At 38.9% G+C, this 72,089-nt stretch overlaps 1 protein-coding gene and 1 long non-coding RNA gene across 2 annotated transcripts; both read right to left on the bottom strand.

The window, feature by feature from the left end:
• Positions 1 to 15,886: 15,886 nt before the first annotated feature.
• LOC124271928 (cubilin-like) lies at positions 15,887 to 31,250 on the bottom strand. The gene is made up of 13 exons (XM_046707106.1): positions 31,154 to 31,250; positions 30,415 to 30,555; positions 26,777 to 26,867; positions 26,188 to 26,309; positions 25,392 to 25,547; positions 24,680 to 24,761; positions 23,023 to 23,159; positions 20,997 to 21,170; positions 19,539 to 19,629; positions 18,601 to 18,740; positions 17,692 to 17,835; positions 16,480 to 16,561; positions 15,887 to 15,920 (listed from the first exon to the last, which is right to left on the bottom strand). The coding sequence occupies exons 1-13, from the start codon at positions 31,248 to 31,250 to the stop codon at positions 15,887 to 15,889; spliced, it is 1,491 nt and encodes a 496-aa protein (XP_046563062.1).
• An 11,148-nt stretch (positions 31,251 to 42,398) lies between these two features.
• Positions 42,399 to 50,145, bottom strand: LOC124271934. Its single transcript, XR_006897182.1, has 3 exons — positions 50,060 to 50,145; positions 43,824 to 43,948; positions 42,399 to 42,459 (listed from the first exon to the last, which is right to left on the bottom strand). It is a non-coding gene; the product is annotated as an uncharacterized LOC124271934 (long non-coding RNA).
• Between the last annotated feature and the right edge of the window lie 21,944 nt (positions 50,146 to 72,089).

Raw genomic sequence — 72,089 nt, 5'->3', positions numbered from 1 at the left:
TCTTCCCTCTTGTACATTGTGCAGAAAAATAACAACAGCTATTTTGGCATGAGGAAACACCGACGCGCAAACTACGCCCACCAGGTAGACAGGGGAGCTTGCTGAGGATGTTTGGGAATCTGGTAATCAGAGATAGGCGTTATTGGACAATGTCATGAATATTCAGATACATGGCGGTATCTCTAAATAATCGACTATGGACCAGACAATCCAGTGACTGAATCATCAGCATCGATCTCCACAACTGGGATAGGATGACATGTGTCCAACCAATTAAATTGATTATGATCATCAGTCTCCTGTTTGTTGTATCTAGCGACAAGCATGGAGTTCAGCTTAGATTAATTCTAACAAGACTCACGGGTCAATTGGGTGTGTTCGCATACTGTTTGGAAGTGCGGGACTGGCCCAGTAACACCTTTGAGAAAAATGTATCTCATTTGTGCTTTTCTTGCCACCATGCGAATTTCCCTAATGATTTTAATAAAAGTGTGCGATTGGCGATTTGGTGCCTCATATTAACGCTAAGTCGAGGCTGGTACCGTACGCAGGTTCGACACAGCGCTGGCTATAGTTTTATCTCGAATTCAAACTAACGCGCCTTGAACTCGCTGGGACTACGGGTTTTGTTGGTTATGGCAAGATTCATTATATACATTTCGATAGAAATATACAGTGAGCAACCGGGAGGAAACATGGGAATGCGTCAGTTTATTTTAAGGGTATTGATGCGTTATGAACGTAGATTACTGTATGACCATTGTGTGAGGCAGTCAAAAGGGAATGAGAATGGGTTCGAAATAAACATTAAAATACAAACTAGATTCGTGATTACGAGGGCTCGTCTCCACATATTCAAGTTACCAATGATTATTCGCAGAGGCGTAGTTACCCAATAAAGAGCCGTGTCTTCCTGCTCGCCACATAGATCACCTTGAGGAACTCCTGGTTAGGAGCGAAGATGTTCCAGAAGTGTATTCGGGTAGGTTCCTGCCCTGAGCTGACCACAGTGACAATGACCACCATCTACCCGGCAATCGTATAGAAGTGACGAGGAGAACCTTTGAAACACAAAATAAACCGTTTGATAACTAACCTTACGACTATCTGGACAGTACACACTTATTGATCCAGTTTACTTATACCATGGTTAACATTAGCAATGATTCACATGAACCAGTGAGGTTTTATTCTGTTTGAAAACAATGAGTAATATCTGTGTGGAGCATGAAGGTCTTCTTATTTGATGAATAATATACAGATATATGACATGAGTCGTGTCTGACATTTTGCGTTAGGAAAATAATTCTCTTGAAGGCGACTAAAATACCCACCAACACCTCTGGTTTCAGACTATATAAGGGCCCAAAGAAGATAATGGCACATGCCACTGTTACAATATTCCAGCTAAATGTCCCTGTGTGCTGTATGTTTCCACGTAGAGCAAAATGCTTTTACAACTTACCTGAACTTCACCATCAAATGCTGAAGATAGCGATCCTTGCACGGATACGGTCCATATCATCGTGTTCAGACACGATGTTAACTACCTTATAATCAGAATCGTTCAATGCTTGGGTCGTGAGGCGCCAAGCATTGGATGTTTCTACAAATAATCATAACATCCGAAGTCAACGTACGCTTTTATACAATGTGGCGTGTATGTTGATATGATTAACTTCTGAAGTCTTTTGATATTACCATAGCTAATGCATGCGGTTTACATATCGACAGATTACATTAGTTTATTAACGCAACGACTAAAGATACTCTTCTCCTTTCATAGCCATCTGGAATATATACAATAGATAAATATTATTTAGTAGTTTTGATTATCAACTTGGATTGTTCAGGACTGTATCCTCTCAAAGGGGTTTAAAGTTCTGTAAAATTATTGACTCCTGGTACGTAAGTCCAAACGTTCAAAGAAATAGAATTTATACTTACGTTTTTTAACAGTATAGATTATCAAACTTTAGCTTACATTTGAAGGGATGGAAGAAACCCAGTTAGACTTCATGCAGAAAGCAAATGTACTGTAAGTCCAGTAGTCCCTAAGGTATGGTGGTCTACCTTCAGTGGTTGGCAATATACTGTTTTTATATTGTATTGTCTTCTGTAATTAAGCTTTAATGATTAGAGTTACGTACTGTCTGTGATATTCTAGTTAGTTTTACTGTCCTTCGCTGACAATTTTTAAAAACAAATTACCTCATTTAAGTCACGGTATGGCTGAAACTATTGCCGGTGTGACTTTTAAATCTTAACTCCTCCTCACTCTGAATGTACATGCACAATCAATCAGTGGGTCAATACGTACAGTTGCCAGTGGGACAAGGGAAGGGACTTGCCCTGTTCTGTGACAACGATAGGTTGGGGGCAGGGGCTACACGTCCGCATCTCACTGAAACCACAATACACTTTAATATTGGACCATTGTAGAGAATATTTAGGATTGTATGATGATGCAGCTGTGAAAGGCGCTAGTATATATTGCTGTTGTTTGTATTTGTTCTCTCTAGTATTTTCAACTATATGACGGTAGTTGTAAGCATCCGGAGCTAGACGGACAATCAAGTGATTGATACTACGGACAACGATCCATGCCGTCGTAATAAGATGACAGCTGTCAGTAAGCTACCTGGTCACTACTTTGTATGTTTGCTGGGTATTATTACAGTCTTTCCACGCTTTTAGCTCGTGCGCCCACGATTTCGTGACCAACTCGTGTTATTCAGGACAAACCAAATAACGGTTACGGAAGGGGCGAGTGGTGACGAATGGGTACTATTGTCGGCTTGTCCCGGAATAACACGAGTTGGTCACAGATGGAATTCCCATTGCATAAGGCGACGACAACATCCGGGTCGTTTTCCTACTTTTGACGGAAGAGTTCAGAGTGCCGCTTGTACATATCGCAAACAAGAACACATTGAGCATACTCAAGCCAGAACGTGTTGTACTCAGATGAGTACGGACTCAAGAAAACGTTTTATAATGAAAACCTCTGCTTGGTACAAAACTCCAGCTGAGCATGAAGGCATGAATTTGAACCTGAAATTGGTTGAGCACGAAATGTTTTATAACCTCGGGGCCAGGGAATCCAAACTGGGCATTGGTGCATATATCTGGCCAAGTCGACGTCAACAATGTACATCAGTTTTAACGTAAAACGGCTTGAACAAATAAACCGAAAATTGCACTTAAACAAATTGGCATTAACATCCATAAAGATCATTCAGCGGTTTATGCCTAATGCTAAATGAATTAAACAAGGTCATTAATGTTAGATGTATTGCATAACACTTATTATTGCTTTCCAACATATTTATTGGCCATGATTCCGGGGTTTCTTTTAAAACTGGACGGTCTGGAAGCTTTACAAGTTTGAACTTACCTTTGTTAGAAGGGGGTTGGCGCAACCGTTTGCATGGGAGGTGGAACGATCGCCGGTGGAAGTCTCCATGCATTTTGGCGAACACGGGATGTCGGCAATGGGGATCGCATCTTTCCTGTGCTGTGAGGTATTTGCTTGTAGCGGACAGAAAAACCATAATCATTGCTGACAATAACGAGGAGTTGAACTTAATGGTGAGCCAGGCCGGACGAACGGAACGTCGGTGTCTGCTGGCCGCACCAGGATCGAGAAGGTTTCTCCACAAGAGTGCCTTAATGAAACTTTTTTGTAAAATAATGTTGTTACATGTGATATAATATTATATCTTTAGAATATTATTTATATTATACTGAAATCGTGTTAGAATATAGTTTCTGTTGCTCAAATTATGTTTTTAAACAGAAAGGAGAATTATGATGATACAGAATTAAGTAGTGAATACAGTTTTGTTGTAGTGATGGCGTGAGTTTACGCTACTCAGCAATATTCCAGCTTTATGGCGGCGGTCTGTAATGTCGAGTCTGAACCAGACAATCCAGTGATCAACATCATGAGCATCGTTCTACGCAACTGGGATACGATGGCGTAATAGTCAGCAGGCAGCCACCCGATCCCGTTAGTCGACATGGGTTTTGAGATCACTTCTCACCCGGATCTTCAAGGGTGTTTTGTTATAACAGCATTAATTGACTAGGTTAGACAACTTGTTTGGCTTTTAACTTGGCATTATTAGCGTCTTCATATAAACCACAGGTGATGCATGTTCGACTTTGATAACACAAACAAGATGGGCTCTGCTGACAAACATGAACATCATGAAAAAGTCTGCGCTTCCAAGCCACAATTGCCTGTTTCGGACACACCAGAAAACATTTGCGGACAACGGTGCAACCCTGTTCAGCGGGAATGCTACTGAGGTCAGCGTTAAAACACAAACCAGTGGAACCTTAGTTGTACGATCACTCTCCGGTAAATGCGTACCCTCAGTTTACGCTTATGTTATTGAACAACATCGCATCGTGGAGGAAGGGATGACTCCACTACTTCCATCAACTGTTGTATCCAGACCTGGCATATCTTTACTCGCAAACGCCACTGTTGGCTTACAATACTAGCACACATTGTGTTTTGTAAGCATCATTAATGTTCGAAATACCAATTAAAAATATCGTCATCAATTCCGAACTACGTGGCCAGAACCGTTACTCTGAGGCAGTTTATCCAGGAAGGAGATACTACTTACCACCATGGTGACAATTTCCAGCCATCTTGTATTAGCAATTTTATGGGTCAGACGACCCGTGGTTAATAGCATGGTACCGGTCTGCACTGTGAGTTACGCGCTTGTACGCTGTAACTTCCGGTTCTTAGTAATCGTGTGTTACGACAACCACTCAATATAACAGACTCTCTTCCCCAAGAGGTTTTTCTGGCGCCGCAAACCTCCGCACTCTACGCATAAAATATGTTTGTTGTATATATTTACTCATTTCAAATATTTATGTTCTAAAACTTATTCACCAGTACACATCGTACCCACAAAGGAAACAGCGAGGCGGACTTGTAAGAACAGCATGAGTATAAAATGTGAATGGGTAAAAACAGCACCACGTTCTTCCGTGCACAAGGTGTTCGGAAATCAGCTGTGAAATATACTTCCTCATTTCTTTATAAGAACAAAATACGTATTGTCATCAACACAATTAAAACATGATGTCATTTAAAAATGCGTAATGAGGTTTCTGAAAAAAAGTTACCTGTGCTTATGTAGAGACTCAATAGAAAAGCAAGGCAAACCGTCGTCAGTGGCATCATGAATAACACCTCCATAACCCGACGACCACGTCGACTAACTGATTATCCGTCGTCGATGTGACTCTGTAAGTGTCTGTGTCTATTATGATGAAGGTTTTATGATCAATGTTTTCCGTTGTGTTTTCACTGCTTAACAACCAAAGATCCGAATGACGTATGTTTTCATGGAGTAGGGTAAATATGCCTGTGGCTGTAAGAACCTGTTCTTTCTTTATCATATATATAAGACAGTATTAAAGTAATGTACAGGTTCAATATCCATGTGGGTACTTTGTAACACATACAGATATTTACAAATGTATTAATGGCACGGAATAATGAATTGTTTACAAATGTCTTTTGTGCTTAAAATAAACCATTTCAAATATTTTATTTAGTATTCATAGGAATTCTCGTGTTAATAACGTACAAAGAGCAGCATTGTTTATCAAAACGCGTCATTATACACGACTATCACGTGATTGCTCTGAACGTTGATCATTCTTTAATGTCAACCTTTGGGGAAATTATCATCTGTCATAGGGAAAAAAATATATATATTCCATGTATATATAATCTGTCTCCTTTGTGATGAATGTCAAAATAATTAATAGGGAAACTTTAGGTGTTTTCGATGAGCTTTCAAAGCGTTGTTGCCACTTGGTATTAAAGCCTGTCTTTGTGTCATCTATCTTCAAGAGAAGTTAGTTTGGCACGACTTTAAACCCACAAAAAATATTTCCTTAATCATAAATCCCTAGTATAAGCCCATGGTACGATTCCGACTAATTGTGTGTTTGTGTATCTACATGTACATGAAATGTCTGTCACTCGGAAAGTGACGATTTTAGCAATATTCCAGCACAATGATGGCGGGGGACACCAGAAATGGGCTTCACACATTGTACCCATGTTGGGATTCGAACCCGTGCCTTCGGCGTGACAAGCAAACGCCTTAACCACGAGGCTACGCCACCATCCCGTTCTCGAAAGGATGAGCGCATTTTGCTCCACCGGTGTCACCAGTCACAAACACATGCAAAGTCAGGCGAATTGTTCACCTGAAAAAGGTCAACACAGGACACTGCATTGGACATCTTTTTTTTGTCATTGATGCAACACAAGTATTGGACAAAAGTTGCAGGACTCGGGAAAGCAACACATCTTTGCATTACATTTTCACGGCTGTGGAGTTCCTGTATATAGAACATCTCCATTTCATAAAAATATAAATAAAGATATGCACATACATGTACAATGTACATACACTAGCGCAAGTTGAAAGATTTGCTTCGAGTGACTACGCGGTGACGGTATGCTGTTGTTGGAATGACACGTCTTTATGAATGATCAACTCTTTATTGTACAATAGCAACATTTCGGTATAGATACTTATACCGTCAAGCGTGTCATGGTTTCAGTTCATGCTTGTAAACGATGTAAGTATATATACCGAAACGTCGCTATTGCACAATAAAGAAGTTGATCATCCTTAAAGACTTGTCATTCCTATTACTTACACCTACTAGAATGCCTCTCAAACAGTTTATGCCGTTGTTGTTTTTCTTCCCTGTAGGGGCGGTGGGGTAGTCCAGTGGTTAATGTGTTCGCTCGTCACGCCGAAGACCCGGGTTCGATTCCCCACATGGGTACAATGTGTGAAGCCCATTTCTGGTGTTCCCCCGCCGTGATATTGAAGGAATATTGCTAAAAGTGGCGTAAAACTAAACTCATTCACTTTCTTCCCTGTACAAGCAGCTCAAGCTGAATCGGGTAATGGTAAATTGTACAGCTTGTATTATGGTGAGCTGTGGTTTCCTCGAGTCAGTACGACTTACCAGTCGATTTATAATCAATACATTCAATGATTGCAGTTCCCTGCAAATGAATATTTTCTTTGAACATCACACTTTCGTTTGACTCAAACAACATCTATGAATCACCGGCCCATTCGTTTAATGCCTTGAGGGCATCATGAATGATGACTAATTCAAACATGCAAAACATTATTGACATAAACGTTTTTCATGCCCGACAGCTGCTACAACAGGCGACTGTACGACAGTATGGGCTGCAGCGTCTAAACTCAACGTCAATCGCAAAACAAGAGATAGGTTGCATGATAATATATATATTTAATAAATATGATTCAGAAAATACAATTGGCTATTGATACAAGTCCATCTAACGGATGTAACAGCACCTTGCATTGGTTGAATTAGATATATCACCTTTGACGTATATGAAAAGTGGTATGCATATATACATCATGATTAATTGACGTCTCAGATCTCGTATATAGATAATATAAACATACAACAACAAAACATGTTTGCTCTTGAGACTAAAGGTATTTAGACAAACACATCACGAAACAATGACATCTAATGTAAAGAGATACATGTAAATGTGAGGTTTACTAGCTCAGTCTGCAATACAGATTCATCTACACAAGGGTACAGTCATACTATTACATGAGCATTTACTGTGAATGCCTCCGTGATTGTCAAACTGTTTACACAACAAACATACAAGGACCAGACAAGCATTACACTGTCACCGTTTTTCAAAGCTATCCCTGAGAGGAACAACATCTTATTGGTGTTGGTTAAGGTGGCTCCCTTCCACCAGTAGTGAGGGCAACAGGCTAAGGTCTTAGACACTCCCGAGGTCATTCTTGTGGTATCTCTGTATAAGGCGCATGTGGCATTGAATGTCCATGTTAATCTAAACAACCGTAATATTTGGTATTTGCAAGTGGACAGATACTCTTGACAAGTATAACACCAGGTGTTAAGTCTCTCCACACACCTGTAGCATCTGATGTTCACGTCATTCGAGTCAAGTACAACACCGGGCGTTCGGCCTCTTCAGGCGCCTGTATAATCTGGTGTTCATATCCTCTAGGTAAGTACAACACCAGGTGTTCACTTCTCTTCTGACAAGTGTTTCAGGTGTAGTACTAGATGACTCTGCCTTTGAGACGTTGGGAACGTCTGGGTAATTTGCTTACTACGTACATGTAGGAGCACACAGATCAGTTCCATTCCTCAAACATTTACCATTAATCGTTTTGAATCCTTCCGATATAATCTCTAATAGAGTTGTCTCATCCCCCCACCGTACTCATACTAATAGTCTACGACTTCATCTGCAATGGAATAATCCACCAGTCTAGTATACCGTAAGTCTGTGCTTACTGCAATGGTTCAGGGGATTTGCACCGCTTAATGTATAGATAGTCTACTAGATGTACAAGCATATACACTCAATACGGTTTAGTCAACATTCTACTGGATGTACACGAACATTTTCTTTACGTGTTAAGATCTTTTCGATATTTTACTAGATGCCCACATACATTTCATTTGCACATTAAGATATGTTCAGTTTTCTATAAGAAGTGCAGGTATATAAACAAGGGGAAGCAACTCTGCACAATGAAATTGAACTAGATGTCCACTTGCACGTTCCTTGCGCGTTGAGATATTTAATATCCTACAAGATCTACACGTGCAGATTTTGGCGCATTTAGATTTATTCAATATTCTACCACATGTCTAGCTGTACACCTATATATACTAGCTAACACATTTCAACGAAATTCTACCAGATCTGCACCTGCAATTACTTTGCGAAATTAGATATATGAAATTTCAATATTCTATAAGATGTACACATATATAACATTAACACTTGTATTATCTAATTGTCGTGCAATGTATCGTTCAGTGTCTGATGACATACTTTGCCTGTACACTCTGGTTGGGATATCGAGACTGACACGGTCTTTTAACACCGATGAAAACAGCTGCTGCAATGACAAAAATCACCCCTACACCGCCTACTACACCTCCAATCATGTAGCCGGTAATTAACTCTGAAACATACAAATGAAAAACAAGTAGTACTCATAGCTTTAGGATAACAACCTCTATTATTGTTTTGCATTGCACTGCAATGCTATACCTTCATTTCGGAAGTGAAATCACGAACTAGCTTTAGTATAAAATCTCTCATGCTACCATTAATACATACACTCTCCTGTGAATGTGCTTTAAAAAAAAGAACTCATAACAAAAGTTCTATATGTTATTAATTATAATTGGAAAAAGCGAATCTTCGATATGACAATTCGAATCTGGAGACAGACATGGGTCCACTATATTTGTCATAATATTAAGTAATTGTAATACCTGGGTAATAGGAATCTCTGTACTTCCCTGCATTCCTTTAATAACCATAATTTGGTATTTGAGCAAAGAATGCTTCCACGATACGCTCTTCTTGTTAAACCAATTTCGTGTTTCTTTATCACGTGAATCGGAACATCTGACTTAAAATGAAAACGGTAATCTAAAAAGGCCTACATTCTGGATTCTTCCTCAAAGTACAGGTGCTTCCTTTGAATGCCAGCTTGGCTATTACAGGCCAAGCTTTAATGTTGCATGAAATGTTTGATGGCTTCGCAAATTACCATATAATATCGACAGAATTTCAGTTGTATATTTCATCCCACATATCACAGTGACCATGTTCCAGTTATATAACGACTGTTTATTTGTAAAACATCGGAACTGCAGCCGCTAATAAGTGGTTGATATTAAGAACACCGCCGCCAACTGTCATATTTATTCTACCGACGAGTATACATGTAGGTGCTTTACATCAGGGACCTGATCAAACAGAATCCTTTTAGGAACAAAATAACTGGGGTTTTGGGGTTGTTGTTTTTTACCTTTTGAATAGTACTTGATTTGAAACCCTTTGCCGGTGATGTCGTTGTCGTCGCTGATTAAGACAATGGCCAGACCGTCTCCAGAACTTTCGTACGACGGCGTCTCTGTTCCACAAAATTTTCCAAGAAGTTTGGCTTTCTTTGATTCACCTGAAACAAGCATACTGCTCCTGTATATGTGTGAGTGAGTCAATGTTTTTACGTCGCGGAATATATACATTCTGGACATAATACAGTCACTTAGTTAACTGGATAAAAAAGACATCGGTGATCATAGGTCACATCTTACTGCCACGAACTTCATTTGGTTACTCTGACAAGCATGGGTCACTGATGACCCGTGAAGATCCGGGTTAGAATTGGTCTTCAGTAACCCATGCTTGTCGTAAGTCACGCTCGCTGATTTGGTTGGAAAATGTCATCGTATCTCACTTGCGTAGATCGATGATCATGATGCTGATCACTGGCTTGTCCGGTCCAGATTTGATTATTTACATACGGTCGCCATATAGCTGCTATATTGCTGAGTGCGGCGTTAAACAACAAACAAACAAGTTCAGCTTTGGAATCCCTAAATGTGTACACGTGATATAGAAACAGACCTGATAGAGAGAATCAGTCAGGACCTCTTCAACCCGGAACCTCCAAATTCGGTAGCTACAAACGTACATGCACAAAGTAGTCCGTTTCATTCAGTGTATGCTTGTTTCTTTTACGTTCAAACTTGTTCTCACGTGTTTTTTCCGCATAATTCACTGATGTTGCTCCCTATAATGTATAAGGGCGGTGGGGTAGCTCAGTGGTTAAAACGTTCGCTCGTCACGCCGAAGACCCGGGTTCGATTCCCCATATGGCTACAACGTATGAAGCTCATTTCTGGTGTCCCCGCTGTGATATTTCAGGAATATTGCTAAAAGCGGCGTAAACCCAACTCACTTACTCACTATCTATGATGCATTTATACTGCTGGTGGGAAAACCATACGGGTTTTCACAGAAGAGATGTCTTGTAATGAGTGATTGTTGTCTCTTTTCCTTCAGTGCCTGAATGCTTATGACATAATACCTACCGTCGTATACTTCAACTCTGTCGTTGACGCAGCCTTCAGACATTTCTATTTGTGACGACATCACTTCCACGACAACTGTCTCAGCGAAAGCTTTAATTGTCCACATAATTTCAGCATCCCTGCAAAACAAACAAACAATTCCTTTTCATGCACGTTTCTCTCAGTAGCTGGTACTACCAGTACATTATTACATCTCCTTATGTCACTGAAATTCAGTGATCCATTCATATTATGTCTACCTCATTGACTAATGGTCAAGACTGGGTATTCTCTGGTGTTCATGGGAGCGGTGGGGCAGACTAATGGTTAAAGCGTCCCCTCGTCACGCTGAAGACCTTGGTTTGATTCCCCACATGGGTACAATGTGTTATGCCCATTTCTGGTGTCCCCCGCCGTGATATTGCTGGAATATTGCTAAAAGCGGCGAAAAACATACTCACCTACTCACTCTGGCGTTGATGCATTTGACATAAAAAACAAACATTTTCAGCATATTTTCAAAGCCGCACAAAGCAATATATAATTATTAAGCTGGCGCAATGCACATTGGGTCAAACAATGCAGTGAGCCATGAACATATCAAAAGATGAACTTGAGACCTTTCACACATCTTTCAAGAGAAGTTGAATGGGCACTGAACAGAGTTCACATGTACTTACCTTGGGTAGTTGAGAGGATAATTAACAGAGGTTATGATACCGTTCTCGTTGGAAAAAATGTACCTCGTTTGTGTTGCCAAAATGTTTGAAACTGAAAAATAATTTAATTCCGTTATTCGTATAGGCTACATGTATTCATACAAGTCGGAGTGAGTTGGGTGTTTTTACCGTGACGATATCACGGCGTGGCACATTCATGTTGGAGGTAAGCCTGCAGTGATGTTGGTGGAGACACAGGCCCTAGTGTCTTTGCGAGGATTAAAGGTTTTAAAAAATATATAGAAATTTGAGATGACCCCCGACTCGAAATGCTCGAATCTTTAATCCTCGCAAAGACACGAGGGCCTGTGGCTGGAGAACACTTCGGCTCTTAACAACTAATTTCAGAAGGTGGGCCAACACCTATCTGAACAAGGGCCAGAGTTGTTCAATGATTTCAAGACGTTTATGACGTCATGATTTGAGCACGCCAGGAAAAGGCAGTCACGTGATCAGGGCAACGCACCAATGCCAAGAAAGCAATCGGAACGTTTGACTCTGACCATAGAAACCTCGGGATATTACGATGATAAGCGCAGATTATTCCAAAAAAAATTCTTCAAAGTACAGTCACAGAATATGATTGACATGGTAATTACTAAAGTGGTGTTCATATTGTTATTTATGTTTATCTATATCTCACACAAGGGAAAAAACCCCGCTCCAACTCAACTTTATTTGAGTGAAATATGGCTCACTGACATTTCAGTTTGCGGAAGCAATTACACAGCTGCGAATACCCCGCGATCCCGCGACCTTGATGGATCAATGAGTGAGCGAATTTGGGTTTTACGCCACATTTAGCAATATTCCAGCTATATCACGGCGAGGGGCCCCAATGAGTTGGGATATTCAGGAACCTGGGGAAATCTAGACTTGCTTCATCTAGGGCTTTAGCATTGCAGGGAGGGCTGGGCATTAGGGAAAATAATGTGGTTCAGGGACTTAAGACAGACTAATGGCGTCTCAAAGAATAGTTCTATATGTTATTTCAAACATAACTGTTTAAAATGTTCGCAAGTACTGAAGTATATCTTTGACATCTTGAAAACAAATTATATTTTCAAACATAGTAGGGACTATGTGGATGTACATTTATTTCCTTTCCCAGTGTTCACTGAACGAAATATGTTAGACCAAAATACAAATTACTTTTCGAAGGTTATACAGTTTTTTTCAGTTTTTCAAATTCATAATTATGTAACTCGGTCAACTTTCTTTTGTCCCTCAGTATATCACATCGCCTATCACATGGCACAAATAATAAGTGTCGTCGCAAAAGAAGCATAATTTTATCAACAAACCTGATGAGTAACTGATTTCAAAAGACCGTTTCCCTGTCAGTGACGCATTGATTAAGATGTATTGTCCGTATACAAGAAGCACTGATGCATCCTCACCACAAAAGAGCCCAATTAAAGGGCTCGCTGACCACTGACCTGAAAACAAAAAAGAACACTGTCAAAAACAAATTTAAATATGTGATGGGTGAGTGAGAATGGTTTTACGCCGCTTTTAGCACTATTCTAATCTGTAAGTTATTGAGTCTTGACTAGACAATCCAAGAATTATACAGTGAGTTTACATTGACGGTGCTTTTAGCAATATTCCAGCACTATCCCGAAGGTAGATAACAGAAATGGACTTCACACATTGTACCCATGTCGAGATTCGAACCTGGGGTTTCGGCATGACGAGCGAACACTTTAACCACTAGGCTACCCCGCCGCCTCGGAATACGTAAGACCCCGAGCATTCGTAACATATAGCTGGCGTTTCTGCATTGGCCTATCACTGCGTCTGTGTCGCTTTTTTCAAAGTCGACGACCTCTGTGTCCACAGATCGACCATTTACCTAAAACCTATTGTATCAATCCAAGTAAAGACAAATTCAAACTCCTCATGTCACCATCAGATTGTAAACTTATAAATAACTTAGCTAGCTTTATCTATCATTCAATGTATCTAAGATGTTAAAATTATCAATTTATACTGTACACACCATGTTTCGCCATGTACAATGCAACCTATGTAGTTATGGGCCGATGGCCTACACTTCTGTAATAAAAGAATTGAAAAAACGTGAGATATGCTGTCGAGGGTAAGAAGATATCACTACGATGATGATGATGATGATGATGATGATGATGATGATGATGATGACGACGATGATGGTTTGGTCATTGTAAACCGACGGCTAGGATAGTTGCTCTCGCATTATCGATCACAGGATTGTCTGATCCTCGAATGGACTGGACTCGATCAAGGTCTTACAACAGATACTACTACTACTACTACTACTACTACGAGTATTACTAATGCTGTTGCTGCTGACGTTCCCAGTAACCAATGCGCCTCGCATTCAGATTTCATTCTCACCTTCTCAGTTCGATATTCATTACTGGACTCCTTTCTGACAATGTTATTCATTGTTTATGTTCAATATATGATACTGTGTACCTGTTAACATTCAGACTCGTGTCATATTTAGACACAATTCTAGACATATTCTGACCTCAGAATATTATAGAGAGATCTAGAATGTCCTCTATGTACAAGGTGCTGATTCCGGACTGTTTTGCCTCGGTGACTATTGTTTCAGTTTCTTTTGTATACAATCGGAACTAGTTGTAATATCTCCTCTCACATTACATCTGAAGCCACAAGAGTGAGTGAGTTTAGTTTTAAGCCGCTTTTAGCAATATTCCATCAATATCAAGGCGGGGAACACCAGAAATGGGCTTCACACATTGAACCCATGTGGGCAATCGAACCCGGGTCTTCGGCGTGACGAGCTAACGCTTTAAGCACGAGGCTACTCCATCGCCCCTCAAGCCACAATTCAAGCATTGCTCGTGATGATCTTTATGCCCTGGATACTGGAATGTTCCAAGTTAAATTACTGTTGCTCAGAGGTGAATATTACCATCACTGTCTTCATAACTATAATCACTACTCTTGTATTATTACCTTCACATGTTTACTGCCACTCTATCTCGTACTGCCATAGTGATACCTTTTCAGAAATACACTTGTTTGATTACAGCACAATTCTGCATATTCTGAATGATTCCCGGTATTTCTTTTAGTTCCAACTTGGAAATTAACACGGTACAACATCACGACATGTTGGGTTTTTTAACATAGGATTGTAGAAAAACGTACCATCATGTACCCTTATGTAATCCTCCGTGCAATTAGGACTTTTAATTAACGCAGTCGAGTTGAACGTCAGTTTCATGTGCCTGCCTTTCTCCATTGGTGTTCTCCGTACCAACCATGAGCAGGTACCGCCTCTGGAAAGTTATTGAAAATGAAAGAAACACTGTATTGCATAATTCCTGTAAAACGAATATTTTCCCCGAAACAGACTATACATACATATGCTTCCAATACCTGCCATACACTATAAAAACCATCTGGATAAAACATATTTGCTACTACATTTATCAACTTGCACCAACTACGTTCTGCAGCTCACCATGTCCATGCATGGTTGGTACCTCCACCACCTTGGTCTTACATTTAACTCTCTCATGTATATATTTCCTCGTAGAGTTTACCCCCATTAAAGGAGTGAGTTTTACACTGCATTCAGCAATAAAACAGCTATATGGCAGCAGTCTGTAAATAATCGAGTCTGGACCAGACAATCCAGTGATCAACAGCATGAGCTTCGATCTACGCAATTGGGATACGATGACACGTGTCAACCAAGTCAGCGAGTCTGACCACCCGATCCCGTTAGTCGCCTTTTACGACAAGCATGGGTTACTGAAGATCAATCTTACCCGGATCTTCACGGGTCTATTACAGAAGGAAGATCCTGCTCTAACACATCTCATTATGTAGCAAGATAGTTTCATCACTGTTTGGCCTTTTACGTCCCACGGACTTTGCTTCAGCAGGTACCGGAGACTGATTATTCTCTGGCGAAGACGTTATATGTTGTAATTCAGACTTTTCATAATCATGATATATTTACCATTTTATGCCCTACGGAATCGGGTTTGGCAGTTCGGAGGGAGTCAAGTGTTGGCGTTTTGTGTTAGGGACCGTTCGTAATTTATGGCTGGGTGTGTGTGTGTGTGTGTGTGTGTGTGTGTGTGTGTGTGTGTGTGTGTGTGTGTGTGTGTGTGTGTGTGTGTGTGTGTGTGTGTGTGTGTGATAGATGATGATTTTAAGGGCGGTCACCAATTTTGTTCTGGGGAACTAGGAGGGGGTCTGCAATTTTGTACATAAAAATACGTCCATATGTTTAATATTATGCATAGAAACTATGGGAAAGGGAGGGGGGTCATTGATTTTGTACATGACATGCAGGGCGGTCACTTATTTTGTATATAAATTTTAGGGGGGGTCATTCACATTGTACATGCTTCTCCATAAAAATCATCATCACAACAACACACACACCCACCACAAGCCAAAAATTATGAATGGTCCCTTAGCTTAATTCTAAAAAAGCAACAATTGTCGAACATTCAGAGAGTGTACTGATAATTTTGGACTGAATTTGTAGTATATCAAGGATTGAGGAAACAACGGTAATAGTTCTTGAGGATACAGTAGTCAGGTATTTCCCTCAACTTGCATGGTGATTACCCCTTAGGCTACTGTGGTGAAAACATTCTCGGTTGTTGCAGCCTTTCGTGCGAAAGATTCAAGTAATCAGATTGCAGGAATTACAATGATGAAGTAATTATTTGATAGTTGTTTCAAGTTGAGTTATGTCTATCCACATAGTACCAGATTTGATTATGTTTTTCGATAATCTACTTACCTCACTGAACCTTGTACGTTTCCAGGAAGGTTTAGCGTACCGTACTTGCCGATATCTTTTACACAATCACACGGCACCATTTCTGAAAAAATATATGTATCGTTAGTATTGATTGTCCTTGCTATAAAATATTAACTCATATATGCTCTTTAAAATAACTTCAGGTTTAATAATATGTACTCTGTAAAACAAGAAATCCAAAAGCGGTTTTCAGATGTATACTTCATGTATTATACAACTAATCAGGTTTCTCAATATATACTCTGTAAAACAGAAAATGCATCAGCAGATCACAGTAAATTGTTCAAACGTCACACGTTTGGTACACGTCATTGTCATTGACCGAGGTTCATCGGGGCACACATGAAGCAATTGAATGCCAAGGTGTAGATCATCTCCCGCAATATCTTATATGCCCCCCATGAGAATCTAGAACTGCCTGCGATCGTTCCCCAATGGAACCAATCAGATTATGAATTGTGGCCTGGGGTATGCTCGACCACTCTTCCCGCAGTACCTGAACCTAATGTTAGAAGTTCTGTAGCTGTTGCTCAAGAGCACCCCATGGGGGTTCAGATATAAAGACCTTGAGGGTCAAGGCAGTAATTGGATGTTGCGGGTCCTCAAGAAGACCGTTGTCAGACAGGTTGGGATTTGTCGTATTGAAAAATGAGTTTTGCTTCTTGCATAATGAGAAGGACGTGTGACCGAGGGATGTCGTGTGTGTAACGCTGTGCCGCTAAATTGTCCTGGACGTGTACCAAGTCTGTCCTACCGGTATGTGAGATGGCAGCCCACATCAATACCCCTACGACGCAAAAGTTGTCTACTTCATGCATGCAGTTTCGAGCATGTAAACACGACGTAAACAACGTCACTAAATCAAACACGTCTCGCTGTTGTGGTCATACATTGAAGTCGCAGCCGACGGTGCTGATCAGTCAAACTGACGTCTCAAACAGGTCGTATGGGGTGAATACGAGTTCCTTAATGTCTGGGCTGAAATCCTACGCAATCGGAGCTGATGAGCCTATCGCGTAGGTGTCGAAACTTTATGAACCTGTCTTGCGCTGCAGCTGTGGCACATGCTGCCCCTGCGTCTGGTAACAGTTCCATCGTATTGCACGACCAGTATGTGCCACAGGTACACGTTAATTCAAACATAGAATGATTATCTTTAATATATATTCAATATCTAATTTACACAGTTACCTGCTGTTTGAATGTACTGAAGATTGAAGGCTCCGGAAAAACCATATGTTTGAAATGCCACTGCCATTATGTTTTGACTGCTCTGACGCTGCATTAGAGCCTGGTTGTTACATTCATAGGCGTAGTCAGTGCTGTTGACGTTACCTGAAACAGCGACTATACTATCAGCACATGTGGATAAAAACACTAAAATAGGTAATAGCATCCAGTGTGCGAAAAAGTTTCCAAATTTTGCTATGCCTGTAAGTTACTAGCCCACAAAATAATTCACTGGCAGGAAATTAACCAAAAGATTACAAAAAGATAAAATGCCATAAAAATAAATGGCCCCGTGAAAATTCCCTATCCAGCCGGGCCAGTGGCTGTGGAGATTTACTGGCCCGATTGGAGTTTTACTAACCACGGGCTAGCGGGCCAGTGGCTATTTCGCACACTGCAAGCGTCTGGTGTTCTGGGGCTGGCATGGGGTGTTTGTAAGCAATGGTGTAGCGATCAACAGCATGAACATCCGTCTGAGCAACTCGGAAACAATGACGTGTAAACCAAGCCGAGCCTGACCACCCGATCCCACCAGTCACCTCTTACGACAAGCAGGGGCTGATGAAGACCAATCCTAACCCCTATCTTCAAGTGTTTAAAAGTTTCCCCCCACCATGATATAGCTTGAATGTTGAAGTTCTTGAGAGGCATATAGAAGTTGGTATTCAAGTAAGGATCATTGTGAATCATTTACCTAACGAAGGGGCAAGGAAAAGCCCTGAAACGGTGTGCATACAATAAAAAAGAGGCTGACATCCATCATATTTTGTCTTATACCTTGAATGTTGTTTTTCAAAGCAGCGTAATGCACGACTCACTCGCCCGGTGTGTCGTGCTAGTATTTATCCATTATCCCGTCATTAGTCTTACCGTCGTATATCTTCAACCAAGTAATATAGGAGTCACAGTCATAAGGATATGGCCTCCTAAGCAGTTGGAAGTTTCTTGAGGTTAGCCGTACCATCTTGGTGCTATCCGCTGATGTAATGGTCCACGTACAGTTTAAGAACCTAAAGAGAAAGATTGTTCGAGATTAGTTAGCAAGCGTTATAATGAGTAGCATGCGGTAACAACATGATAAGTGCGCTAGCGCACAGTGCGTGTTGCTCATCGGTGGCGGAAGACTACTTTTTCATAAAACTTACGTCACTTCGCTATATGATAATTTATTATGACAACTGCCCTTCTTTCAAGGAGGCCCTCAACTCATCAATACAACATGTGATGGGTACACAGCATCTTATCAGTCATGTTGAGCATGGTAAGGGGCCATTCATAATTTATGGCTCTCTATCTGTGTGTGTGTGTGTGTGTGTGTGTGTGTGTGTGTGAGAGTGTGTGTGTGTGTGTGTGTGTGAGAGTGTGTGATGATTTTAAGGGGGGGCACCATTTTGTTCTGGGGAGGCAGGGGGTCATCAAGTTTGTGCTCATGTACTAGGGGGGTCAGCAGTTTTGTTCATGAAATTATTTTAAAATTATGCTTAAACATTATGGGAAGGGGGGGGGTTGCATTGATTTTGCACATGACATGCAGGGGGGTTACTTATTTGTACATGCTTCTCCATAAAAATTCATCATCACCACACACACACACACACACAAACACACACCGCCCCCAACCCAGCCATAACGGTCCCAAATTGACGATTACAATGCAATTAAAAAAAACAGTACACGTGGCAAGATTTAAAGCAAATGAGTTATCTCCCCTAGACTTGTGACTACAGTTATTCAAGTTTCCTTCAGAAATATTAAATGAATTCACGTATGCACGCTCTTATATAATATACAACAAGAAAGAATCTCACCCTGTATAATTGCCAGGATAATTCGGTGATGTTATGTTCTGGACATCATCCGTTGCTGTCAGTGTCCCGCCACAGGGAGACACAAATTCATCTGAGTTACAACAGACATAGTTAATAATAATATATATACACCACCAACTGCTGGTATATCAAAGCATTGTATAACATAAAGACTTGATCATCTTCAGATATGCGATAAACTACACATCATTCTATCTTTGAGTCATTGCACCAATCATGGCCTTATTTGTTACAAACTTTAAACGCCTTCTTCGGTCTCCGTAAATACAAAATGTATCAGTACTCATAGATAAAACGAATAACAGTTATGCGATATTTACATATTCCGTACAGTATCGCTCGCCTTGCATCGCTGTTCCAAGATTATAAATGACACTGTATTGCCACAAATCAAAGTTGACGCACATGCAATAATGAAAGTGGAAACTGAAACATATTGATAAACCAGTGACAAGGAGTTTCTTTCCTACACGCCGCACTCGTTGTGGGTCCGATGTGACCCATGTGTGTCCCGTTCGTTTCACAGTGGCGAGTTGACCGCGGTCGGCCATTATAACATATTAATACTCATTAGTATAAAAGAACTGAGAGGTGTCCTCTATTGGAATCGATAGAATAATCTCCTAAGGTAAGGTGGATATCAAATTTAGTGTATGATATGTGATTTCACTTTAGAAACAGAGACATAAGGTGAGTGATTCTGTACGGAAAGACTCGTGTGTTGGAAAGGACCTTAATCTATAGGGGCGATGGAGTAGGCTAATGGTTAAAGCATACGCTCGTCACAATGAAGACCTGGGTTCGATTTCCCACATGGTTACAATGTGTGAAGCCCATTTCTGGTGTCCCCCGCCATGATATTGCTTGAATACTGCTAAACGCGTCGTAAATCCATACTCACTCACTCACTTTCTGGAGATCGGGCCAGATCTTATCCTGGGTAAATGCAATATCCAATATCTCTATGAAAATATCTTATGTCGTGAACAATAAAAGCAATTCCCTCACAAACACCTTTTTCAAAGCCGTGATCATAATCGTCTGATTGAGATGGTTAGCTAGTTTACTGAAATATTCACCAAATGAGTTACATATCTCTTGAGAAGTGCCAAGAGTTGGGAAGTGCGGTATTCTCCATGAACACTTCGGGAGGCTTTGTATACACTACACTGGATACATCCATTACACAAAAGATGTGTTATATGTGATACTTGCCTTTGAAACAATCTGTGGAGAACGTACTATTGTGATGCAAAAGACATATTGTAATCAACGTCTAAACATCTGGGCCCCGTTTCACAAAGCTATGAATTCACGAATGACGTACCTCCTATACTGTAACATAGACTTAAGACACTAGTAGCGGTACCACAACTTTGTGAAACAGAGCTTGGTTTCCCTTGTCAAATACCCAGTTCACTGAAAGATTCACATTACCGGCAAATATTCCTTGCTGATATCTCATCCGGAAGTTGCTGCTTGTTGTTGCTTGTGTACTGTGGAACTGGAAAAACAACAAGGCTGGGCTCACAAATGTCGGCAGCTCCTTACCACAGAAGCGGGACTTCTGGGTATTAATGGACTTGAGTGGTATCGAAGTGCTCTGCCAGCCTTTGAAACACAAGGAAATCAGGCAAGGTATTCAGGGTGACAGAGTCATGTATTGTGTTATCAGTAACATTCATGTTACAAAGGGTAGCATGCAACTTGTAAGTAATCGTGTTAGACAAATAGACGCTTGCGAGCATGATCCATGTCAGGGAATAAAACACCAAGATCTGATCCTAATCTTTAAACGTGCCCTCACCGGATGGTACAACCAATCACTGTCGTGAACGTACAGTTGCCCTCTCCGTCAACGGCTAGTCACTTTACAGGTGGTCATTTGAAGTAACAATAACAAATCCCTGCTAAAAGCAGAGTCGACTGTATAATCAGTATCATATAGGACTGCACGGTATTACCGGTATACCGATATATCGCCATACGATTTTCAAAAGATACGTACGCATTGCAATATTTTTTCTGAAAACCGGTATATTGGGTAAAGAACATATATGAAGTTTTTGTGATTATCTTTATAGGTAAAAAAAAATCTACACATACTTACATTCACAACAAATGTTTTCCGTCGTTATTCAATGAAAAAACGACATATATACTATAAATTGTATAAAAAAGAAAATAGAATCCAAGTCTATACAACCTAATTTTGAGATTGCTGTTATCAGAACCATAACATATTTGTTTAGGGACTTATAATGTAGAAAATAGGATTGACATGCACAATTAGTGTCACTCTCTGTCAAACACTTAAATTCCCAATATATCGCAATACGGATACCTGAATCGTAGTATATTGCAATACAATCCATTTGCCAATACATAGCCCTAGTATCAAATAGTAATGATACCATGTGTATCCTTTTCAAACCGCTGGCACCCGCCATAAACAAAGGCAAAGGCCAGTCATTGCTCACCTGAAGGTACTTGGGAGCATATGGTTCAAGTCAAAATAGGTCCACCGGACGTCATTTTTGTCACAGATGCATCAAATTTGGAATGTCCTCTACATATATACCATAAAACATTTTGAAAGCTTTACTGAAGCTTTGAATGTTGTAACCTTCATCGAACTACTTCTGAGACTCGTATGACACTTTTCGATATCACTGTGAAAGGTGCATGCCCGATTGTAGCTGTAAACACCAAAGGCTTGAATTGCTGGAATATTGCTCGACATGAACGAAAAGTAGACTATTAGATAAATGAAATCGTTCCTTTTGTCATACAGGCATGTCACTCTGAATTTTTATGCATAGATCTAAATATGAAACAGTCGGTCAAACGTCAAACTCTCCTTTATTTCGGGGAAGGTGGGAGGGGATTTTAATGAGAAGGATTTGGCTATAAAAGTTAGTGGACGGTACCAGACCTTTGATACACCTAGAGTTAAAGATGAACTTCTTGGCTACCTAGTTTGGATTTTCGTCAACCCGTGCAGAAAGTGCATGTGCATACAGAACGGGATCCGCAAGGAGGGGGCCACTATTGGTGCCCATTAGGGTGACTACTGTCTACATGTCTTACCCCCAAATGTTACAAATATGTTATCAATCAGGATGTCCAGCATTTTACATATTGTTTTCTCAGTAAACTTGAAATGACAATTTTAACGAACTGTCCTGAACCTCTGAGATAGATACGTAAGTAATATCTTTATTCACCACATGTATAAATAATTTATGGTACTGATTTCTGTCAAAGAGCGAGTTTAGGACACACGACACAAACAAGAACAAATCCAAGGAATACAGCAATGTCATACTAGGCAAAATGACATGTACAACGATAAGCTAATGGGGAGATAATCCATGAGACTATATGTCATACATCATATCATTTCACAGACTTGAAACTCTGCCACAACCTAAAGTGGTTAAAAGAATGGCAATCCACTCACCATCATGTACCGTTATGTAGTCGCTCGTACACTCGCCATTTACTGGTTCAGGGAGATTTGACTCCAGCACTTCGAGTTTGATTCTGTAGTCAAGGCCATATTCGCCGATTATTTTGTACGACGTACAGCTTGCATTACTAAAATTTAAAAAGGTTTTACATAATTAGTTCAGCCTTATGGTACAATTCATAAAAAGGTTTACTCATAAACATTATATCATGTAGTGATCGGTATTGCATTACATTTGAGTGGGCGGAGAAGCCTAGTGGTTAAAGCTCGTTTAGCTCATTGCTAAACACTAAACTCACTCACTCTATGACCTTAAAGCAATGGTGAAGCAAACTTTAACTTGGACGTTGTTACTTTTATGTGTATCGTTTCATAATTAGTAGCAATGTTTCTTTATTAACCCTGATGTGTAATATGCTTGTCTCATGCGAAGCGTTTTCAAACTTCCAACTCTTCGGAATACTCGTATGTTGTTTCCAGATGAAAATACCAAGATACGAAAAGATACTATACTCACTCAAAAAGTAGTTACAATTGATTTCAAACAGACAACACAAATTTTCTCTTTCACAATGTGAAGTGTTCAATATGGCCTTTCGTAAGAGTTGATATTTCACAAATTTCAGTCTGTGAATCGTCAGGAGGTATTGATAGACTTGTATGAACCCAGTCACTTGAATGTTTGAGTATACTGACAGCTCTCATTTTTTCACCTTCATATTGATAGGTACCAACTGTTAGATATATCTAAAACACATACACTCAGTGTTTATTTGGAGTGAGTGAGTTTAGTTTTACGCCGCACACAGCAATATTCCAGCTATCATCTGTAAATAATCGAGACTGGACCAGACAACCCAGTGATCAAGAGCATGAACATCGATCTACGCAATTGAGATATGATGACATGTGTCGAACAAGTCAGCGAACCTGACCACCCGATCCTGTTAGTCGTCCTTACGACAAGCATGGCTTACTGAAGATCAATTACTAACACGGGTTGTTCATTTGGAAGTCTGCAGGATGACCAAGGATCCTGAATCGCTTGTCCGTATTCATATTGTTACGTCATGTCACATGTACAGCGTCTCATATTTGATGTCATGTCTGTACATTAGGACGTGTACTTGATTTTTTGAACGTTTCAACACAAGCATCACATTTCTCTAGGATGTTGTTACAGAAAGGTTTGAGTGAGATAAGGGTATTCTTGAAATATACGCGAATTAATAATATTACAATGGTCATTGTTTCCTGAATTTTACAAATATGATTTATCCAGTGACACATCACGTTTATCTTTGGTACCACAAAAGAATTGGTCGGGTTATTTATCACGATAAAATGAGATACACTGAATGGGATAACTATGAATTGTATTTGAAACAGAGACTAAGATTTTTCTCCATATAGAATTCAGTATTAAAAAACGATGCTATACAGACTGATATATTTTTATCAGCTCCCTCTTTTAAGACTGCCCAACATTGTCGCCACACTGTCAAAACGTTATTAACCGTTATAAAACGAGTACATTCACAGCATGTCCGAAAAATGGAGTTTCTGGAAGAAAGGAGTCCCGACTAACGAGGTTTAATTTTCCGAGGACAACTTTGTTTAGTCCTTATTCTAGAATATAAATACAAACCCTGGGAAGGGGTTCGGGTACTGCGGTGAGGTGATGTAGGAATATGTGTTTGCAGCTTTAAGTGTTCCGGAGCACTTTAATTCTGTATGGAAAACAACAAAATACAGTTACACTGTGGACTTCAATAACCCTGAAATAGAAAAGTGTGTTGTTTGTTTGTTGTGTAACGCCGCACACAGCAATATTCCAGCAATATGACAGCAGTCTGTAAATAATCGAGTCTGGATCAGACAATCCAGTGATCAACATCATGAGCATCGATCTACGTAATTGGGATATAATGACATGTGTCAACCAAGTCAGCGAGCCTGACCACCCGATCCCCTTAGTCGCCTCTTACAAAAAGCATGGGTTACTGAAGATCAGTTCTAACCCGGATCTTCACGGGTGTGACATTGAAAGGAAGAGGACGTAACATATTCGTGAGTTTCTACGCCATATATATTTTTACAAACAGAAAGAACTTTATCCACATTATTCATACAGTATCTAGAAATTAAAACGTTTTTAATTATTCGAATTATAGTTTATGAACAAAGCCCAACACTGGAGAGCTACGTCTACATTTGGTGATCATTCGTGACCATTCGTGTTATTCCGGGACAAGCCGAATAGGAGGTTACGGAAAGGGGCGAGTGGTGACGAATGATTTGGTGATCTGTTGGAACGATATTTATCATGATGTACTCAGATTGATTTGAAACATACAAACCAGTTGAGGTTTGTTGATAAGAGACGTTGAACCCTCTGCCGTTGTTGGAGTCGTCAGTGGTGAAGACAAGGGTCATCACATTCCCTGTACTTTGTAACCTGTAACCTTTCACTTGTCCACACAAAGTTTTCAGGTGGGGACTCGTTGAACTACCCCCTGTGAACAATTAAGGTGTACCAAATTTACACTAACACATACACATATATCCAAATAAATTTCTTTTATATTCTATACGTTTTTTCGTGTTTTGTACACGAGATATCTTGAAGTGGCTGAGTTATTCATTCCACTGATCCACATAGGTTTATGGGGGAAAAGGTTAAAATTTGGCTTTGTTTTAAAAGTTTGGCCCAGTGTAAAGACTACTGATGATATATAAAGTCTTGTTCTGTGGTTGTAATTATATGGTCATAATTACAGCGGTTTTGAGGAAACACGTCACAAATTAATTCTGGAAACCCAAAAGTTCAGGCACTTTCCGCATTGTCGCCAGTTTCTGACAAAGTATTTGACAAAATTAAACATGCAGTTATCATGAATATATGCTAAAGATGAAACCATTTTGCTGTATTTTTTCGAAAACTCAAAATTTAAAATACCTCGCCCATGGGCGGGAATGTTTGTTTTTGCTCAAAATACATGTTTTTTTCATGTTTTGGAGGATGTAAATGAATGGAAGAATGTTTATAAGTGTCATGAAACAAAATGTACATCATTTTGACTTAATTCGACTAATTGAGAGTGTTAAAAATCTCGCCCTGGATAAATTACATAATTGAGTCATGCAATTGCATACCATCGTATATCTTTAGGCTATCCAACAGACACTGATCACCAGCTTCTACATCAATGTCATCGACATACAGATTGACGAGGCTTTCATTCAGGGCTGTAATTGTCCAAGTGCATGTTTGGGATCTGTAAAACGAAGTACATATTAATTCGTTGCTATGAGTAATAATTGTGTACACAGTTGCTCGGTAATACTAATCAGATGAAATATATCTGGACAAGAAACACGCAAGTGGACAAACAGACCATAGCAATTCTTTGTGAATTGTGAGTTGCGAGTCCCTTGATAGCGTAGGTTGATCGGAGGTTTCACCCCAAGATTCAGCTTGCAGGCACTGATCCTAACCCATGCTAATCGGTGCCTTCATACTGGTAAATATCAACTTTTGAGATTTCCCTTCATAATATCAACTTTTGAGATTTCCTCCAACATAAGATGACGCGAAAATACCGGAAATGCCTATGGTAAGACAAATGAAGCTTACCAACACAAACAAAAAACCTAACAATATTTGTTTAAATTACTTCATCTCTTTAAAGGTTTACATATAAGCACTCGGTAATCAGTTGAACACGAGGATGTTTCAATTTACCTCAGATATGCTCTTGGATAACCTGGAGAAAGTAGTTGTTCGCGAACAGAAGCTGTCAATGTCCCTCCACACGATGAAGGTGGAGGTGTGACTGTAAAGCATTATGGCACGGTATTACTTGTGGGAAACTGTAAAACATATATCAGAGTCATACGTCATTGAGCTTTAACTTACTTCATATTATTGAAGTAAATGACAAAAACAAATGGCTTGAAACATATCATCAGCAAATACACCTGATGTCATTGCATTAAACACCCAACAAATAAAACAGTTTGTCCAAAGTTGGTTCCGTCTGATGTCCGTTCCGTCGGGCGACATGTGACGGTTTACATTTTTTTTTTTTTAAGTAAAAATATTACATGAATTCCACCTATACGAAAATACTTCATGTCATTTCATCACTCATTGCTTCAACGATTCAGTTCAGATAATATTACAATTGTATGTGTATTTATTGCGTATCTATATAACTGTAGTGCTCTTCACTAAACTACTGCATGTCTTTGCTGCACTCGCTCCACACATGCTCTGATCTATGCCAAGATCTTTACTAAATCGCTTACTATACGAATTTAGTAGGGCTGGATATTGCCCTGATTCTCCTATTGCGATATATTGCAATAATTTAAGAGATATTGCAATATATATTGTGATATATTGAATGGAGTATTTCTGCCCAAGTGCATACATCATAAATTCATAACAGCTCTCTGTGTGCTACATTATCTTCTTAGTTGCTGTTACACCATACTTTCAGGCTCCCAGTCCTCATTGTGCATGGCTGTATGCCAGTGGTTTACAGATAAATATAATGATATAGAACCTTAATCTGGAATGTTTAATTGAGGTATTGCAACAAACGTTTGAGAACATAATGATAAAGTATAGTAATAGTATGACAAAAGCTTCATGGTCAGTGCTTCAACAGAATGCACTTCAATGCAGCTTGCAATTATTGTTACTGTATGTCAGTGATTAATTCAGATTCAACTCAAATATAAAACATGTGTTGACATAAACTATTGCAAATGAAACAAAAACAAGATTTAGGTGAACTACTTGAGCTTAAACATCTCATGTGACCTCCAATAACTGAGCTCCTTGACTAGGATGTCGTTATACAGTTAGTAAGACTTAAAGCTTTAGAAAGACTTAGGCCTTTACGGTAAATTGAAACACATGGTATATTATGAAACAAACAAATATAACAAAATAATTGGAATCGTGAAATGGCCACTCAGAGCCAGAGCCTCTACTGAAGAATTGGTTTATTTGAGGCCACTTAGGGACCGTTCATAATTTATGGTTAGGGAGGGTGATGATGATTTTGATTTTAAGAGGGTGGGTTGGGGTGGGGATAGGGGGTTCCACTCGGTTAGTTCTGGGGAGCAATTTGTACACACGCACTGTGGGGGGGCAGCAAGTTTGTATATAATAATATGTTTTAAATTATGCTAAGAAATTATGTGAAGGGGAGGGTGGGTCATTGATTTGTACATGACATGCAGGGTGGGGTGTGACTTATTTTGTACATAATCTTTTTTTTTGGGTGGGGGCTTTCACATTGTACATGCTTTACCATAAAAATCATCATCACCCCCCAAGCCATAAATTATGAGTGGTCCCTTCATTCCTCCAAATTGTCACATATGAAACCATTCAAACCCACAAAACGTAACGCATTTGGTAGAATATTTGGCACTTTTGGAGCCACTTATAAAGATTATCCCAATTGTAAAATGTTACATGAAACCAACAGAAATAAAAGTATATTTGGCACTTTTAGAACACATTTTTTTGCTATGGAAATCAAGGACAGATAATGCAAAGGGAGCTAACTATGGATGACCCAATATATTGCAGAATCTGAACCATATCGCGAATATCGTATAGCAAGATACTGTACCGGTATATACCGGTTTACCAGTAATACTGCACCGCCCTAGAAGTTAGTAACCCGAAAACAGCAATGCATATGATATATTGGTACTCTCGCGTTTCTTTTATCCCAAGGGAATATTGCCCAAAGATGCATGCAACGTTTCATTGTATTTAAATTTATTAATAATTATTTCCTTAAATACACCTCGATCTTATAGGCATTCTACACTTGTATCTGACAGAATCTGCACTGAATATTAAACAGGAAGCAACAAAACCCTTTCCACATCCATATGAAATCTCTCTGCTGAAAGCAGAGTCGAGATTCTACAACTGTGACTCATGAAATCATGAAATCCCTCAACAGATAACAGACAGTGATAATATGCCGTCTGTGATGGCGTAAACACATGTCATTGCTTCTTTTCTTATTTCCTGTATAAATGCCCTTATTACTCTCAAGATAAATTTGTCGAATTGTGACTGGTCGATAGCCAAAGCAGACCAAACCTTGTAGGTGAGTGAGTATGGTTTTACGCCGCTTTTAGCAATATTCCAGCAATATCACGGCGGGGCACACCAGAAATGGGCTTCACACATTGTGCCCATGTGAGGATTCGAACCCGGGTCTTCGGCGTGACGAGCGAACGCTTTAACCACCTGGCTACCCCACCGCTGTAGGTGGATTTGCCAGGGTGTACGAACCGTATACCCCGTCAAATCTGTCATGTGACACACTACACGGGTTGTACGGATGACCTTGACCTTAGATGGAATGTGGCTGCCAAACGGCTGATCGCTTCGAAATTTGTTGGCGTATACAATTATGAGTATAAACAGAGTAATAAAATAGTTGTCATAATTTCTTATTTGTTTGTGTCAGAATATATAAAAAAATATAATGTTTCTGTATTTCACTTGTGGTTTAACAAGACCTCAAATTCGATAATTTTTATCATAAACTAAGCCATTCCCGGGTTATCTCCCTTTATGACCGTTCAGGAAAAATCATGGCTAAACGTTAAATGCGTCTCATTCTGCCGATGATTGAAAGTTGTTGTTTAAAAATATAAGCTAAATAAAGATCTTAAGGGTAATAAATTCGTCACAGTGTTTTGCAAGGGTGTACGGGACTGTAAGACCCTTGAAAATTCCGTATTTCCTGAGGCTGCGTACGGGACTGTAAGACCCTTGTAAATTCCGCGCCTCAGGAAATACAGAATTTACAAGGGTTTACAAGGGTTTTACAGTCCCGTACACCCTTTCAAAACAGCGTGTAACTAATATTATATGAGTTACAGAGGATATTACATGAGTGCCCATGTCATGTTTACGACAAGAGTGTCTAAATGTTGGCCAGAGCATACTTTAGTATGATGTGGGCACGAATATAATGCTCTATGTATTACCGAAGTCGTCAAAATTGAGGAAAATAAACCAAAATCTACTTTCAAACATAGGCTGGCTACCCGCCGTCGACGCATGTAGAACGCAGTCATAGAAGAAACGTGACGACATAGCATTGTTCATGATGTCACGTCACCATGACAAAGTGATATTTTGCCCTAGAGCATCGCATGAAAAATATTAACCCCGATTGTTTCGCCCTCGTAGATAATAAATACTGTTATGCATCTCTGGAAACGTGATCGATGTTTCTGTTTGAATTTAGAACGAAACGCTATTCCCCTTATAAACTCAAAAGTTAATAGGCATGAGTTATACTGGTATGAATCTCTTGAAACGTGACCTACCTTGTTTCTGTTTGTATTTCAGACGAAACCCTGTTGCTTGGTTGGTTGCGTCAGTAGTGAAGATCACAGTCATGTTTGGTCCGGTACTCTCATATGTAGGTGTGTTTGTTCCACAGAATGTCCCCAGTTCTGCTGTGTTAGCTGAGGTGGTAATAGAAGGTGAGCATATAAATTTACGAACCTGGTAACACACTTCATACATATGACAGATGTACTTTGTTTTCATTCATGAAACTTGTTTTCATTCACATGAATATGTGTTACAGTTATCGACATCACCAAAATGTCATATCGGCTGAACATCTGAATGTTTCAGACTTTTAAACTCATCTGAAAGTTTTTTATTTATCCGTTAAGTCCTATACTATATATGTGTGTTACATAAATGTGTATAAAATGAAATTGCAAAATCAGGTAGTTTGACAAAGCTTCTGTCACGTTAAATCAAGCTTGTAGCTTGAGATAAATCATTACGAAATCCAGGGAAGTTTCACAATTACAAGCCAACATTGTACGACGATATTGTTATGTTTACATCACCTCCGCCCACAATACTGATTAACCCTGCGTTTGTATTCATGGTGTATAACAATTTGATATCACTTTAGGTATGTATATTTCACAGCAAGCTCTCTAAGACTTACAACTGCTGAACTAAGTAACATAATCTTGTATTTAGTCAACACTTTGTATTTATAAAAATAAAGATTGTATACAGAAATTGTATACAGAAACTTACAGTTCATCACTGTCACTCTGTCGCTGCTGCAAGATGTGGAGGTGTCTGCGATGTTGGAGGTGGCAGCAACCAGTTCCACCACAGCATCGTTGTCCATAGCAACGATTGTCCAGCGGCAGTTCAGGTTACTGGAGGAACAAAGCTTCATTTACACAAAAGAAGGATGCAGTTACCAACCAGGGCATGACAAACCTTAATCTATCTAGCGAAAGACCTCTTTTATGTAATGAACAGAACACTTTGAGTGCCACATAACGAATCATCCACTGACTTTGTAAGGTGCATCACCACCTATCCTGTGTCATCCTTCATTCATAGTATGAATGCTTCACGTAGCTATCGGGAAATAATCCTTCCAGAAGAACTGTTAGTTATACTTGCGGATGTCTCATTAAGAAGTTTGATCTGTATATTTATCTTCCCTATATATTTCTACATGATATCCTCTTGGACATCGCAGGGCCTATATATGTCGCTTTGTACTGGAAGTTTGTGACAATTGTGATGTTAAAAGAGTCTTCACATGTCGTCTCTATCAGTGGAATCAATTACCGTAAAATATGTATTAAGCAAGTTGCTCATAAGTAAGTTACCTAGATCACAAAATGTGCACACTACCTTCTGACGTTTCATGGCAGGTCACTGTGTAATACGTCACTTGTATGGTGACAAGTATATAGATTTTGCAAAGCGGAACAGAAATTAAATTAAAGAATGAAAATGTCAGTCTGTAAGCAGCAATTTGTCAAAAGTCTCTTTCCATTTGTACCCCAAGGACTCTTTCTATGTTGACACGCCTGGAGTAAGCTCCCCTAGACAATAGCATTTATACCAATAAAAACTATCAGGTACAAATCAATTAGGGACTTTGAATGGAATTTGGAAGTGTTACACATTTAGGGTGAAAATCTAGTAGTGTTAACTTCAGCAATCTGGTATATTCTTACTCCTTCATCAAGTGAAACTCGGTGTTTCTCATATCATATATCAAGTTGACGTCCACTATATTTCACCTTTATAAATATTGTTACTCAGCCGTAACCACTGGCAACAATAACTTTGACCCATATTCCGTAACAGAGATATAGATTTAGTGATTTCACGGGTTTTTTCACAGAGTAAACATGTCGCTATCTTTGCTTGGAATACTTCGCTATCTTTGCAAGGAACTCTTCTACTTATCTATCATCTATCTACCACGAGCATTTTCGGCATCATAATTTAGCTAAGAATTGGTTCAAGGAGATTGGACAAATCTAGCACTGTTTCGGCTGGTTCATCCTCGATTTCGTACACGTTGACGCGATATGTGACTACGGGGTCAAACAATACACATTCACTTCTGAGCTGAACCACAAAATGTAAACGTAACTATTATTCACTACGACTTCAAATAAGTCTAAGGTTACAATGACATATTTGTTCAAGAACAAATGAGCAGAGTAAATACTGTATAGTATTACCTAAAGTACTGAGTCGGGTACCCTGGCGACAGGATGAAAGAGTCCGTATCTGTTGCTTCCACTTGCATGGAACAGTCTTCCTCTGAAAGATACGAAATATAAAAGATGTCTCGCTACTTTGTATTGCTAAAAACATCTTAAATAACATCAGTGGAATAAATAATTCTGTTGCGCACCATTTCCACATTTTGAAATAGGTGAAATCTAAACAAATTTAGCTGATTCAAAAGCTAGGACAGATGATAGATATTTAATATATTACTTTTGAAAACTGCGATTTTGGAAATACATATTTCACAAATTTACAACTTGAAAATGGGTCTTGTTTTAGTGCATTATCTTAAAGACCATACAGTGATCGAACATGTTTGTACTCACATGTACAATCTGACAATACAAGAACACAGTAAAAATAACAAAGGCAATAAACCAGAAAAGTATAAAGAATAAAATGAGTAAGTGTTTAAACCGAATGTTTTGGAAGAATGAATGCTTTCACATTATAACAACGAAGATCTAAATAATCCTCATCATTAATATCGGTTTATTATAACTATTATTTTATTATTTGGTATTACTATAATTTACTTCAATGACATGAAAATAGATAAATAAATCTCACTCGGCACACTCCGATATTCAGCCGAAAATCCTTTATTGACCTTTGACCCATCCGATATGAATGTGACCTTCATGTTATTTCCTCCTTGATAACGTGAGGTCGCCGTGCCACAGATAGTGGCAACTGGGTCATCGCCACCTGAAACTGTGACAATATTGATTTATGCACACATCGTGTTATCCACTCAGCTGTGACTCAGCCAATATGTGCATAGCCACAATGGTCAGTATAATGTAGGCACAGAGTTTGGTTTTATTGTATACTATATACGTGTTCCTGATTACATCAATTTCATATCACTGTAGCGGTGTTGTGATGGTCGTTGTACACATGATCTAACGCCCATTATACTGCAGAACGACTCCGAAGGTATCATAAGCAGGTCTATGACAAATGGTCTTCTTGTCACAAACACACGCAATGGCAAGTAAAGACCAGACGCACGGGTATGTTGCTGACCAAACCAGGGATCCTAATCAGAGCGAACCTTGGATTCGAAACCACCATCAGCACATCCTGATAGAATCAGACCCCACACCGAATTGCGGTGCGTCAAACCGCTGTACCGCTGCATACTTGTTCTTGGTACCATTCAATGTTTAGATTCAGAAATAGTTTAATGCATTACTTGTATTTGTCACGCCGATGCTGTCATAACGACAAGATTCAGCTGATTGAACGTCAACGTCTGTAAACTCCAACCGCACGCTGTCTGATGCATCTGCTGCTTGAATTGAATACTGACAGGTTAAATTGCTGGAAAACAATCATATGACATATTATAACACTAATATATCTAACCTCAAAACCACGACAAATCCCGATTCTAAACGCACGGATAAGAAATAAGCTAATCGTTAAATTGACTTGAGCGTTCTTAACAACTTGCGCAGTTCATTGCCACACCAATGTATATATAGTAAACAGAAAATATCAGGGAGCATGAATGTGTCTAAGGATTTTATATGTAGTGAAGACCGTGCACACAATTAATCAATACATCACAAAAGCATTCATGATACCGAACTTTTAATGTTCAGTATACATGCTAATTATAAGAAAAGGCATTCAGCTGTTTTCATTCTGAGGCAGCATGTGGGTCATTTATTTTCTTGTCGTATAACATTTAACAGTCCTGTTACATGGCGAAGGTCTGTAAATCTGTGTGTCTGGACCTTACAACCCAGTGGTCGATAGTGTGAGCAACAGTCCATCCTGTCAGGATACGAACACACGCTTTCAAACAAATCATCGAACCTAACCACCCGATCTATTTGTTCGCCTATCATCTTTGTTTATTTGTTTGCATGTTTGTTTTTCAGCAATATTCCAGCGGTCATCACCACTGGTCTACACAACAAGGGAGACGATGACATGCATGAACCAAGCCTGATCTCCCGATACGTGCCTCTAACGTTGGTTGGTTGGTTGGTTGGTGTGTTGTTTAACACCGCACTCAGCAATATTCCAGCAAAATGGCGGTGGTCTGTAAATAATCGAGTCTGGTCCAGACAAGCCAGTGATCAGCATCATGAGCATCGATCTACGCAATTGGGATACGATGACATGTGTCAACCAAGTCAGCGAGTCTGACCACCCGATCCCGTTAGTCGCCTCTAGCGACGCACGTGGGTTGTTGAAGAATAATTCTAACCGAAATTTTCACGGGCCTCGTCTCTCACGACCAACATAGGTTGCTTGTGACTAATTACACAGGACCAAAAGCCGGATAGTAAACCATTGAAATAAACGTAAATACAGTAGAAATACATGCTATGACCGGATTTACGTATGTTTTCAGATATTTCCTAACTTCGGGCATATATTTCATATGAATCTATACCTTTGAAACATATGCTCATCGTACATTTTCGTATGCACAAGCACCTCGTTCATGTATGCCCTGACCGAATTGTGCAAGGATACCCCAGTAAATACATGATCATACAGTATTTCCAATGCATTCCTTTGAATTTCAATGGGTGCTAAAACTTCCAATTTCGTTCTAAGTTTACTCGGGTTGGAAACATGTGAATTTACTTAGGTGGGGAAACACATGTAAATTTTCAAATTTTCAAATATTTACACACCTTAGATATTTATGTATCATACCGGATTTCAGGGGTATGTATATGAACGGTTAATACACCTTCATGTTACCTGTACTCAAGCAAGATGATCATATGTTTCCATCATGTGAATTACTTGGTTCATGTAATTTCATTTTCACACATTTTAGTACGTTTCAAATCAACGTTCACATGACCTCAATATTCTTATCGACAAAAGAGCCTGACAAAGAAATCAGTACTACGTAAGCTAACACGCCTTATCAAGCTGCACTCGCTCTTGCTGCCAGTATCAGTTACGCCTTGTCTGTGGTGTTGGCAAATCTTGTGAGGTGCATGTTTGTCGAGGGATTAAAAGGTTCAGTGGTGAACAAAGGGCGATGCGTTGCCCCCTTGTCCTCGCAAGTGTCCCTAGATGTCCCAATAGAATAGCACTTTGTCTCTCTTGGAGCACAACCAAATATGCTACACGAACCAACTCGTAATTTCTTAAGTCTGTTCTGCTCGCGCATCACTACTGTAAAATATTTTGTGGCAGTACATAATTGGAATATTATTGCACTGCATGTGACCTTCCTTAATAGTCTCACAGTGCCTGAACAATGTTATTTCTCCATTCGCTCAGCCTTTGCTGTAATAACGCCATACATAAACTTTAAAGTTGTCCACATTTGTTTCACTAACGCAAAAGTATACGATAACAAACAATGCCATATCAAATTATATATTCTGTGAGACATGAAATGAAAAATTGTTTTTATCGTGTAGCGATTATGACCGGATAGCACAGGCGGGTGCGTTCTCTGAGTATATCATAGACATGTTGGATCTCCGTGCCTTTTGTGAAATTCGAGAAGATCAAAAGAGAAAAGGGTAGTGCGCGATGTATCTGACGGACGTATTTGGAGAACGTTCGAAGAACTTTATAAATACAATACTAGAAATACCGGTTATGTTTAAAAACGTACCCTCAATCTGATAGCCAGAGGGATTATTGTGAAAGATCGCAGTATGTATCATCATAAACGGGCCAAGATAAAAGTACATGTCATTCGTCCCCACATTATATCCCTTTTATAGACACGGGACATCGTTGTTACAGGTAGGGCAAACACTTTCTTCTAAAGTATCTGCCGGTTTCACGCTACATACTTGTGTTCAGATTATCGAGAAAACTAGCGACGCAAGTTCTCCTCCATCACACCAGAGACCACATACTCTATCAGATGGCCTTTGATCACACAAATATTTGTATAGATACCCAGTGTTTATTGATAGCGATGAAGCAACTTATCAAAATTTACGGCCGACAGTATCATCTGCATTACTCTCTTACATAAGGTGAAATATCACAGGGTTGTCATGGTAACAATAATTTGGCATACTATTTATTGTGTTATTCTTTAATCTGCGATTAGAAATTAAATAAGTTTTGACGTGAGCATGTTAAGAAAAGAGAAGCTGTAAAACGAAATGTTTGTGATCGAACCTATAGGCCTTTGTTTTCGTGATAAATATCTGCTAATCCTTGGCACGATTCCGACCATATCATGGGCATGTGTTTGTGAATCATAATCAAATAGTGATGTTACAAAGCGTCCATGCCGCGTCAACAACACATGCAAACAGGGGCGTGGCTACCATTATAAAAAACAGCTCGAGCTTACACATGATCTTTGCTAAAAAATATTTTTTCTTCTAATTCTTGCCAGAAATACCTACAAACACTTTCCATTTAAAAAATGGAAATCCCTCTATGAATCATACTGACTTCAATATTCTTTGATTAAAGCATTACCATGTACAGTAAACAGGTTATTCTTCATATCATAACTTTCAGTGGTGATTGTTTTTCCATCGACATGTATGAGGGTGTTTTGTTACAGTTATGATTATATGTGAATCATCACTGAAATGCAGTTGTTTATTTTTCATTTGTTTATCCATTATTTTAGAAACAACACCAAATACTCGATGTATGGTATTGTATCGGTAACACTTTCGTCCGTATTCCCCCCCCCCCCCCTTAATTTTAACGATGAGGAAAACTTTCTTTGAGTGGCATTTTTAGAAGTAGAATATGTCTTTCAGTATGTTCAGATACAATAAACAAAAAAATGTTAAAACTCATCTTTATCAGATGAGGAATATATATATATATATTCAGATGATATGATTTGACTAGAATGAAATTTAAGGGGGGATCCAGGCGGAAGTCTTTCCACAATATTTTGAAGCTATTGAAATCATCAAACGTCAAACGATAAGTCTTCAGGTCTCATAAAAAATGAAAGTTGGGCAAGCCCTCAATACCACCTAAATATAAGGCTTTGCAGCCCATAGGGCTTACACGAAAAAATGGCTTGCTACGCGCCTGGCAAACGCATGAGAATTGCAACACGGGCCTCTAACCACTGATTCTCCGTGACCTGGAGACACATGTGACTGAGCGTATGTTGGGACGTCGTCTGTCATACAGACCCTGAAGCAAATATATCCAAGCCCACGCAAGTCTACAAAATGTGGCAAGTCTAGATTTCCACAGCTTCAGGAGAAAGTCTCAGGGCTCCTTTTCATTATATTATATATTTTTTTTTACTATGAACTTATTTTCTGTAAAATATGTTCATATCAGGGACTAGTTGTTGATCTAGTTCTGACGGGTAGAAGACAAAAGACAAAATGGATACTAGTGCTGTTACATTTTATTATACACATGCATTCGTCCTTGTCTCGGTATAAATGTATATTTCGACCAAATATACCTATCGGAGGATATCGAAATCTAGGTTAAGCTATTTGAATCATATTTACAATTAAAAGACCCAAACAATGGTTTGTTGTCCAAATGTTTGGTTTTCCATAGTCACAGAACGAAAGTTTTTCCCCTTCCGTCTCTAGGAAAACTCACTGCAGGGTTGAGTTATGGAGTGCCATACCAAACACCCACAGCTGGCGGGACCAACATCTCCAGTAACATTTACATCTGCCAACGCTTAATTCGCAAGTGGTGAGGCAATAAGCTAATGAGGCTAAGGGTCCTGTACCATGTTTGTGAAATATCTATGATGCCTTATATGAAGTCTATCATCTAAGCAAGTCTAGCTATGTATAGCGTTAAGTCACTGCTTGAAGAAAGGCTCCTTTAGAATTTTATTTGGTAAATACATGTATTAGTATTTCCATCATATTGGAAAATACATCGACTAACGCTTAGTGTCTGAATATATATAATTTTGATAGTAACAAACAAACCCATTTAAATTGAAAAGGAGACCCAGGGAGACACGAGATTCAGTCCGGCTAGCCATGGCAGTTAGCTATAGATATGTTTACTTTGTAACCCGACCCCCAAAGTGAGTTAGGTTTCTTGGTGATGTTAACAGACCCTGGACCTGAGGAGATCTAGACTTGCTTCATTTAAGGCATTAGCATTGCATAGAGGGCTTGGCAGTAGGGGAAATAATGTGGTTCAGGGACTGTGAGACAGACTAAGCAGTAAGGAAAATAATGTGGTTCAGGGACTGTGAGACAGACTATAAAATGCATTGCAACCTACACTTCATTGTGACTATGATTAAGGCATCATTTTAAAACACAAGGGTTATTTCCTTTGCGTTAACTGACAGGCTTTCGGTGTCAAATTATTTGGAACTCCAGCCAAACGTGTTGTTATGCTGTCTGGAAATATGGCCTTTTTGTAATGCTTTGGTTGCACATAATGATAAGTGATTGTTGTACATATGATGTTTTTGAAGAATAATCTCAGCTGACTAATACTTTGCAGGTGTTTCCCCCCACTCTTTCCATACCCGTAAAAGTTAATTTTCCATATATATGTCTGTAAGAGAATACTGTAAAGTAATGGGATGGCTGAATTTGGCAACCTGAGGTAGTGACCACAGCACTTCCTGCACCTGTAGCCCCAATATAGATGTTGTTAATCTGTGAATCTTCCAAATAACTTCGTCTCTTTTTTTCAATTGAAATAAAGATCTTTGCATTGTATTTTCAGTCTTAATGTGCCTATGTCGGAAATCAAACACCGGTTTTTAACCTGACAGGCGAACGCTTTAGCCACGAGCGTACCCCATCATTCCTTGATACTGTTAAAGAATATACATTGGTACATTTATTATACATTCAAGATTGAACCCAGTTTTGTCACCATATATCCTTCAGTTTTTATGTTAGTGACATGATCTGTACACTGATAATTTAAAAAGTGGAATATAAATAATGATTGTTTGCGATCTTTATCCAATTTAGTTTTCCATTTATCTAGTCATTTTCAGTTTCTATTTCCTGGAAATTCTGTACGAAGGTACTTTTAAAAGTTTCACCCAATAACAGTAAAGCATACAGATAATACGTTTCGTAACTTTGATAGATTAATAAGTACACATTATATTCCATGATATTGAGATACCAAAACGATTAACATAATTATATTATGTATAACAAATTAGATAGCAAAAAGCAAAAGTAAAAAAGACAACGCAACATAATGCTGTCAGGTAGTAAGTTTTCAATAATTCTCGAAACTGCTTAGTTATGAGCTAATTGCAATCACTACAATTTTCTTTAGTCTACCCAAGAGATGGAAACAAAATATGTCTACAGTATATTCCGTGTGGGTAACTGAAATTTGAGAAAACGTCCGTATGGGATAATACCTGTTATCCGAATCAAAAAGAGGTCATACCAAGTATGTGCATGTTCACACATTTACAACATTAATTTACACCGGGAATCATTAATACATTGTAATCATCTTTTATGAAAGTATAGATAATGAAATTTGTTCAGTTATGATCAGTCGGATAACTCATACAAGTGAGCACTAAAATTAGGGACCTACCGGTTCATGTCTGTGTGAACACATCTGTCTGTTTTTTTAATGTAATTAGCAGTGTCTCCTTGTATAGCATATATAAGAAGTGTACCTAAGGTCAGTTATTATTTAAACTGTTATGTAATTTCCATTACAAAAAGTATAAACGATATTACCTACTGGTTAGAAAGACTTATCAGTACCCTCACATCGACCCACCGCCACCACCCCACCCTAGGCCTACCCCATGCCACACCCTCTCACTCGCACACACACACACACACACACTCCCTAACATACATATCGCTCTGGCCCATAGACCCGATATTTGAACCTTTTAACAGACACCATGTGTATGTCAAGTAAGACACGCACGTTATTAGTGGTGCTCAGTCACGGGTATCACTTCACCATGTGTTTCTAATTATCTCAGTACATTATGGCGTGGTCGGACGCGCTAACGAACCCTATGTGACAGTTACATTACAGAACCATTGAAATACATGTTAAAGTAGTGCTAATCTTGTAACACTATATTTATCCATTTCCATCCATTTACGCATGTACTAAATATATGACAAACCTAACCCTGGTCATACGAGATTTCAAGGGTATTGAAATGCATGTCCTACAATCACAGCATTTACATATGTTACACATGTTAGGAAACACATGGAAACAATGGCCAGATTTACACACCTGTGAAATACATGTAAATGCAGAGTTGAATGTTCGTTTATTTTAACACCCCTTTAAACGTGTGTAAATCTGACGGCCAGATGATACGTAGATTTCAAACGTTGTTCATATGGCCGCCGGATGAAACGAGTATTTCCTGACGTTACTAAATTTGGCTAATAGTCATAATAACGTAATATAACTGTGTGTTGCTGGGAGCGGCTGTACACTACATTAAATCAATCATTCAACATACGTAACTGTACAATTGTGTTAATGTATTACACTTTTTCTTCTGATCAAATGATATCACATTATCCATCGTTGGTGTTTGTTCACAACGTCGTACGTCTTACGCCATTGATTAATTGATTTACTGGCCACGTGAAAATATTTGTACAAAATTGAGTGTTTGACGTAGCTTGCTGTTTTGCTGTTGCCTAGCAACTTCGTTGTGGCGCTAAACTTGTCATACAACCTTAAGTAGATTGATCAAAGCAGGGAAGTGATTGGAGATTGAATCATCAAATGATAAAACAATGACATTGTAAACACTGTCTGTTTTACGCTACATCACATTTACAAGTAGATCATTGACGGTACAAAGTTAATGAATGAATTCACTCGTGAAGATCCGGGTAAGAATTGCTCTTCAGCAACCCACACTTGTCATAACCCACGACAAGATGTTGATCACTGGATTTTCAGGTCCAAGTTCGATATTTACGGCAGGAATGTTGCTGAGTGCGGCATTAAACAACAAACAACCAAATAAATTATGAATAAATGCAACTAGAATAGCAATATAAGTAATATGAAGCATTTTTTAGTACCACCTACTTGAAATATTCGATGGGGAAGCCAGGTGAGTAGAAGGTCTTCACGTCCCGTGTTGCCGTTAATGTGAAGGAGCAGGGCGTTGCTCCTAAGGAAAACAAAAAAAATCAACTTTAAGGATATGTCTAATTATATTAACTCTACCGATGAATACACCTTATGTATTCATATCTTCGACTATTGCCAGTTTCATTCTCAGAGAGGTACACTAACTACGTAGTACACACTACCAGTTGTCAGACTTCCATTTTTCTGAAAGCCTGAGTGGGTTAGATTACTGACCTTGTGTGATAGCCATTAAGTGGGTTAAGTGTGAGTGTGTAAGTTGGAAGACACAAAAAAGTACAAAAATATGTACTTTACTTAGAAAGTGTAACCTCGAATGAAAATCATGGTTTATTATATATGCAGCAGTGTCTAAGGTATATAAGTATATTTAACAACTAGTGTTACAGTTACTGTGACAATAACCATTTGTTCATAATATGACTGTAATACTTGAATACTTAAATTTGTTGTATTTTATCAACTGTGTAGACAACAAGCCACAACAATAACGTATATGGTTCAAGAATTAAAATGAAGATCGTAAAAGTCGATTCTACACAATATTCGTCAAGGGTTGACCCTAAGCATACGTCAGTGATACATACGGCTTCCCTCGTAGTATCGGAACTGGAAGCCTCTTGTCTCCAGATTATCGTTGGATCGAAATTCAATGAATAGGTTCTGTCCAGTGGAGGCCAAGAACACTCCGCTGTCTCCGCATAACGTGTCAAGCTTAGTGGCAGTGTTCGAGTTACCTGCAGTACAAATTCTGTGGTAAATATGCAACTATGAATGATATTGCTTTCGAAACATAGCACATGGGAGCATAATATAGACAACTTTATAGATCACACTTTCTTAAATCCGTGAGTGCGAAATAAAGAAGTTGTGATCAATAATGGGTTTTTTCTATATTGTACTTTCCAACTTCTGAAATGCCACTCAAAGCGGAAACATGAAATCATAGAAGGAATTAAATCAAAACATACACCAATTGCTATAATTACCATACAAATATACTGGACAAAATAAGTTATGGATATTGGTATTTTTATGATTGATATTTCATCAGTGTGTCAATGAATAAATAGATCATTATTCATAATTTCAAAATTTATATATATCCCTAACTATGTTTGTCCAGTATATTTTATACCATGAACATTATGAAATAAGTAAATAATTAGTCAGTAACAATATTCAAATATTGAAGTAAAACATTATGATGTTGATCATTATGAGCGTTATAATTTTATGTTGTTTGTCGTCTTATGAAAATTCAAAACTAATAGTTTTTTAACTTTTTTTGTTAAAAAAACCCCGTTCCATACAATATTTTAACAAAGTGAAATCCGTCCAATAAACCTATTATCCTGATGTATATTTTGTGGTTGCATTTGATTTCACTGGCAACCTCAGTGTGTGCATTTTGTGCACGTTACTGTAAATCTTCATCATTAAGTCGGACAAATCACAAGAATGTGTAAATTTCGGGGTTCGTTGATTGTGCAGGGGACATCATGAAAGACAATATGTGTTAAGGATTTAAATATCCGGAAACAAATATGAGTCATGATTTCTCTATTACAGAAGATATTAGCCAAGCAAACATTGTACATGTGCCGAAGTTGTGCTTGTAGCCTAAATACATGTATACATTTGTACAGAGGTTCAAGTGCTGCAGGTTTTATGTCATATAAATATAACATGTCTTTTTATCAACCTTACTGTACACAACCATTTTCCCAATAATTTTGTTTTATGTACCCACCACATAGAATAATGAAAACGTCATTATTTACATTTCGAAATCAAATGAAGGTATTCAACGGTATTTGAGGAATGCTAAGAAATAGTTGATTTATGTGTTCAATTTCGTTTGTCAGTTTGTCAATTGAGAGAATAGACATCTAATATTGATATGTATGTGTGAATCAATCGACAGCTTTATACGGTTTGTGAATAATCAAGTCTGGATCAGACAATGCAGTGTCGATATTGTGGTCCACACCGCCTGTGTGGACCCGCTGTGTGGACCGCTATCGTCCACGTCACCGAGCCCGACACCATTCGGTCACCTCTTACTAGGTTCAAACTCGGGGTCCCATGCAGATCTTACCGTCATATATGCTGACTGAATCATCCACACAATTAGTTGAGGGCTGAATCATCAAGTCCACTATCTCTAGAAGTACATTCTTGGAAGGATCCAATGCTTGAATAGTCCACGAACATGTTTGTGAACTGAAACCATTTCAATGGCCGTCAGATTTACACACGTTTAAAGGGGTGTTAAAATAAACGAACATTCAACTCTGCATTTACATGTATTTCACAGGTGTGTAAATCTGGCCATTGTTTCCATGTGTTTCCTAACTTGTGTAACATATGTAAATGCTGTGATTGTAGGACATGCATTTCAATACCCTTCAATACTCTTGTATGACCAGGGTTAGGTTTGTCATATATTTAGTACATGCGTAAATGGTTGGAAATGGATAAATATAGTGTTACAAGATTAGCACTACTTTAACATGTATTTCAATGGTTCTGTAATGTAACTGTCACATAGGGTTCGTTAGCGCGTCCGACCACGCCATAATGTACTGAGATAATTAGAAACACATGGTGAAGTGATACCCATGACTGAGCACCACTAATAACGTGCGTGCCTTTCTTGACATATACATGGTGTCTGTTTTACAGGTTCAAATATCGGGTCTATGGGCCAGAGCGATATGTATGTTAGGGAGTGTGTGTGTGTGTGCGAGTGAGAGGGTGTGGCATGGGGTAGGCCTAGGGTGGGGTGGTGGCGGTGGGTCGGTGTGAGGGTACTGATAAGTCTTTCTGACCAGTAGGTAATATCGTTTATACTTTTTGTAATGGAAATTACATAACAGTTTAAATAACTGACCTTAGGTACACTTCTTATATATGCTATACTAGGAGACACTGCTAATTACAATAAAAAAACAGACAGATGTGTTCACACAGACATGAACCGGTAGGTCCCTAATTTTAGAGCTTACTTGTATGAGTTATCCGACTGATCATAACTGAACAAATTTCATTATCTATACTTTCATAACAGATGATTACAATGTATTAATGATTCCCGGTGTAAATTACTGTTGTAAATGTGTGAACATGCACATACTTGGTATGACCTCTTTTTGATTCGGATAACAGGTATTATTCCATACGGACGTTTTCTCAAATTTCAGTTACCCGACAGAATATACTGTAGACATATTTTGTTTCCATCTCTTGGGTAGACTAAAGAAAATTGTAGTGATTGCAATTAGCTCATAATTTTCATAATAGACCTATTTTGTTTCCATCTCTTTGGTAGACTATAGAAAATTTTAGTGATTGCAATTAGCTCATAACTAAGCAGTTTCGATAATTATTGAAAGCTTACTACCTGACAGCATTATGTTGCTCATGCGTTTTCTTTCTTGCTTTTGCTTATTGCTGTCTAATTTGTTATACATTATATAATTATGTTAATCATTTTGGTATCTCAATATCATGGAATATAATGTGTACTTATTAATCTATCAAAGTACCGAAACGTATTATCTGTATGCTTTACTGTTATTGGGTGAAACTGTTAAAAGTACCTTCGTACAGAATTTCGAGGAAATAGAAACTGAAAATTACTAGATCAGTGGAAAACTAAATTGGATAAAGATCGCAAACAATCATTATTTATATTCCACTTTTTAAATTATCAGTGTACAGATCATGTCACTAACATAAAAACTGAAGGATATATGGTGACAAAACTGGGTTCAATCTTGAATATATAATAAATGTACCAATGTATATTCTTTAACAGTATCAAGGAATGATGGGGTACGCTCGTGGTTAAAGCGTTCGCCTGTCAGGTCAAAAACCGGTGTTTGATTTCTGACATAGGCACATTAAGACTGAAAATATATTATTTTGATAAAAGGCAAAGATCTTAATTTCAATTGAAAAAAAGAGACGAAGTAATTTGGAAGATTCACAGACTAACAACGTCTATATCGGGGCTACAGGTGCAGGAAGCATCTTCAATTATAAAATCACATTCCACAAACTTCAGATAAAGGTTTAAATGACAAGCATATTTATTGGTATCTTGCCAAGCTCTGTCCTCTCTCAATGCAGTATAACCAGAGTGCTGTGGTCACTACCTCAGGTGGCCAAATTCAGCCATCCCATTACTTTACAGTATTTTCTTACAGACATATATATGGAAAATTAACTTTTACGGGTATGGAAAGAGTGGGGGGAAACACCTGCAAAGTATTAGTCAGCTGAGATTATTCTTCAAAAACATCATATGTACAACAATCACTTATCATTATGTGCAACCAAAGCATTACAAAAAGGCCATATTTCCAGACAGCATAACACCACCTTGAACTGGAGTTCCAAATAATTTGACACCGAAAGCCTGTCAGTTAACGCAATGCCTTACTCATAGTCACAATGAAGTGTAGGTTGCAATGCATTTTATAGTCTGTCTCACAGTCCCTGAACCACATTATTTTCCTTACTGCTTAGTCTATCTCACAGTCCCTGAACCACATTATTTCCCCTACTGCCAAGCCCTCTCTGCAATGTTAAAGCCTTAAATGAAGCAAGTCTAGATCTCCTCAGGTCCAGGGTCTGTTAACATCTGCAAGAAACCTAACTCACTTTGGGGGTCGGGTTATAAAGTAAACATATCTATAGCTAACTGTCATGGCTAGCCGGACTGAATCTCGTGTCTCCCTGGGGCTCCTTTTCAATTTAAATGGGTTTGTTTGTTGCTAGCAAAATTATATATATTCAGACACTAAGCGTTAGTCGATGTATTTTCCAATATAATGAAAATACTAATACATGTATTTACCAAATAAAATTCTAAAGGAGCCTTTCTTCAAGCAGTGACTTAACGCTATACATAGCTAGACTTGCTTAGATGATAGACTTCATATAGGGCATCATAGATATTTCACAAACATGGTACAGGACCCTTAGCCTCATTAGCTTATTGCCTCACCACTTGCGAATTAAGCGTTGGCAGATGTAAATGTTACTGGAGTTGTTGGTCCCGCCAGCTGTGGGTGTTTGGTATGGCACTCCATAACTCAACCCTGCAGTGAGTTTTCCTAGAGACGGAAGGGGAAAAACTTTCGTTCTGTGACTATGGAAAACCAAAAATTTGGACAACAAACCATTGTTTGGGTCTTTTAATTGTAAATATGATTCAAATAGCTTAACCTAGATTTCGATATCCTCCGATAGGTACATTTGGTGGAAAATATACATTTATACCGAGACAAGGACGAATGCATATGTATAATAAAATGTAACAGCACTAGTATCCATTTTGTCTTTTGTCTTCTACCCGTCAGAACTAGATTAACAACTAGTCCCTGATATGAACATATTTTACAGAAAATAAGTTCATAGTAAAAAAAAATATATAATATAATGAAAAGAAGCCCTGAGACTTTCTCCTGAAGCTGTGGAAATCTAGACTTGCCACATTTTGTAGACTTGCGTGGGCTTGGATATATTTGCTTCAGGGTCTGTATGACAGACGACGTCCCAACATACGCTCAGTCACATGTGTCTCCAGGTCACGGAGAATCAGTGGTTAGAGGCCCGTGTTGCAATTCTCATGCGTTTGCCAGGCGCGTAGCAAGCCATTTTTTCGTGTAAGCCCTATGGGCTGCAAAGCCTTATATTTAGGTGGTATTGAGGGCTTGCCCAACTTTCATTTTTTATGAGACCTGAAGACTTATCGTTTGACGTTTGATGATTTCAATAGCTTCAAAATATTGTGGAAAGACTTCCGCCTGGATCCCCTCTTAAATTTCATTCTAGTCAAATCATATCACCTGAATATATACTGTATATATTCCTCATCTGATCAAAATGAGTTTTAACGTGATTTGTTTACTGTATCTGAACATACTGAAAGACATATTCTACTTCTAAAAATGCCACTCAAAGAAAGTTTCCTCATCGTTAAAATTAAGGGGAATACGGACGAAAGTGTTACCGATACAATACCATACATCGAGTATTTGGTGTTGTTTCTAAAATAATGGATAAACAAATGAAAAATAAACAACTGCATTTCAGTGATGATTCACATATAATCATAACTGTAACAAAACACCCTCATACATGTCGATGGAAAAACAATCACCACTGAAAGTTATGATATGAAGAATAACCTGTTTACTGTACATGGTAATGCTTTAATCAAAGAATATTGTAGACAGTATGATTCATAGAGGGATTTCCACTTTTTAAATGGAACGTGTTTGTAGGTATTTCTGGCAAGAATTAGAAGAAAAAATATTTTTTAGCAAAGATCATGTGTAAGCTCGAGCTGTTTTTTATAATGGTAGCCACGCCCCTGTTTGCATGTGTTGTTGACGCGGCATGGACATCACTATTTGATTATGATTCACAAACACATGCCCATGATATGGTCGGAATCGTGCCAAGGATTAGCAGATATTTATCACGAAAACAGGTTTTATGTAGGTAGCTTGATCCTCGCTTTTACAAAGGCCTATAGGTTCGATCGCAATACATTTCGTTTTACAGCTTCTCTTTTCTTAACATGCTCACGTCCAAACTTATTTAAATTCTAATCGCAGATTAAAGAATAACACAATAAATAGTATCCCAAATTATCGTTACCATAACAACCCTGTGATATTTCACCTTATGTAAGAGAGTAATGCAGATGATACTGTCGGCCATAAAATTTGATAAGTTGCTTCATCGCTATCAATGAACACTGGGTATCTATATAGAGAATACTACACGAGGTGTCATTACGTACGAATTATACGAAACGAGTGTCCTTCCTATGGTATCTGACCGAGCGAAAGCGAGGTCAGATAACATAGGAAGGTCACGAGTTTCGTATAATTCGTATGTAATGTGACCGAGTGTGGTATTTTATTTATTACCCACGTCTTACATGCATTAAATTGACAAAATAGTGTATTTTTGTTAATATTTTGGTTTCAAACTGAAACCGGTTTCATAAAGAGGTTGCGGAAGAGTTTTGTACTGTAGTGCAATATTTGCATGACGTCACACTGTAATGACGTCACTGCCTTGGTAACCGACGTCACGATTCATGTCAGTTGTCATCGCCTCGTACAGCCTCCTACAGTAAACTACTCCGTAGCACCCCGTTTCTTGGTTTGCAGTTGCTACATTCGGCTAACATCACTGGTGGAAACATTGCATTTACGTTTTTTCGACGGATATAATGTCTCAGTTCGACTCACAATTAAACAGCGACACGGCAACGTTCGCGATGTTTACATTCCCACAATGCATTTAAGTTGTAGAATGAATGAATTCACGTGTTTGTTATGAATGAAAAAAATAGTTACGTCAGAATGTGACCTAATTGAGAGGTCATCGGCTATCCAATCAAATCGTTAGAATCTCAGGTCAAGTCGTTACGACACAGGTAAACGCAATACGACACTCGTGTGACGTACGAGATAAGTATGCAACTACCCATACGTTGACCACGTGGGTAATAAACAATTATATGTGTGATCAAAGGCCATATGATAGATTATGTGGTCTCTAGTGTGATGGAGGAGAACTTGCGTCGCTAGTTTTCTCGATAATCTGAACACAAGTATGTAGCGTGAAACCGGCAGATACCTATAGAAGAAAGTGTTTGCCCTACCTGTAACAACGATGTCCCGTGTCTATAAAAGGGATATAATGTGGGGATTATAGGGAAATAGGAAATTGTATCAGACATAATTTTGTCGTTTACTAGTATACGAATTTGGAAATACGAAATGTCCATATTTTATGTCGGCCATACAATGCTTGTGACCTGACTTTTCTGAGGATAGATCACAATTTATGGAAGAACAACTTCTTTATTACAGTGAGAGCGACGTTTCAGTGTAGGTTTTAACGCCGTTGTGAAGGAAGCAAATGCCTCTCAAAGAAGTTACTTCTTTTTTCTGGTTGAACACTTACAGCGTATAATCATGTTAGAACCAGTATGGTTTGAGAAACACTGCTATTAACCGTTTTTGTGTTTCGAAGAAGGCGTTCTTTGTTGAGACCATTGTAATTTGTGAATTTACGATAACGTCTTCTTTTCTTCGCACCGCGTACTCTTACTCGAAAAATCTCAATGTCCACGCAAACAAATTCGTATCCGTTATTTCCTCATCTTATGCAGCTGCTCAAAATTGTCCTATTATAACTACAGGTAAGTCGGTCAGTGTTTGATCAGTTTTGTAAAGGCGACAACGCGTCAATGCGACATGTCCCTGAACGGATTCCATAGTTAGTCACAAAAATACTCACGGTTCATATTTGATAGGATACCCTTCCGAGGTAAGAAGCTTCTTTTCAGGCGTAGCACTTAGCGTCCCACACGGTGTCGCTGTTATGTAAATACAAAATATGATGAAATTATAGTATGAAATTTGATGGATGTCGACATCTGTAAAATTTCAGCTGATGAAGTGGTAGGAATATACTTTGAAACGTTGTGTTCTTCATATTACCTATAAAATTTCAGCTGATGAAGTGGTAGGAATACACTTTGAAACGTTGTGTTCTTCATATTACCTATAACATTTCAGCTGATGAAGGGGTAGGAATATACTTTGAAACGTTGTGTTCTTCATATTATCTATAAAATTTCAGCTGATGAAGGGGTAGGAATATACTTTGAAACGTTGTGTTCTTCATATTATCTATAAAATTTCAACTGATGAAGGGGTAGGAATATACAGACGTTGACATCCATAAAATCTCCCAATTTATGTGGATTAATTCAAAATGACATTCAATGAGATTAAGATGAAAATACTAAAATAAATGTGAACATAACACATTCATTTACATAGTGAGGGTCCACGCAAAGTTGATCATTTGGAAATGCGGCAGTTTTAGTTGTAAGTACAGCAAAAATGTTGTTACGTCTTGATGGACATAGTGCACCTCGGGGCACAAATCAGTTTGGTTTGAAAAACTGATTTGCCACCAGAAGCCATTTTACAAAACAACAACAGATCATGTAAGCACATTTTGCCAAAGATATTATTGTTACCTTTTTCATTATTTGTGTCAATATAACGAAACAGAATCAGAGCTCCAGAACAAGTCTAAGGTTCTGTAATACTATATATTTCTAAAATAATTGTTTCGGAAAACCCAGGAAAAAATGTTATGTTCGGTTACGTTACATACTTCCTGAGCGTTAAGATATTTATAGTGGTGATTCTGCGGAAGTACAAAAAGCATTTATTTTAGTATTCACTAGTTCTCCATTAATTACGAATAGCCGTATATAGGAACCGGGCACTTGGTTCTTTGATGGGACAGGAGGAATGTTTTCAATGTATGATACATTCGTTTCAGTTAAACACGAGGCAAATGATATTTTGGCTAAGGTTACACAACACCAAATCTATTCTATTGGCATGTTTGGTGTCCTGGGGACAAGTGTATCGGGAAGAAATGAAAATTGTTTTCTACCTCTTGGGAAAGAAAACTAAGTTTTGAAGTACAGACCGAAAACAAATCATGTCCTTAACACGTTCCTTTTACAACTATTGACTACAAATGACCCAACTTGATTCTGATAAATAAAACAGACGTTTTCAGATCCACTGTATACCCAGTGTATATCCTTTTGTAAGACTATCCCCAATCGTTCTTAATACTTAGACATAATATTTGCTTAATATTTATTAATGCTTTAAATTATTTGATATAAACAGGCACCTTTATGGCAAAAATGTATTGGCACGCATCGATGTTTTAAATTGGTAAGCACAGTAAAAATGAATTTTCACGTATAGTTTTCCTTGTTACCTCAAAACCTGCATTACCTCATATGTACAATCATTTCCATTTCTATAACAAATAAATTCGAAGAATACCCATATCTATAATCAATGAATAGCTGCTAAAAGATTTCATAAATTATTTTAAGACAATATCCACAAATGTTCGTTTATCATACTTGATTTCCTGTAAAAAGGTGTTGTTAAAACAAATTGTTTGGCATCCTAGCAACTGCATGTTTTTGTGCAATTAAAACACCATCTTGCAAAAAATAATTTCTGATCCTTTACCTCTGTCCTCATCGCTAATATGTATACTGAGAGGCACTGCTTTAAATGTAATGCTTATTCGTGTCATAGACTGCCCATTTGTTCGTTTGTTGTTGTTTGTTTTTAAAGAATGAACATATATTCTGAAGGCAATTAGCTTGAAATCATGATACATGCATGCAAAATAACACTTCAGGGTTTTCTTTAAGATGTTGATTAGAAGAAAGATATGCTGCATCCACCGGTTTGTGTAGTGCTTTTGGTATCCTGCTGAGGATGTAGGATGGACGTAGCTGTACGTGATACATCTTTTAAAGACGGTCACGCCCACGCCTCCGCCAGCTGACCCACATGGCCCAGAGACTCGCTTTTCGTGTGTCGAAGGGAGTACATCAAATTAACCCTGTATTGAACGAAGGAAGAGGCCATTGCATACCGGTAACTAGTTGTCCAGGTTGTCCAGATAACTAACATAAAGATAAGCTCACCTGACGTTACTGAAAGGTTGAGAGAAGCCAATACGCAGGTGAATACGAATCTCCAGTAAACTCGGTCCATGTTGTCAGGTGTGAGTCCGGCTATATTCTGTATTGTGTGGACTGTGAGTGTGCTTTTTAGACTCTTATGCAATCCACTCTGTAAACAGTGAGTCTCGTTACTATAAGCCCAATAGGGGCCCTTCCTCAAACACTTCAGTGTTCAGTGTGTATCTGTGCACCAGTCCCGTGTTGGAATATGGGTCAGGCTTGTTCGTAATACGTTCATGTGGGCGGGGCTTAATTAACATAATATTGTGTCGTTCTTATTCAATGCACTGTGCATTTGTATGGATTGTTTTCCCACGTCAGACAGCGTCTCCGAGACAACGTTTTACACTGTACACGATATAAGCTGGGAATCCTCTACAGCAAATCAGGGAGTCATACATATAATATCACTATGCCCTGTGTGTTTACATGATATAAATCATATAATTTTAACCGAATATTGTCCGGAGTATTTTACTAATGATTTATTTTCATCTATTTGAGGAGTTCATTACAAGGAACGCACAAAGCAATCCATGTCAACCTGGAATACTGCACTAAAAGTGTCACTTGAATGTCTTGAATTTCGCAATCTGTATCGAGTGACACTCGCGCCCACATATCGCATAACATCTCCCAACACAACCTCGTTGTCGTGACTTAACAATGCAGCTCGGGGTCTACCGCTGTGGTAGGGCACACTCCCCCGCGAATGCCTTTATTTCAGTCATCAATTCATAAAATGTTTGCCTTTCATGGCCCTGTGGAATCTGTCTTGTGGTTAATCGACACTGGTTATTTTCACGTTTTATATACAATGGTACTTATATATATTGTCATAATTTAATCAAAAGACGAACTGATCTATTTCTATTGCATTCTGTCGATCTATCTCCATAACTCTTCAGAGCGATGCTGCGGTCTGTCTGTCTGAATAATAAAATCGCAAAACAGTAATCTATTATTTAGGATCATATATTTTTCCAAAAATAATGCTGTTGGCGTAAATCAGAATCACGAATGAAAATTAACTAGTCTTAAAACATCGTATAACATTTATCATTTGTCACTCGTCCTCAGTAAACCGGGACCATTGGGGTGTACAAATGTGAAAAAAAGTAAATGAAATCCGGTACGCGGTCATGTTTTCAGTTAGTGCCATATCTGAACTAATTTTCTGCCAAATATTCACTCTTAGGCACGACCAGAATTCTCACTGTGTGTCCACAAATATATGACCACCAATTCCGTGTTGTATTTTACGTTACAGTATCCCTATATGCTTAAGATCTCTTTATTCCAATTGAATTGCGTGATACGCTCAGGAGTTCGTATATCTGTACGCGAATTAATTTGCTTCAAATGTCATATATAAATAAATAGAGTAATTAACATTGTGAACTGCTTGTTTAGCTGTGTAATGATATCAGTAAACGATTTAACAGCAACACTGATAACAACTGGAAACATCAGTTGATAGTTTTCTGCCCGAGTGCAAAACTTTAAAGCTGGTCGATGACAAACAATCGACAATAGTACCAACATTTCTGTTGGTTGCTCAGGAAAATGATATTGTTTGTCTGTAACGTAAATCACTAATTTTAATATATTTCAGTCATGACCATCACAACTATATCTCCATTTTGAGACATGCTGTTCCCATTTTTTGCTTTCTTTCTATCTCTACAATCATGTTACTTTTGGACAGCAGTTTTAGCCATTGTATCTGAAAAGAAATCCTCTCGACATTGTTAGATACGTTTTATCAATGGTATTACAACATTTTTATCATAGTAATTCAACCATTGTGGAAACGTGTGAATATCTCGTAGGTAATGAAGTAATGACGTTACGATAATGATGTGCTTAACAACACTCGTGAATGCACACAATTGAATTAATCAATAATTGCGATGGATAATTTCAGCCACACGCAACCCCCTTCACACAAGAATTTCAAACAAAACTCAAACATAATCATACTATCTGAAACTCCTTCGTACTTTTGTTAATTTACATCTCATCAATTAGAAGTTTGTTTCAAGATTCTATAATGTAACCCTATCACAATCCATTCAAGAAATGGAATAATTACATGCCTAATTACAGTTCCTAACGCTAAAAGAATTGAAAATATTGTGCATAGAAAACTAACATTTGTTAAGCATTCATTGACGTAATTTACGTTACCGCAATGTAATTTACGTAACATATATATAAAGGGCTACAACTACCTAAAACTATTTTCATTGTCAAAGTTTGATTCACATTTGATATGTCGGCAATACTAGACAACAAAACACAATAGTTTCGCGAAACTTTCCAAATTTCCAAATTTCCAAATATGGCGGTAACGTAAGTTACAGTAACGTAAATTAGTTCTGGTAATAAATAATGTTGTGGCAAGATGAATAAATATCTTAGACGGGGCACATAAATAACAGCAGACCACCGGGCCCCAAATGTACAGTGAAGAAGACTATTACTGGGGTGCTAGATTTTGTGTTATAACGGTAACGTATGATTACTTGCTTAAAGAATCTCTACTGATGTCGAGCATATTTGTCTATATTGTAAGAAAATCAATGTTAACGAAACTAAATGTTTTTACATATCGAAAATAGATGAACAGGCCAATCAAGAAAATATATCTTGAGGGTCTGTGCGATTTTTTACCACAAGAAAAGCTGTAAAAACACACAGTAACGTAAATTACTCTGCCTCTACCGACATAATCAAAACGTGAGTTTTGGGTTTTGGTCAGTAAACCATCGACATGCTAACATAAGCGAATTAACCCGTATGTATTTGGTTCTTTCATGACACTAAAAATAACAAAACTTCCGGTGGATAAAATTTTGCAGCAAGCTTAAATGAAAAGAATACGCACTACCGACATAGCAAAAATGCCGTGATGGAACCAGATGTTTGCTTCTGACGCTGCAACATGACTTGGTGCAATCTTTTTTGAAGGTTGATACTGATTGTAGACAGTGTTATTTAGAATATCTGCACAAATAAACCTCGATTTAATACCGATTTTGAAAGCACCGACAGCCAAAATGTCGGCGACAGCAATTGTAACAGTTAACTGAGAATGAGTGTTGTAAGAAATCCAGTTTTTACTCGAAAATCAAGTGACACGGTAATGCATTTACTGATTGGTTAAAACTAAAAACAATGTGTTACCTTTACACCACTACACATCTACAGGGAATGACAGAGTATATTTCCTACTGCATTGTGGTAATCTATTTCGTCAAAGTCTTTAGTAATTGCCACAGAAAGTATCGGTGGGGGTTAAAAGATCAAATCGTGATAAGACGTCATTGCAGTATAATGAACAGATTACTGAGTGAGTGAGTGAGTTTAGATTTACGCCGCACTCAACAATATACCAGCTATATGACGGCGGTCTGGAAATAATCGAGTCTGGACCAGACATTCCAGTGATCAACAGCATGAGCATCGATCTGCGCAATTGGGATACGATTACATGTGTCAATCAAGTCATCGAGCCTGACAACCCGATTCCGTTAGTCGCCTCTTAAATCACGCATCGCCTCAAAATTTTGATACATCCACGAGATGGTAATGAATTGGTGGTTGAGGTATTTTACAGGTAACCGTCATATATTGTGGGCTGCAGAACTTCACCTGAGAACACCATCATACTTGTGATGAGTTTACATGGCAAATCAGCCTGCAGTCGGCAATGGGCAATTGTTCACATTGACACACCCGGGCATTTGTAGGGTCGATTTAATTTGATCCTGCTGTGAAGGCGGGAACTCTATTATAACTTCAAATGCAGCTCCTGACAACCCACTACAATAAAACTTGTTTACACACAATCATGTGAAAATGTCGAAAATGATTATCCTGCGATAAAGAACCACTTTTAAGTTTCACCAGAATCGAAAGACGCCATGACGCTGTTTAGAATATGCCTGTCAGTGGTCACATGCATCAGTTATTCTTGAAATGTTCTTCAACGCCTTTCAGCAACATAGTGCTGGCAAACAACACGACCACTGTTCTAAATATCACGTTTACCTTAACCAAATTTACACACACGCCAAATCCAGGCACTCTTTCTCACACACACACACACACACGCACGCACGCACGCACGCACGCACGCACATACATACATGCATACATGATATTTCTTTATAAATGTAGAAATGGAAATTAGTCTTATACGTTTTGTGCAAAGGGACAGCAATGCTTGCCTGCAATGTGAGAATCCTCCTGGACATGTTACACCCAGCCCAGTTGTGATGAAATCCTACAATTTCATGCTTCGCCTGCAGCCTCAGCCCACCATGGACACACCTTGCATTTAAGGATACAGTAAAATAGAATGAGCATGAATGTCGAAGTGCTGTACTTGAAAATACAATGACACGGGTTTTGCAGATACTGATTGTAGATTTATAATAGATATTACCTGCAGATTGTTAAACTAAGGAATATGTCACCAGCGTAACGAAATCTAAATGTTTTGAGTCCGATTGAAACATATTGGGATTATCGATATTCTAGCACTTTACGAGCGCTAAATTCAGTCAGGTTCAATTACACATTCTGTTTACTGTTGTCATACCTGTGTAAACATCTCATACCTAACATGCGTTGTAAATGTTATCGACAAAGATATTTAGAGACGTTCCTAATCACGACATATAACGAACATAAAGGGAACGACAAGATGATGAGTGTCCCTTTGGCCTCGTTTAATTCCAGAAATGTGAAAAGCTTATAAAAACGTATAAAACTATGATGCACGATATCACATGTATTCTTATGAATGATAGTCAGTCTATATTAATGTTAACAGATTCTTGTTTGCTGTGAATAATAATACATCCAGAGGTAAAGACAAAAATGTATTCAGCTCATATCAAGATATTTGAACAAGGGGAAATCCATGACCCAAGTTCAGTATTTTTAAGGATTAACACAACTAGTACAAACGTATGCTACAACATATCTTGGGTCTTATGTTTAGTTTCTGCACAAGACCGAAATAGTGGCCTCTTTCATTTATAAAAGCAATATAAATATATTATGCATTAAATGAAGCTCAAAGTGTAGAGAGGATACACTTGTCAATAATTTGGAGATTGTAAAATATATTATCGTAAATTGAAATCTGACATTTCCATTGGCCACACGCGGCCCATGCCATACCCTACCTCGCCTCCTGTAACTCCCTGTCAGCTCTGAAAAAAACTGGTCCGTTTGTTCAGATTTGTTTACAAACAACATCATACAGCTGTAATGCTCTGAAACAAACATAAGCTCATGGTATAGTCACAGTTGTACAATCGGAGTTTTCTTATGAATGTGGAAAGGGTTTTCTCGCTTCTATTTCCTTGAGCCGCACCTTCTTGGAGCTGTTTTAGGACCATTGTGCTGGAGACATTTGAGCGTCGTCATTGAAACATAAACCATGTACATTTTAAATGCATGTAACAAACTTATTAATCAACAATCTTTCTACGTTATCTTCATGTGGCGCAGCTTTGTACAGTGGTGGACAGCATGGGGGACAACTATTTTGGTGGGGAACGATGACCTACAGGGCAAGACATATTGTAACTATCCGATCTTTATGTTCCCATTGATAGAGAGGAGAAAGGATCATCACCATCATCATCACCATCATCATCAGTAGTTGTAGTCATAGTAGCGGTCGTAGTAGCAGGCACAGTATTAGAATTGCAGTTGTTATGTTATGTGTGTGTGTGTGTGTATGTACGTATGCGTGAATGTGCGTGTTTGTATGTGTGTATGCGTGTGTGCGACGGTGCGGGGAGGTAGCGAGTTGACTTGTGTACATGTACACATTACCGACGTTGTTGTGATTACCTAGCTCTCACGCACTATTGATTCAGTGAGTAAAACAAGTCTCGCGTGTTAACGATTTTTAACATCTGATTAAGATCTGTCCATCTGATTAGAATACCTGCAAATATCTGTTCAAATATGAGTTGTGTGCGTGTACTGCCGTTACCTAGCAACCATGCAACACCCGACAGTTCGATGTATCGATCCTCATGAGCCTGGCAGATGCATTATTAATACAACGTAAACAGTACTGTACTGGATGCCCAATATAGATGTACAGATTTGTGTCCCTTGGCCATGGCCTTGGATATATGTGATAGTGGGTTCGAATCGCCTTTGCTATTGCTCCAAGGTTTCACCAGAATTAACATCATTGACGTGTACAACCTCTATAATTACTTCCGTCTTTCATCCCACAACGGGGCGGTGGGGTAGCCTAGTGGTTAAGGCGTTGCTCGTCACACCGAGGATCCGGGTTCGATTCCCCACATGGGTACAATGTGTGAAGCCCACTTCGTTTCGCCATGATATTGCTGGAATATTGCTAAAGGCGGCGTAAAACCAAAATCTCTCACTCACTCACTCATCCCACATCGAGGTGAAAATAAACTCCCAACGCTGACATGTACCTAATGTTCTCTTGTCTTTTAGGTGAACCTTGATTTGACTTTGCATGTGTTTGTGATATGTGCCCAAGGTGGGACAGGATGCGCTAACCTGTTCGCGAACACCCAGTTTAACAATATAGAGAAAATATAAATAAATCGACATTGATTTAGAGATATCTTAAGATTATGACATGAATTTTATCGATATTGATTATTGTGATTATGGAAACTTTGTCGCTTGTTACACGTAAAATAAGGTTTTGTTGTTGGTTGTAGTTATGGTGAATGTTGCTGTTCAGGGAACATACACACAGATCATGAGCCTGAACGTTAAACATCTAAAGAATTAGTCACTGCATATAGACGATACCAAGTTGACATTTGTGCTTACGGTATGCACAGCTGATTATATCATCATACACAGCTGTGTCCGACATTCAGTATACGCTCAATAGGCGTGCGCTGAAACCGGTGTGGTCAATAAAACCGTCCGAATGTTTTGAATGTTTTCTACTGCTATTTCAAATATGTGACACTTCACGTTCACCATATTTATAACGTCTTTTGGGTCCCATCCTTGTAAAAATAGCAAAAGTGACGCATGTTTAAAGCTGTATTGAACAAATTTATGGAAAACAACTTCTTTAGTTGGTGAGTGCGACATTTCCTGTACCGATGTCAATCAGGAATCTTGAGTGAACAGATCACCCACAGTTGTTGATTGTTGTCAATGATCTCCCAGAACAAATGGAGTGTGTTTTTATTGGGTTCTGGCTTGTAATGAAAGTATTATCTATTATTATTTATTGCAAGCCATAATTATGGATGAAACTAAATTTAACATTGACCTAGGATACAAGAAACTTCTGAAAACATACATAAACAACTGTCAACCGTTGTTTAAAGGTTTGGTTTATTATTAATCTCCTACCAGTTCGTGTGGCTTTGACACGAAATAAATTGCGGCTTGTTCTATGAATGTATTTTTCTCTTCTTCACTTATGCTACTGGGTTCACACGAATATCCTAGAATAATATTTTTCTTTGAAAAGGTAATATTTGACCCTGTCTCTCCGAATATCCATTCTACTATTTTCTTCCAAATAATTTTTTTATGACTTTACAGTCACAAAATAGATGTAGAATTGATTCTTTCTCGGATTTGCAAAATGTGCATGTTTTATAATATTTATATTTCATTTTTGTTAGCAAATCATTTGTTGGCAGAAACCTATGCAGTATGCTGTATTGAAACCATGTCGCCTCTTACCATAAGCAAGGGTTACTGAAGTTCAATATTCTAAACCGGACCTTCACGGGTCTCAGGCGATACCAAGCTGTACCACAGTATGATGGTTCTAAAATTGACTATGGTTTTGGAATAGGTTTGTATATGGCCCCGAGTACATGGACCACATCATAGGGACAGTGGTAGATTATAATACTGGAACTGTAGTTGCTAACTGTAAACATTAACTGAAATCTTAACACTGCCTTAATAACTCAACCAAGCACAGGCGAAACAGGAATACTAAAACAACAGTCAACGGTTAAAACTCACAACCACAGCTAGTTCAGGCACATATAGTAACTCAAAATCAACCATTATGTTTGAGAGAACTTATGTTATAAATATGACGAAACTGAAAAAAATAATGCGAGCAGCTTAGCTATAGGCTATGTTAAAATAGGTAAAATGATTACCGAAGCACAAGCCCTACCTATCCTAGATGTGGGCATAGCAATGGCCACAAAAGATATGCTAATCAATTATCCCAGAAAACATAATGAAGTAAATGAATTGAACATTTGAACTATTCCATAATAATGGCTAGAATTGCCATGGTAGTTAGTGGGGCTATTATTAATGTACTAGCTTTGTCGGGGAGTAAATGTTTATTCTATGTGGAGAAGAACGAATGGTAAACAGAGGAGGAAGAGGAGCGCAAATGTCACGACAAAGCTGTAGAACAGTCCAGTCTCAGTGGGCTTGGAAATGAACGCAGAGGTTTGATTTTATAAATGAAGAATTGTATTCAGTTCAAATTGTTAACGGTGTTGAAACCGCTGTGCATGAATGCTGCGTTTGACCCAAATGACCCCAACATTATCTATGTTCTCTCGACGGTCAGAGGGTCAGAATTACCGCCAGGTAACATTGTGTTGAGCACGATACTTGCTAAGCAGTTAGTCAAGTGGCTTGGCAACAAATCCGCCATTTGTTCCGTGTCAAAACAAAGAACTGGTAATATATCAATTCGATAACAACGGGATGACTAACTGGGTGACTAACATTCGAGAATTGTTAAATACAATAGGTTTTGGAAAGGTATGGCAAAGGCAAAATGTTGACTTTCATACAAATTTTGTAAATAATATTACTCAAAGGCTCAAAGGTATATATACACAAGAATGGGTTGAAGCACTGTCATGGTCAAGTAAATGTTTCTATTATAGAATGTTTAAATCCCATATATACATAGAGAATTATCTGTTTTCACTAAATATCAAGAAATGTCAAAAGGCATTTGCTCGGTTCAGGTGTTCCTCACATGACTTGACAATCGAAACAGGGAGATATCATAAAATACAGAGAGAAAATAGAATTTGTAAAAAATTTTTGTCTTAATTATGTAGAAGATGAATATTTTCGTAACTGGCGTTTGGGTGTTAGTTAACCCTACCACAGTTACCTATTGATTATGGTCGTTCCACATTGTCAGGGGAGATGTAAGCTCCAGCTCTGCATTCGCTTGGTCCATGGGGAATGCTCAGTCAAGGAGTGAGGGGTCGGACGACCGTTACTCCTAACTAACTACCTCACATTCTTGTACTGGCATACATACATTCAAGGATAAACGCAACACCAAGTTCTATACTCACATAGGTTTACTGTCTCTCAGTCCATATCTCTCAAAGTACAACTCCAACACAAGACGGAGCAGGCTCGTATCCTACGGGGAACTTAGTAAAGTGGATTGGCTTCCGAAATGTTCTATACTCACATAGGTTTACTGTCTCTTAAGTCCTTATCTCTCAAAGTACAACTCCAACACAAGACAGAGCAGGCTCGTATCCTACGGGGAACTTAGTAAAGTGGATTGGCTTCCGAAATGTTGAGCTAGTACTCTCCGCACTCTCTCTGCACTCTCTGTTAGCGCCCAAACATGTCTTTTTAAATGAGACGTGCCTGACCTTATCTTGATCACATATTTCCACATATTGTTTTGATTCTTTAATAACTGTATCTGTCCTTTCACTCATGTGTATTATAATTAGAGGGGTCTCGGACAGCACCGTTCAGTGACTCCCCTTTTCACTGATTTGCTCCGCCCTTCAACTCATGTATTTCCTCTTACGACCTTGTCGTGTCCTTGCCTCAAGAAAGTTTTAGCCAAGTTCATATCTCAGTGTTTATCTTTCTCTTATTCCCAACTTTCTGTCTCTATTGTGTGTTTAACCGTTCTTAGTCATGAGCCAAAGGTTATCAGATCTGAGTCATATTGATGATCGAAATACGGAATCTGCTGTAATTCTCATACTGCTTTAGGGATGCATTTTCACCTTATAACAATATCAGCTGATCAGAACTCTACACGCTAAAAAAAGAACACGTTTCTGCATATTAATCTGAAGTCAGAAATACAAGTAAAATATAGAATATACAGTTACTGTAGCATTCCGTAAAAGAAATACATGTAACAAACACATAATTTACATGTTATGTTTCACGTTTTATATTATTAAACAGTTCATAGTATAATATGTCAAAGTGCGATGTACAGTTAGATGGAAAATGATCGTATGGTGATATTTATGTCTCTGATGATACATGAAAATGTGTATGACACGGGTAAACAGCTGCAAAAAATCGTCATCTTAAACATACAGTCAAGCCCTGTTGTGTCGAAGTTGAAGGGACATGCTTCGAGTTTGACAGGTTCGATACAGGTGAGTGAGTTTAGTTTTACGCCGCACTCAATATTCCAACTATATGGCGGCGGTCTGTAAATAATCGAGTCTGGACCAGACAAGCCAGTGATCAACAGCATGATCATCGATCTACGCAATTGGGATACGATGACATGTGTCAACCAAGTCAGTGAGCCTCACCACCCGATCCTGTTAGTCGCCTCTTGTGACAAGCATGGGTTACTGACGATCAATTCAATACAAAGTAAATTCATAATGATGACTAAATAAGGAATACACAGCGTCTGAGCTTTGACTTCGAGATAACCGTATGTTCGTCACATCAAGGTTCGACACAACAGGGTCTGACCGCATTTCAGCCTAAACAAATAGTAACAAAACTCTCAAACACATTTATTACTCTTCATTGTTGTTCGTTTCAACCAGTCATATTAAACTGGATTCGTGTGTATTCACAAAGGGGCATTCAATTGTTAAGATAATATACACATGAACACTATCAAAGAAATACAACTAATCCATACGGACAACAGTTACTTATACTAGTAAGTGTTATACGATAGCCTACTTCACTGAGTTACCTGTAGCTGATATTTTAAAAATGAAGTGTTACAATAGTATATACAATGACTATTATTGGATATAAGGTAAGCTATTATTGCAAGTTCTGTGCTCAAACTACTCTGTAGTTTATCACTAATCTTGGTACAATTCGTCATATGGACTATATCAGCCAATGGTGAATTATCCTTACCTCTGATTTGAAAATACTTGATGTTGAATCCATCGTTCGTTGTTGAATCATCAGTCTTAAACATGAGCGTTAGTGACCGCCCCGTGCTGGTCAGAGTCGGTGTCGTTACTTGACACCAGGTGTCGAGTAGTGGGGAGTTTACATCCTTGCCTGTAGCAACACACGTGAGAATATATAAAATGAGGATTGCTTGGCAAAGAGGATCATACTTTTCCTCTGTACATATCATCATTTCATTGCACGTTTCACTTTTCAGCCAGCATGCATTGACTGAATGTTGTCAAAATAGTAAAACTATCTGTTAGCCTAGAGGTTAAAGCTTTAGCTTGGGGTCTATTCCCTACAGTGGTATACTGAGTGAATCCGCTGTGATATTGCGGACACAATTGCCCAAAGCGCTATAAAATAACACCACTTGGTAAAAAGGTAACGTCTTTCCACACTGAGAAACTATTCCAATAATTATTAAATTATTTCACGAACAGATATTTATAATAATATGTCCACTGACTCACTTTATCGGTTTCTTACTTTGCCCAGCCTACATGTTTATTATCAATGGTCGGTATCAACGCACCGTCAAATGCCTTGACATAATCAAACTGACAGTGTGCTCCTCCCTCCAGGTGAGAATCCGTCACAATCACACGGACTTGGCCGGACACCGAGACTGCGGTCAGCGTTCAGGTGCACTGCTCGTTACTGTGACAGAACGATTCATGAATACTTTGGTAGCAGTGCTTGTTGACTTTTCACTTTATTTGAAAGATCAATGATTGTACTTTTCACATCATGGCATTGTTTATTGTGTTCTGGGGCGGTTTCTGTCCCCCGCCGTGATATTGCTGGAATATAGCTAAAGGTGGCGTAAAATCTAATCGACCCCCTCACTAACTCATTGTGCTCTAGAATGCAACTTCAAGTGCAACTCATGTGACTTGTAAGTCACAATCAAAACAGTTCTTACCATATTTACTACAGGGTTATATACTGAGTCAAAAAAGAAACTTCACATTCTTTCTTCAGGGCACTATAAAAGAACAAGAGATGGTAAGATGGTTAAATTGTTTTTATTTCATTGCTGAGATCTGTGTGGTGTACTCGATACACTGACAGTGCCATAATCAGTTCCATTAGGCTACACTGCCGTTCCAAAACATGGGTATACAGAATGTCAAGTCACAAGAATAAAAATGCGAAATTTCTCAGTTCAATATCGTGTATGGCCGCCGCGCGCATTCACCACTGCCAAACACCGTCTCCTCATCGACTGCCTGATGCTTGTGAACACGTGGTTGGGGATTCTGCCCCATTGCTCTTGCAAGGCAGTGCCAAGTTCCTGCAAATTCTGAGGTTTGTTCCTAAGACCACGAAGCCTTCTCTCAAGTGCATCCCAAACGTGCTCTATTGGATTAAGGTCAGGGGACCTCGATGGCCAGTCCATGACGTTGATTCCAGCGTTTTGAAGGAAATTTCTCGTCAACATGGCGGTATGCGGCCGAGCATTATCATGCTAGAACAGTAGACCTGGGCCATGAGCCGCCATGAAAGGAACGAGTTCAGGGGTGAGCACCTGTCGCGGTAAGCATCAGCTGTGAGATTTCCACGGATGACCAGAAGTCGGGAACGGTTGTTCCCACAGAAAGCATCCCACACCATGCAACTTCCGCCCCCGAATCTGTCGACTTCCTGTACACAACATTGGGCATACCGTTCACGACGTCGTCTCCAGACTCTATGCCTGCCGTCCGCGAATCTGAGGGTAAACCTGGATTCATCGCTAAAGACGACTCGATTCCAGTCTCTCTGGGTCCATCGGAGGTGACGTTGGGCTCACAGCAGACGTTGACGTTGATGAAACGGTGTCAATATTGGCCCACGATATGGACGTCGAGAATGGAGATGGGCAGCCCGCATCCGATTTCGAATGGGCTGTGAGGACAGTCGACCTCTAAACATCTCAGCCCTGGTTCGTGTAGCCGGCAGAAATCTGTCACGTAGGTGACGTAGAACGATTTGACGGTCTTCTGCTCGTGACGTCACACGTGGTCGACCCGACCTTGGGCGATCAGAAGTGGTGCCAGTTTGTTGTAGACGACCTTGCAAGTCATACACAGTACGACGGCTGCATCCCATTGCTCTTGCGACGTCAATAACTGATCTTCCCGCTTGCAACATGCCAACGGCACGTTCACGTTGCACATTTGACAATCGTGGCATTTCAAGTACCATTAGAACTGTGGTTTAAAAGTGTTTTTTTCAATTCTTCAGGCCAATGCAAACACGTGCATATGAAGAAAACTTCGATGCTAAGATCACGTGATCGACTGCACGTGCAAAACCTGATTTGGCACTTACGTCATTTGCACAACGAAGTGATGGGTTTGAGTGGGTTTTGCTAACGTTTTTCTAGAGTCGAAAGATAGGGATCCCATTTCGGATACATAGATGTATCATCAGAGAAAAATGATTCATTATTTTTCAAATTACATTTGTGAAGTTTCTTTTTTGACTCAGTATATTTTAAAATAATCCAAAAACACCAGGTATGTACTTTCTTTTGTACATCAGTTTTTTCCACGTTATTTGTGATGATGATTACTTTTCCTAATCTACTGGCGATATAATGTACTGGAAAATCGCAGATGACTCCGTAGCTGATAGATATCCATTATCCTATTCCAGTTTCCCAATGTACAATTTAAGTAGTACTTTTGGTAGGTAACAGGATACCCAGGGGAACGGAGGTAGTGGACGGAATCCCCAGCGGTCAGTTCGCCTTGACCACAAGCTAGATCTGGCGTTGTCACTGTAACAAACATCGTAACATATTTCCAAGATCTTGACAAGTTCTAACTCCAGAGGCACTAATATTCGTGACATGAGAATACGCATTTACTTTATATGATAAAAACATTTGGTTTACTATTTAATAAATTAATCTTTTAATGGCTACTAGTAGAGTTTACCGGGTTTTACGAGTTTGAATTATGTGTTCACGTTGCAAAAAACTGGAATGTAAAACACCTTCTCGATTCCTTGTTCCTATAGTCATGACAATAGGTGTGTTATCAATGGAAACAGATAAGTCTAGGTGAAGATACAGGTGAAATACTATAGTAAAACCATAAGTAGATCAATACATGAGTAAGATCAATAGTGATTTACACGGCAGTCAGCACTTGAATCTTTATCACAAGGGCCTGCAAATCGTGTCAATACCGATGTGTTCTTACATGTGCTTAACGAACCATCGCTCTGGTATCTGACACGAAACCCCTTGCCCGCCACCGCAGCATCTGTCCTAAATTCAACCATCACGCCCCAGCTGTAGGTGTCGTACGTCGCCGTGGAATTGCCGCACAGAGACCCAAGGTCAGACCTTGACCCAGTGTTACCTGTTGGTATGTGAATAATCAAATACTGAATTACAGATTACAGTCAAGCTCGATACACACATGTATAGTTTACCATTTTTAGGACTGTTCTCACTTATCCTACAATAAATTCAGATTCATGAAATCCCATCCATACGCATGGGTACACCTTAACAGAAACTATTTATGTTTAAAACTCTTTAGGACCAGTAAAATTGTTACCTATCTAACAAAGTAACTTAAATTGTTATTCCTGTCGTGTAGCAAGTGACATTATGTCTGACAAAACATGTAAGGAAGTGATTCTCGAGCAAGGTCACACTTGCAATAAGTGTCATGTACATGTGGACATATTAAGGGAGAGCCTCAAAAGTAATGAAACAATTACTTTGACACCTCAGTCATCTTTGACGACCCCTCCTCAATACCAGTATGGAGTAGTTTTGGCGTTCTCCGAAATTGAATTGATATGAAGACATTGGATAAAACAGGAGTTTCAATAATTAGGTTGACGGAATATACAGTTGATTAGATACTTAGATGCAAGGTACTGACATTGAAAACATGATCAAACTAAGGTTCTGGAATAACGATAGCCGTATCTCTACATCTAAATATGAATGAGCCAGGATTTATGTCAATGTGTGTTAATGCATATAAGTAACTGTATATGAACCTACCTGAATAGACTTTCACTACATCTTTGCTGCATTGAGGAGAAGGTCCCTCAACGTCTATATCTATCACGTCAAGGTGGACATGTTGAAAGGGTGAAAAGATCTCCCATACACAATCTAAGTCGCTGAAAAGACGACAGTAATACAAACTCCTCAAGAACATTTTGTCTTGTCAATTGACTCAACTTTAAGAGTTATTCGCGTGTATTCCTGAGGTGCACGACAATGCAATTGTGTCAGTTATTAGCATTTTGTGGACTTACTTGCCGTGTGCACTGGGGTATCCAGGGGATAAGAAATACCTTGGTTTGGAGTCAGCCATCAGAGTAAGGTTACACGACCCAGCTGTAGAGAAAGGGCGTCAGGAAGTTCAAACTCCTTCCATAATCATAAAATATACCTGTTAAATGCAGAGTCTATAGTATGTTTATAAATTTAATTTGCCATGAAGGAGTGATCATAAAAAGTGTTCGAGAAGATGAGCGTACCTTGCCATGAAATTGCATCTGACAAATGAGTAAGATTTGAAAATGGTATCCCCGCCATTTCATAGGAATCGTGAACACACGCTTATGATAGTGATCTACAATATTGATGGAAACTTACAATGGATCCCGCCATTACCAGCGATTTCCTGGCGATTGTTTTGAAACCTCATATATATGATTGTGGAAATGTTTATGTTGTGGCTCTTATCCTCATGTCTACCTAGTTGTTGGTCTCATGGCCTTGCTAAGAGCCCAATTTTACATAAGACCAGCTCCACTTTGGGAATTCCTCTTAAGCTGACCATTCATGATATACTTGAAATAGTGTTCATAATGCAGGAGACTGAATCAGGACAACATGCTTAGTTTTAACAGTGCATTTCCTATGTTAATCAACATTTCGGGATAATGGGACATGTATTTTATCATAATGTAACGTCGGTATCCTCTGAATGGTTCAATATTTTTAACGATTTTCATTAGCCTTGATTTACCAACAATGTATTCATGATTGTCGGTTTCACAAAGTAGCAAACATTAGCGAATATGTCACTAAGGAAGTTTGGTTCGCCTTGAAACATCTTCGTCGCCTTTATAGTATAGTTACATCCGAGACACCCTCTCATAATACACTCATTTTTTAATTGTGAAGACTGGAGCTCTAGCTGCGCCATCAATACACTAACAGGGTAGCAGTGCTGTGAAACTAGACTAAGTCCTATACCGTCATTTAAGTGCACTCTTCGATCATGCGTACCTCCAACAGCCCTGTATTGCATGACGAAGCCTTGATCAGCCCAAAGACCATCGGTTTTGAAGTCAATCCGGATACTGTTCTTTGAGCTTTGAAATGTTGGTTGCGATGGTTAACAAAACTTTCCGAGGAATAGGTCATCTGTTTTGCACAATAAAAAACCCATTAAATGGGGGCCTTACGTTGCAACTCATGAACTGGCATTTGGGGTCCAATCAAGGTTATTTAATTCAATGGTTAACCACGCATTGCACTTAACACGGTTCTCTTTGGAAGTGTAGGATGTGTCTGTAAATCATTCTCACAAAGACATCGAGGGCCTCTCTAGCCAGAGATACAAGAATGCATGTTTCGTGTTAAACATCTACTTACCACTTGTCGTGTTGCCGTTATATACTGAGATAAAATCACTGGAGCAGTCCTCCATCCCACCTATTGAGGTTTCTTGAAATTCAACAACAACCGTTTCACCGTCGTTTTCAGCTGTTAAGAGCCACGTGCAGGTCATGTCACAAAATAACACTTCCATTACTTCACTACACCTATATGGCAAACAATAACAGGCGGTTAAACAAACAGGAAACTGACTTGAAGTCAGATAACTCTTGTGCCATGGACAGTATTCACTATCACATAGCCTATACTATATCCATGTGTGAGTAACATTGTACAGCCTGACCGGGCAAACACCTCATGATCAGTGACAAACTGATGTGCTTGAACATCACGTATTATCTTACCTCACACATAAATGTCGCTTTCTGATTGGCTGAGCGCTCTTCTATTATTTTCAATGTACCCCGCTTCCAAGCTACACCACTGATCATTCTATTATTATTTATAGGATATTTATATAGCGCACATATCCACGCAACCATTGCATGCTCAAGGCGCTGGTATTTTTCCCTCGATCATTGGATGTCAATCTCAACGGCACATCGTATTATCAATCTCAACTCCATGGGCCACTAGGCGCACCGAGTTATTGTGGCTTTCTTATCCTAACGAGGTGCCCATTCACAGCTGGGTGGACTGGAACATAGAGTCACAGTATTTTATCCAAGTTCACTGCACGTTGCTGTACCCGCAACTAAGTGTTTGCACGTATTCATATGGCCACCATTTGGTCATATACCAAAGGATTCGTGGGTTCTTTTAAGTGCACAGGGTCGTGTACTGTACACTAGGGGTTGTGACAATACGGAAAGAGTCTGCACACAAAGTTTACCTCTAAGATTTTTATACCCGGTCACAGATGGGCTCGATCCCGGCACCTTAACCTCACTGGATCACTAGCCTAGCGCCTTAGCCAGTTCTCCCACCGCGCCCCTAGTCCTGTATACATACGTACTCTAAGTATGGGCGACGGTAACCGGGCGAGTGTAAGACTGTTGAGTTAGAAGTAGCCTTCAATGTCCCTCCACAACCTGTGTAGAATAGAATAAGAACAATTCCCTGTTCAAAATTGTATATGTCAAAAATGAACGAACAGTGGCGGTGGTGTATGTACATGTCCTAACGTTCCTGCAAGCACATAAAAAAGGACCACCTTCAGGCGATGTTAGTTGACTGGTGTCTCCCCCTACTATAGTCAAACGGATAGAATTTAAGATTCTTGTGCTTGTATACAAAGCTTTTCACGGTATTGGCCCATCATACATCAATGAACTGATCCAGTGCCATCAACCCTACCGTTCCCTACGTTCTAGTAGTGCCCAGTTACTAGTTGTGCCACGTACGAGGACAAAGACATTTGGAGACAGGTGTTTCTCAAAAGCAGGTCCTATGCTTTGGAACATTATATCCCATTGGGCATTAAAAGTGCAGAGAAAATCTGTGCATTTAAGAGAATGTTGAAAACATTCTTTTTCAAATCATGTTACAGTTCCGAGTGACTCTTTCCTTGTCAGACTCATACGAAAGCGCCTTTGAGCAGGACTCATCTGGATATTGGCGCTATATAAATCTCTATATATTATTATTATTATAGCAAGGTTGTGAACATTGTGATTCTTCATGATTGGTGTGTGTGTGCGTGCGTGCGCGCATGTGTAGTACATGTGTGTAGTGTCGTTGAACAAGTAATTCATTTCAAATTCACGGTCAGCTGTTTGACCATTCAAATTAACAGGCATTTGTATAGGTATATGTATACTTTACTTCTGATTTATTCCAACCTACGAGTTGTTTCAACGTATTCGAGCTTGAACCCCGTGCGCTCGCCCCGTTGATTAGTTTTGAACTGGACGTACATGGAACGCCCCGAGCTGATAAGAGCAGGTTTAGTGACGGAACAGATTTTCCGGAGAAGAGGAGCTGATGCATTAATAATTTAAGTAATGATAAAATACGCACAGCATATTTATCACATGTGTTCCTTATAAGAAGTAGGGAGGTGACGTCATACTGTAACCTCTTACGTGCAATCATTTGATATTTGACTATTTATTTTTATAAATTTAGCATTTTCATATCGGATGGGATATCGCACTGATGTTTGATGAAATTCGATGTGAACTGTAATTCCTTCTTTGTGTATGGAAATAATTATGGAACCTCAGTGCGAAAGAATACCCAGTCTTGACTACCCTCAGAAACAACGTTAACTCTGTTTGGTGTAAAGGGAAAAGTTCAATGTGAAAATTCAATGAATGGATCACTGAAAATGAGTGACGACACCGGGTATTCGCGAAAAGGGTAAACCTTTCCTACCGGTAGAACCCACCATTCTAAACAAATGCTTAATATGGAAGTTTTGTTGCCTGAGACCGCACAGAAGTACTCATGCTATGCGACAGCGGCCTGGAAACGCACCAGACAAGCAAGTGATTGATGGAAGTAAGGTCCTGTCAGATTTCGATTTCGACTGCTATGATGAAGAACAGAGATTCAGATTAAAGAAGTATTAAGAAAAACATTCAAAGAATACATTTGTTTTAAATCACGTTGTGGGTCAATTCTAATGTCCCGACCAAAATATTCGTTTGTTGTTGACTGAGCATACAAAAGTGTGCTACTGAGCTTTTGATGACTCTCCGGAACTTCAGTTTACCAGGAGAACATCGACCTAACCGATAGTGCAAACGAATACTCATCCTTAGATATGTACCCCAACACACGCACTCACGCACTCACGCACTCAGGTATGCACAAACCCATGCACACATTTTGTTGGAAATAGAACAACCGGTGACCAGATTTCACTTACCGTCATAAAAGGAAAGATTGTCATCTGTACAGTTGGTGGAATACTCGATAAAATTGTCCACGACTGTCACCATAACAGTCTTGTCCTT

Source organism: Haliotis rubra, unplaced genomic scaffold (genome assembly GCF_003918875.1).
Source record: "Haliotis rubra isolate DU_JTF1 unplaced genomic scaffold, ASM391887v1 Scf1644, whole genome shotgun sequence".
Classification (NCBI taxonomy): Eukaryota; Metazoa; Mollusca; class Gastropoda; order Lepetellida; family Haliotidae; genus Haliotis; species Haliotis rubra.
Note: the sequence above shows the minus strand (reverse complement) of the source record. Positions and strands in the feature narration are given on the sequence as shown.

Bases quoted from the DNA above. Each gene is read 5' to 3' on its own strand.
- LOC124271928 (XM_046707106.1), bottom strand. From the start codon at position 31,250: ATGGACAACGATGCTGTGGTGGAACTGGTTGCTGCCACCTCCAACATC. The intron at 26,868-30,414 runs GTAGGTCACGTT...AATGCTTTACAG, and splicing joins GAAATACAAACAGAAACAAG to TCACACCTCCACCTTCATCG. The intron at 18,741-19,538 runs GTGAGATTCTTT...CTTTCTCTTTAG, and splicing joins TATCCTGGCAATTATACAGG to GTTCTTAAACTGTACGTGGA.